Source organism: Eretmochelys imbricata, chromosome 1 (assembly GCF_965152235.1).
Source record: "Eretmochelys imbricata isolate rEreImb1 chromosome 1, rEreImb1.hap1, whole genome shotgun sequence".
NCBI lineage: Eukaryota > Metazoa > Chordata > Testudines > Cheloniidae > Eretmochelys > Eretmochelys imbricata.
The window spans coordinates 217,347,414-217,419,502 of NC_135572.1; the positions used below are offsets into that span (position 1 = coordinate 217,347,414).

The 72,089-nt window shown below is 43.9% G+C and overlaps 1 protein-coding gene across 1 annotated transcript; it reads left to right on the forward strand.

The window, feature by feature from the left end:
- Window positions 1-18,716: 18,716 nt before the first annotated feature.
- LOC144259191 (natural killer cells antigen CD94-like) lies at window positions 18,717-27,785 on the forward strand. The gene is given in 7 exon segments (XM_077807371.1): window positions 18,717-18,735; window positions 18,738-18,809; window positions 21,692-21,784; window positions 24,791-24,958; window positions 26,011-26,162; window positions 26,950-27,053; window positions 27,668-27,785. Coding segments are annotated over 7 exon segments (726 nt in total).
- The last annotated feature ends 44,304 nt before the right edge of the window (window positions 27,786-72,089 follow it).

Sequence of the window (72,089 nt, forward strand, 5' to 3'; positions counted from 1 at the left end):
AATCCGTGACTTCCCTGACCTCTGTGACAGGCGTGCAGCCTTACTGATGGGTTTGCCTGTGTAGACACTCCACTAATGTCATTGTTCAAGGCTACTCTGTCCTATTCCATGCACACATGGTCCTTCTTCTAGCCACGAGTCTGGATCACTTTTTCTCACATCACCACAGAATTCATACATTCACAGATTAGACCATCTAATCTGACCTCCTGTGTAATACATACAGGTCATAGGATTTCACCTAATTACCCCTATATTGAGCCCAGTTACTTGTGTTTGGTTAAAGCTTATCTTCCAGCAAGGCTTCAGAGCTGATTTGAAGACATCACAAGATGGAGAATCCCCCACTCAACTGGGGCAGGTAGGAGGAACAGATGGGCAGCTCCAGCAGTGGCTCATCGGTGTCCACAAAGAGGGGATGAGAGAATTAGTAGCTGCAATGAGACCACAGCTTCAGCAGCAGCCAATACAGCAACCAAATGGCTACAGTGTGTCACTTCCAGAGATGGGGCAGCAGCAGAGAGTGTCCTTCCCTGTAGGATTCTAGAGCAGCCCAGCAGATGACTTAGTTGGGGTTGGTCCTACTTTGAGCAGGGGGTTGGACTAGACGACCACCTGAGGTCTCTTCCAACCCTCATCTTAATTCTATGTCAGTTCCAGGAGTGAAACCAGGCCTGAGGGCAGCAGCAGAGCAGCTGGGCTGGGAACTCAGGTCTAGGTGTAAAGCCAGGCCGTGGTGTCTCCCCAATAGCAGCATGTCTCACACGCAAGACTATGGAGCAACAGCTTTGTCATTTCTTGGATGGATCCTGGCCTCAGCTCTTCAGAGCAGCAGCAGCAGCCCTGCGATGCCGTAATTCTGGCTGTGGAGCTGTGTCATGGCTCCAGCAGCGGAACTCCCAGCCCCCTGTCTGAAGGGCTACAGCATAACCCAGTAGTTGTCTTAATTTTGAGAGTGTCTTGGCAGGACAGGGAACAACACCATAAACAGTAGCAGCAGAGCACCCCTCCCTGCAGGGCTGTAGAGCAGCCTGACAATGATTTTAAGTTGCGGGGAAGAAGCCAGACCTCATGTGTCCCCAGCAGCAGAGCGTCTCCCCATGTGGAGCTCTACAGCAGCTTGGTGATGGTGTTGGTGCAGGGGATGGAGTTGGCGCTGGAGACAGGATCTTTGATGTACATTGGCTGAAGTTACAGGGGGCGCAACATGGAGGCAGGTCTTACTCACCCTATGAAAGAACCTTATGAAAAAGACTTTCAACGGTGGGGATGATCTGTATCAAACTTTATTGGTTCACCAAAATACGTCTCTGGAGAATGGCTCTTCTTCAGCTCAGCTGTTAATAGGTAGAAGGATCAGATCTCATTTACCAATCAGTGATAACTTGATGAAATCTCATGACAAAAAACATGTGGAAGATAAAAGAAAATCAGATGTGGAAGCAGAAATATTGCTTTGACCAAAGGACCTGTGATCTCCCTGTGAAGGGATCCCCAGGGTGCAGCCTGGGACCATGGGACCACTGTGCCCCCTTAACTCTCTCTAGCATGGGCTGTCTCTCACAATGCCTTCCTAGTGACCAGCAGTAAGCCCCTCCAGGTGCTGTGATCACTCACCACAACTGCACGTTGCACCCCACATCAAGCTAGATTGCATGAATGCTGCCAGAGCCTCTCATGAATCACACAGAGAAAGGCACCAGACAAATCCCCCCAGCTCCCAGCATTGTATACTAGGAATATACTGTCTTGCACTGTTCAAGATGGGCAGTGCAAATTTATTAATTGGTTCACCACTTCAACAATGGAAAGTAGATATACACCAGCCTTTCATTAGAGCAAACTTGAGCAAATTTGTCCCACACATCATACAAACTCACTGGTAAAGATAAACAGTAAAACAAATGTATTGACTACAAGGATAGATTTTAAGTGATATTAAGTGATAGGCAAAAAGTCAGAGTTAGTTACCAAAAGAAATAAAATATAAGCATGCAGTCTAAACTCTCAACCCTATTAGACTGGGCAACATCTAGATTAAGCAGTTTCTCACCCCACTGGATACTGCAGTCTTTAATATACAGTTTTTTTCCTTAAACCTGGGCCAGTCTCCTCTGTTGGAGTCTTCAGTCTTCTTCTCAGTGTCTTTGTTGCTTGCAGCATAGGTGGGGACAGAAGAAAAGGCCCAGTATATGTCCACTCTGTCTGTTTTACACCCTCAGTCCATGTGCTTGGAAAACACAAGTCCAGGCATGTCTGGGGGCACTGCTCAGTCGCCAGGCAAGGTTGAGCAACTCCCCTGGTGTGGCCTCATGCAGGTGAGTCATTGAATTGTAGCTCCCTTGCTGGACAATGGTTGTTGGTGGGTTGTTTGAAACCCCACCCGGGTGTTGGTTACTTTCTTTGCTGTTGCCTCTGGGGAGCTAATGTCTGGCTGATTCCCCAACTTACAGCATGTTTTAGTGACAACCATGCAACACATCTCTCATAACTTCATATGCGTTAACGATACACATATATGGATTGAGATGGATGACTTTCAGCAGATCATAACCTTTCCCCTGCTACCTTACAAGAGATGCTTTATATGTAAGATCACAATCATATATAAATGAGGAATATGGGAGTTACAGGGCACTTCCCCAAGGTATAGAATGTCTCAGCTTCCCTCTCTTAACCCAGGTGATAGAGTGTGTCTGAAGAATCACACCTCTAATACAAACGGGCCAATGGATACCATTAAAGAACAGCTACATCCAAGATCTTATGTAGTGCAGACAGACCAAAGGGACACATTTTGACGTAAATGAAGGGATCTAAGAGTAATCCCAGAAAGTTCCAACACATTGACAGTCGATGGGGACTCTGGCATTTCCCAACAGACTGATCATTTATCATCAACAGACAAAGGAGAAACTGGCAAGGACAAGAGATCAACTCAGACTCTAATGAAAGGCTGATACTGATAAGTTCAGAGGGGGAGATTACATGTCCTGAAAGACTCATACAGACTTGGTTACCTTCCTGGAGAAGGAGTATTTGATGAAAGTGAGTGATAAAGACTCACTCCAGAGTGATGTGTTGGTAACCTCTCCTCTAGATAGTTGACATGTTGGGTTTATGGAAATGTACCAGATGGGTTGAGAATGTAATCTATGTGTTATTAGATAGCTGTTAATATAAATGTATATAGGAGCCAATTGGTGTTGTTAGGAGGGAAGATGTAGATATATGTTTGTGGAATATTATAATTTATAGATGCTCTCTCATAAGGGACAGTATTATGAATATAGGAATTTTGAAATGTGCCCTGGAAGCAGGGGTGGAAAACAGTGTAGCTGTGCACAGCAGTTCAACACTGAAGTTCTCGAATTTGTTTTATTAAAAGTATTATTCCTTTTTCATTCACTGGTTTGTTGTTTAGTGAACCCCAAGATCATTACAGGCAGGATGGGTCTGCTGAGAGGGACTGGTGGTAGGGAAGGAGACACTAAGGAAGCCATTATTAGGACGAGGCTGGGGTTAGGGAGGAGACAGTGAGGAGGCCTGCAGTTACAGGCTGGGGCTTGGGAGGACACTCTGTTGGTGTTTAATGTCTCCTCCTCGAAATTCTTCCCAGTCTGTGACAATGCTCCAGTGCCCATTGGAACCTGCACCATGTGAGGTGAGCTGCCCTCAGGCTCCAAATAAGGCTCCACCCAAGCTGAAAATCCCTATAGAGGGAATTAAGATGCCTTATAATAACAGTACCATGAGAGTTAATAAGGAGGTTGAGTGGGTTAACTCACTCTTTTTGGTCATTCACTAAAGGCACTGAAGCTACTTTGTATTGCAAAACAGATGCACAAAGGGAAGGCTGATACCCAGGCTCATCTAACCAGACTACACAGGCCAAAGTATGCTTGGGACTAGAAGGGTTTCCCAACTATAAAACTCAGGGATTAGGACAAGAAGAGAAAAACTGTTTTGTTAGTCAGTTTTGCTGAGCCTTATCTGAGTCCCTAGACAGAGGCAGATGCAAGGGAGCTGCCTCTTTGGGACAGGACAGTGGTGGTTTACAAACATGTCTGCTGGAAAGGATTGCCTTGTATACCATCTGTTACCACTCTGGTTTCAGAAAACAAGATTCATGTACATTTTGTAAATTAAAAAAAATTCCACCAAGAAAGTACCTAGGCTGCTGAGTTCTGTTCCAAACAGGAAACTGACCTGCAAGGCTCTGAAACTCTGATAACACTTTGCAAAATGTCAACATCCCCTAAATTAGAATAATGCCCCCCAAACCCTGGCAGTATGGAGGCAGTGGCCATCCTGGAGCACTGGCTCTGAGCCCCAGAGCAAACTGTGTGTAAAATGAATGAAATCCAGCCCTGCAGAGGAGCCCAGAAGTTGTTCTGATACAGGTACAAAGTAGTTCAATTCTTTTATCTGGGTAAATCCCATTTCTACACCAGTATTTGTTTTTGTAAGTATGATGAAATACATTTATAGCCTGCAGTCACAAGAATTCAAAACAGGTATTAATCTTTGTTTAATTTCAGCAGATCAGGACACTTTCCTAACATGATAAAAATAGGCCACAGATCTCTGAAATAACCCTCACATTTTCTAACATCAGACCAGAAACTTTTCAGTTTGGGACAGTCATAAGCCTTGTCTACCCTAGAAAGGGTTTGCCAAGTGGAGGATCTCCTAGTGGAGACCCAGCTTATACCAGCAAAAGATTTTTTTTCAGCACCCAAGTGTAAGCTATTCCATCAAACAAACTCTTTTGCTGGTATAAGCTGGGTCTACATGATTTTGTTTTGGCCAGCATAGCTATGTCAGGTAGGAGTGTGATTTTTTCCCCCACACTCCTAACCACCATAACTATACCAGCAAAACTTATAAGTGCAGATCGGGCCTTAGAAAGTATGAAAATGATTCCTGTCAGCATTTTGCTGTGAATTTTGTGTCTGGTTAGTTTGCAAGACTGGTGTGCAAAAATATCGAATAATTTTTTCATTAGTACTCCCTTTATATGAAGAAATTTATACTGTTCATAGGGCCTGACCCAAAGCCCATTGAAGTCCATGGAAAGACTCCCATGGATTTCAGTGGGCTTTGGATCATACCAAATGTAGTTGCCATTATACACTTCCAATTCTTGGAGAAATTTGCTGGGTCATATCTTTTCCCCATCCTAAGTGCAGAGCATCAATATTGCCTTGACGTTCTGTATGTAAGTATGACATAGTCTCCTCTGGTAACCTGGAAAGGAAAGAAACTTCACTGCCAGTCATGCAAGTTATGGGCTAAAGGTAGTGTTAATGAAGGGGGAGTGATGGAGGAGGGAGAGGAAACTGGTAGAGATACGGGATTTCTAAATCCCTCCATATTGCTTCCAAAAATCTCAGGAATTTCGGTGGTGCTATGCACCTTGAGGGCACTGCTAAATGCTACTGAATAGGATATGGACATAACAGATGAATCCTAGCTGGCCAGGCCATGATGGAGATAGTTCATTCCTAAGCCCACATCAGGGGGTAACATTTTCCCAATTTCTAATTTTGGCATCTAAGTGCAGTTCTATCCAGACAACTGACAACATGGGGGTCTCATGTCCATTGTCTTACCACTTTCCATAGTGAATTTTTGCAAATAAGATATTTTTCTAATTGCCAAACCTCATAGTGATGTGACACTTATCAAGCTGGGTTCTTACCATCTCAACCATCATGAGTGACAGAGTTCCTCCAGGCCAAACTAGGTCCTGGTTTACACCTGTACAACTCACTGAAGGGAACTAAGAATCTGGAGCACCTCATTTTAAAATGTTTCAGAGTGGTAGTAGTGTTAGTCTGTATCAGCAAACACAACGAGGAGTCCTTGTGGCACCTTAGAGACTTATGCCCAAATAAATTTGTTAGCTTCCATTTTAAAATGAGACTATCGGTGTGAGAGGGGAATCAGCCATGAGGAGTAACTCTGTCTTTTAGTTTCCATTTTAGGGAGGGATTTGAGAGTAGCAGGATAGCGGTGTGGTCAGGGAGCAGGGGTTGAGCACTAATTTTAATCTCATAAAACTGTGCTGTTGAGAATTTGTCTGATTAACCCACACAACTTCCCTCACCCCCAACACTGCCCTCACTGTGGCCTCCCTGAAGTCCTAAGGGCTTCTCTCAGTGACACAATTGCAAACTGGTGCTCCTCAGGCTTTCTCCGTCACAGCTCTGCCAATGCTCCTCGGTCCTGCCCTACAACCCCGCTGCTATTCCAGTCCTCAGTTCCCCACACAGCTCTGCCAATGCTCCTGAGTCCTGCCCTGCAGCCCCGTCTACCCAATTCCAGTCCTAACATATGATGCGCCAAGTAGACAGCAACTGTGCCATCTTGTGTTTTGTTGGTATGAGGTAGAGAAGTGGAGGATAGGAAGACTGCATGTTATTCTCTTCTATGTGAAAGGAGAGAAAAGTCTGAGAAGTAGATGAACTCTGATGAGAAAGATTCATTTCACATACAAATGCCCCAGATTAATTATGAAGGAAGTAAAAGAAGGTACAGAACAGTGTACAACAGCGGTGCAAGTTCACCTGACTAGGATTTTAAAAGTTTCAATGTAGTGACAGTAGCTCTAATTTTGTCTTAATTAGTGAAGGTGTATTTTACTGTATTCCACCCTTTCCACCTGGTGACAACAGTGATGTGGGGATTGGCTCAAATTAAGGCTCTGACAAATACAAGCACGTGCATTTCTGAGTTATAAGCACTTGAGATAACCTGTTGATTGCCCCTCATTCCCAGTATGAGGCAGGAGCCCTCCCCTCACAGACATTTCTGCCTGTGCTTCCTCCCGGTATCCCGCTTTCCCACTTACCTCAGGGCTTTGGTCTCCTTCCCCCAGTGAACCTAGTTTAAAGCCCTCCTCACTAGGTTAGCCAGCCTGCTGGCAAAGATGCTCTTCCCTCTCTTCGTAAGATGGAGCCCATCTCTGCCCAGCACTCCTCCTTCATGGAACACCATCCCATGGTCAAAGAATCCAAAGCCTTCTCTCCGACACCACCTGCGTAGCCAATCGTTGACTTCCACAATTCGACGGTCCCTACCCAGGCCTTTTCCTTCCACGGGGAGGATGGACGAGAACACCACTTGTGCCTCAAACTCCTTTATCCTTCTTCCCAGAGCCACGTAGTCCGCAGTGATCCGCTCAAGGTCATTCTTGGCAGTATCATTGGTGCCCACGTGGAGAAGCAGGAAGGGGTAGCGATCCGAGGGCTTGATGAGTCTCGGCAGTCTCTCCGTCACATCGCGAATCTTAGCCCCCGGCAAGCAGCAGACTTCTCGGTTTTCCCGGTCAGGGCGGCAGATAGATGACTCAGTCCCCCGGAGGAGAGAGTCCCCGACCACCACCACCCGCCTTCTCCTCTTGGGAGTGGTGGTCGTGGAACCCCCAACCTCAGGACATCGCATCTCATGCCTTCCAACCAGCGGAGTCTCCTTCTGCTTTCTCGCCCCAGACATATCATCTGGTCCACTCTCTGCAACGGTACCTGCGGAGAGAACATGAAAGCGGTTAGTTACCTGTGTCTGTGTTACGGGAACCCGGACATTCCGCTTACCTCTTCTGGAGGTCACATGTTGCCAAGCTTCTTCACTGGCCTCTTGGCTCCTCTGTGCAACCTGCTCTATATCTTTAGAGCTTTGTGCCCCTAGCTTTGTGAGCTTTGTGGATAAATTGGAGAGAGTCCAGCGAAGGGCAACAAAAATGATTAGGGGTCTAGAACACATGACTTATGAGGAGAGGCTGAGGGAGCTGGGATTGTTTAGCCTGCAGAAGAGAAGAATGAGGGGGGATTTGATAGCTGCTTTCAACTACCTGAAAGGGGGTTCCAAAGAGGATGGCTCTAGACTGTTCTCAATGGTAGCAGATGACAGAACGAGGAGTAATGGTCTCAAGTTGCAGTGGGGGAGGTTTAGATTGGATATTAGGAAAAACTTTTTCACTAAGAGGGTGGTGAAACACTGGAATGCGTTGCCTAGGGAGGTGGTGGAATCTCCTTCCTTGGAAGTTTTTAAGGTCAGGCTTGACAAAGCCCTGGCTGGGATGATTTAACTGGGAATTGGTCCTGCTTCGAGCAGGGGGTTGGACTAGATGACCTTCAGGGGTCCCTTCCAACCCTGATATTCTATGATTCTATGATTCTATGAGTTTAGGCCTAGGTGTCTCATTGTATTAGCCTCATCTATGATACAGAGCATTCAAGAAATACACACAGAACGGAAGAACTTCATGATGTATCAGACACTTACAGCTCATTGGAAGGTGCTTTGCCATCCTCCCCAACCCAGGCCCTGTTTGCTCCATTACAGGATAGTCCAATCCAAAAAGAAGGAAGTGTTTGCAAAGTTAGAAAATCCTGTATGGGAACCAAAACAAACAAGTGTAACCCAGCTGATGAAAACGGGGAATACTGTTGGCTGGGCTTAAGAACGCTACTATAGCGAGTGCAGTTGCTCAAGGAATAGGAGCACATCCTCTGCCTTTAAGCCCTATGTTAAGTTTACCTGTCTGCTGTGTCTAGTCCAGTAGGACAGGATTATATGTTCCATCCTGGTTGACAGGGGTGCAGCATTCCTTTGTGCCTCCAATAGGTTTGCAGTGTGAAGTTCAGAAATGGCATGACTGAGGGGAACCTTGCGATAGGTCAGAGGGAATTCTGGGCATTTGCCCCCCCCCACATCCACAATTCCCAATGACACCAGCAGGTATCCCAGATTGCACAGAAAAACATTGCCATAAGACAATGAATGTGCCGGAGGTTTTAAGAGGACACTGGGATATGAACTCACAATGCACCTTGCTTTTAGTGACGTAAACATGCTTCTGAGTGGGCACAAACACTGACACATGCAGCACAGTGTGAATGCACTCCAAAATATGTTTTGGTAGAATTGTGCTGACAAACCTTATACTGGTGTGACTTCTATGTCTAGACAAGTCTTTAGCTCCTTTGAAAACCCCAGCCTATAAGCCCTATTGTTAACTCACATCTAACAGTCCACTAAAGCCTTTTGGTCTGTTCTGAGCTCAGAAAAGAATTGTTTTGAACAGCTTTATGTAATTCAGTTCTAGAATGTGTGTTAGGCATGAATGACTATAATTGAACCAGTGTAGCTTGCACAGTGTTCATTGGCAATCTGAGCTCTGTTGAAGATGAAGGTAGTTGCCAGCAATATGTGCACTCCCATTCTCATCTCCCCTTTCCCTTCCTACTATCAGAAGATTGCCTGGTCTTTTAACAAGGTATCATCCTGTTCCTGTTGTCAAAGAGAGACATAGGCAGAGGAAGTGGCAGCCCTGCTCAGCTGCTGTGAGATGAAGCATCAACTGCCAGCATGGAGGCAATCTTTAATAACACCACAGGAACAGAAATGGACTTTTAAAACCAATTGTACTATTATGTTTCTAAATCTGAGTTTGACTGAATATTTTCTTAAAGTTTTCCCACTATATCAGCCTTTAAGAAATCAACCAGCTCTAACAGAAACAAACTCTGTTAAGTGATTATAAACATAGGACTGGAAGGGACCTCTTGGGTTATCAAATCCAGTTCCCTCCTACCACAGGCAACCCCCCACTACCCACATTCATATAATCCTGTTCATCAGTGTATCAGGCTCGATCTTGGATGGATGAATTCAAACTGGAACAGGTACAGAGAAGGGCTACTAGGATGATCTGAGGAATGGAAAACCTGTCTTATGAGAGGAGACTCAAGGAGCTTGGCTTGTTTAGCCTAACCAAAAGAAGGTTGAGGGGAGATATGATTGCTCTCTATAAATATATCAGAGGGATAAATACCAGAGAGGGAGAGGAATTATTTAAGCTCAGTACCAATGTGGACACAAGAACAAATGGATATAAACTGGCCATCAAGAAGTTTTGCCTTGAAATTAGATGAAGGTTTCTAACCATCAGAGGTGTGAAGTTCTGGAACATCCTTCCAAGGGGAGCAGTGGGGGCAAAAGACATATCTGGCTTCAGGACTAAGCTTGATAAGTTTATGGAGGGGATGGTATAATGGGATAGCCTAATTTTGGCAATTAATTGATCTTTGACTATTAGCGGTAAATATGCCTGTGGAGGGTCTGGCACTGCACCACCCCTTTGTGGCAGGGGTGGGATGCGGTGTGGGAACCTCGCCACTCCCAAGTTTCCGCACCCCTCTCTCTGTGGGTGGCCAAATGGCTTCCTCCCACACAATCACCCCTGGCCGGCAAGATAGTGCAGCTTATCAGCCAGAGTCCATGTAACTTGCCCCAAGTATCTGGGCAGTGTGGCCCAATGGCAAGGATCCATATAAATCACTGCCCGCGTTGGAGCAGTGCAACCTAATGGCCAGAGTCTATACAATCCCCCTCGCAAGCAGGGCAGTGCGGCCTGGCAGCCGGAGTCCAGGTAACTTGCCCCAAGTATCTGGGCAGTGTGGCCCAATGGCCAAAGTTCATATAAATCGCTCCCCACATTGGAGCAGTGCAGCCTAGTGGCCAGAGTCTATACAATCCCCCTTCAAGTGGGGTAGTGTGGCCTAGTGGCTGGAGTCCAGGTAAATCACCCCACACGTCAGGGCGGTGTGGCCCAATGGCCAGGGTCTATATAAATCGCTCCCCATGTTGGAGCAGTGTGGCCTAATGGCCAGAGTCTATACCATCCCCCTCGCAAGCAGGGTAGTGCAGCCTACCGGCCGGAGTCCATAGGATTCCCACGGTGTGGGCGGTTGATAGTGGGACCTGGGCCTGCCCTCTCCACCAGGTCCCGACCCAGGGCCCTGGCAGGGGCATGCTCCCTTTGCCACCAGCTCAGCGGGGATCCGCCCGCAGCACTCTGAGTGTCTATGCGGCTCTAACGCCGTTTGCCTCTAAAGTTCCCCTGGGTCACTTCCTACCATAAATGCCAGGTTCTCCGCTTTGGGGGGTCCTACGGTCTGTTCCATTCCTGTGACATCCTCCATCAGGGTATCAGGGTACATCCCGGCTTGGATGGCCTCCGGATCCTGGTGTGCAGGCTCTCCCTCCTTGGGAGCTGGCAGTGTGCCTCCTTCCCCTCCAGTGGTCAGCCCAGACTGAGCAGCTCTTCAGGCTTTTATACTCATTCTCCACTTGGACCATGCCCAGCAGAGCCTCTGGGGTGGGGCTTCCTCTGCTAGGAAGGAAGGGTTAATTCCTGCGGTGCCAGTGCGTGGCCACTCTGCCCTGTCACAATGCCCAGTGGCCTGTGGTGGGATGTTAGATGGGGTGGGATCTGAGTTACTACAGAGAATTCTTTCCTAGGTGTCTGGCTGGTAAGTCTTGCCCACATGCTCAGGTTTAACTGATCGCCATATCTGGGGTTGGGAAGGAATTTTCCCCCAGGGCAGATTGGCAGAGGCCCTGCGGGCTTTTCTCCTCCCTCTGCAGCGTGGGGCACGGGTCACTTGCTGGAGGATTCTCTGCACCTTGAAGTCTTTAAACCATGATCTGAGGATTTCAATAGCTCAGACATAGGTTAGGGGTTTGTTACAGGAGTGGGTGGGTGAGATTCTGTGGCCTGCATTGTGCAGGAGGTCAGACTAGATGATCATAATGGTCCCTTCTGACCTTAAAGTCTATGATTCTATGATCTTAAAACCAGTTAAGTTATTTGCGCCCCACTCCCACTGGGAGGCTGTTCTAGAACCTCACTCCTTTGATGGTTAGAAACCTAATTTCCAGGCTAAATTTATTTCTAGCCACTTTATACCCATTTGTTTATGCCCTTGACAATATTTATTCTCTTGATTAGTGACTTGTTCACAAATCAATTTTGATTTCTGTTGATCTATTCCAACTTCATAAGTATATGCAAAATATTTTCACAAGTATTTCTTATCTTGTGGTTTAGTTCAAAAACTGTTGTCAGAGCTGTTGTTCAGCTAATTCAGTGTCTTGTCCATGGCAGCGACCAGGTCCAGATGCTTCAGAGATTGGTGCAAGAAGCCTCTTACTAGAAAAACCTGCCTATAGGGAGAATTGCTTCCTAACCCCACCAGGTAATGCAGGATTTATGCCCTGAAGCATGATGTTTTTTAATCCTTCCAAAATATATTCCCAATTAGTTTCCTTATGTAATGTCTCTGTGGATGTTCTCATTATCCATGTATAAATCTAATCCTTTTTTGACTCCTCCAATATGGATGGTCTTGGCTCATTGGGTTTGATTGAATCCAGATTTAGTTGTTTTAAATGTGCCTGGACATGATCAAAATGTTCACTTTGAAGATTTCATTTCCTAATATCTTTCAGCCTTCAAATAGTCTGGTTAAATGTTGAAGTTCACACCTTGAGGTAGCTGAGCTGAGCTGTAGTCACTGTTTTTTACAGCCGCTGGCTTTCTCCTAGGCATAGGGTAGAGATTAGCAGCTTCCGTTTCACTGTTAAAGCTATTTGCAATAGACAATAAATATCAAGATTCAAATTACCATTTTAAGTGTTCTGTTCCAGTAAACAAATGTTTAGATTCTGTGCAAAACAGAAGAAGCTGTGAGAAGAGCCTAAAATTTCAGGTGTTATTGTTTTTGTGTCTGCTACTCTTTTTTCAGCTAGGACTATGAAGTGTATATAGTGTAATGAGCCAGCCAGCTCTCATAAGACATCTTCCCTGCAGGACTGAGCCAAAGATCCAGGAATGACCCAAAGGCCATCACAATGAGCTAAGTGAGTTCATAGCTAATAGGGGATCTGGTTACCCTGAGGACCTTCACAGGATTGATCCCAGTGGACATTCAGTCATTTTAGAGCCTAGCAGCGGCACCCTCCCTTGCCTTACTTGAAAGTTTGGCCCACAAGTCCCTAAGGCCCTGGAAGAGCTAGAGGCAGGAAAGGGCAGGAGACTGCTGCTTGCACGAAGCAATAGCAAATATCCCAGGAAACGTGCTGTCAGGAGATGAAGAGTGTGGGCTGCAGAAGCCAGAGGAAGCTGCTACAAGGTTGCAGGAGAGGGGAGGACTAGGAGTCTCAGCAAGGAGAGGAAAAGAAAGGTGGATCTAGAAATTAAGCCTGAGCAGAGGCAGGAAGGAAAACTGCGCTGGGGAGAGTTTGCAGGGAGAGGAGGAGATTGGCACTGCAGCCAGCAGGAACCACAGCAGGAGGTGTAGCTAGCTCAAAGTTTGCTGTCTCAGGCATTTCCACTTCTTGTCCCAGCTGAAACTAAGAAACGCAAAAATTAAACACAAAGTCAAACCAATTTTTATGAACCTATGTAAAACATTTGTTTTAGATCAACTCTGGGTGAAAATTCATATGTGTATTGTACCCAAACTCGTTTGTCCTGGGCCCAGTTTCAGTGATGTTGTTTTCATGATGCTTTGTCCCTGGGATCTGGAAATTCACTCCTCCGTGGATTCTACAGAGTCTAACCAATATCAGGAAAAATGCAGGGCCAAATTCTGCTCTCAGTCATAATGTAAATAAGGAGTAACTTCACTGAGATAGGTGGAGATACTGATTTACACTGGTGTAAATGAGGGCAGAATTTTGCCCATTGTTTCTCCCTCCAGAAAGATTCTCTAAATCTCCAAGATAAAACTTTTCTCTAGGCCTCCCTGTGCATGCTATGTCTGATTTGACTTCTCTCTTTCTTTAGATTGTGAGCACCTCGGGGCAGGACTTATACTCCGCTGTGTACACTGTCAGCACTTATTAAATCATCATCTATCACTGCCCCTATTCCAGATGTGAACCGCTGTTTTGCATTTTCTTGCACATTCTCAGAGCTCAGAGGTGTAGCAGAGACCACAATCCATACCGCTAGAGACCCAAAAATGTCATCAATGGAAGGCTTCATCCAAAGTTCTTCTTGTGTCTTTCCCATTCTAAGGGCTGTATACAGAGAAGGCTGGATTCCTGACTTGATGAAATGTCACTCATAGACAGCACATCCCAGAATCTATCCATTCAGCCAAGCTAAATGCTGTCTCCGTCTTCTCACTTTCCACGTTTGACTGCCAAATAGGAATGAAGGTGCTTATGGGGTGGAAGATGCTGAAGCCACAAGTTCTGATGCTGATGATGATGCTCATTCCTCCAGTGCTGCTGGTAGTGGTGAGTCCTATTTGGACCCCAGTCCAAATACCATTGAAGTCAGTGGGAATCTTTTTGTTGATGTCTACGGCCATTGGAGAGTAAACATGAAAGGTCTCATCCATTGGCTAAAGCCAGAAGGGTATGTGCTTGGACTTCAGTTGAGTATTTGTTCTGACAGTTACTGAGCTTCAGAATTTAAGTAACGCCAAGTTGTTTTTGAAGTTAAAACAGGTGTTGTCGGTGCTGGTTCAGTCATCTGAGGAAGAAAATCTCTTTGTTCTCAGTGCTTTTGCATGAGGGCCCTGCCTCTCTAATCAGCAACATGAGCGCTTCCTGTGCGGTTTCAGCCAGAAATTTGCAGAACAAATAATTATCCCTCTCTTGACCGGTTCTGTTCCACTTATAACAGGACACTCAAACAGTGAGATCACACTGCCCACCTCTCTTCCTGTGGACAAAGACAAGGGAAGTACAAGATTTAAAGTCATAGTCCAGGACTTCAGACCCAGGCTGTGGACCCTCCAACACAAACAAAGGTAATACCAGCTTTTTTGCAGGGATTTTCCTTTTCACTAAGGTAATTGCTATAGATTACCTCTTGTGTGTGTTTGCACATTTTTTATTTCCTTGGATAAAGTTTAATACAAACTGCATTGGGAAGTCTTGCAGTTGTAGTCTAGTATTCATTTAATGTCCGAGGTGGCATTTTCCCTCCCTTATGGATGGAGGCTAGCTAGTATCAACCAGCACTGGACAAAGCTCTTGGAAAGATGACCAAGTATTGTGAGATGATGAGGTCAATGGGAGTTGAGAGTGCTCAGCACAGTGCAGAATTGTACTCTGTAGTTCTGATACAGCAATGTACAATGCATGGGTGGACTGCAGAACCCTCACGCAGCCAAGTTGAATTTAATGGCGCTCCATGTGAGCATAGAGGTCCATCCGTGCATTGTACATTGTAGGATAAGCCTCTATAGATTTTGTGTTTTCTTTTGTTTTGAACATTTGTAAATATAATTAAAACTTCAAAATATAAAATTTTAACCTTCTTCATAGTTGATTGGAAAATGGGAAAGAGGGAAATGTGTAGGAAAGTTTAGAGAGAAAAAGAGTTTGCTTCCCTGTAGTCCATACAGTCTAATTAGAGAACACACAGGAGGAAAAGAGGGAAGTGTTCATATGAGATGTTTCTTCTTTGCCTTTATTCTTTTCCTGTATACTATTTATTTCTAAGATTTTTCTATTTATTTCTATATTTTCAGTGTGTTTGTAAGCCGTGACGATTTGCCTGGTTTTGTTCTCTGTTCACTCTTGCCTACTTTATTTTTAATAGATTGCTCTTTTCCCCTTGCAGCTTCTTTTTTTCCTTTCCTTTCTTTTTTCTATTAATTTTAATCCTACCTCACAAACCATAGAGAACAATCTTATCTTGGCCAGAGGATTGGACTAGGGGTAATATTTTCAAAAGTCCCTAAGGACCAGATTTTAAAAAGTATTTAGACATATAAAGATGCAGATAGTTGCCCAGTGGGATTTTGAAGGCACCTAAGTCCCACGGGAATTAGGTGCTTAGGTGCTTGTCAAAATCCGATTAGGTTCCCATTTTCAAAGTGACTTAAGTACTTAGGAACCTAAATCTCATTGATTTTCAATGCCAAAGTCACTTTTGAAAATGTTACCCTAAATGAATTACAATTAGATTGTGGTCTGTTACACCTCAAATGTCTATGAGTCTATGATTTGCTGAACTCTAGCATGGCCATGAAATGTGCATTAAATCAAATTCTAAAAGATTACAGAACTGCGAATACTAGTGATTGGATCCTGTGAGGTGCTGAATGCCCCTTAATCTACTCTGTAATGCCTATGAAGCCAGCAGGAGTTCAAGGAGATCTGCAGTTCATCGGACTGGCTATTAAAGCTGCAATTATATACAATGGGAAAACTGAGGATATAGATTTTTGTTTCATACCCTCCAGCTTGTGCCTCTTAGGGACTAGGTCCAAATGATCTCTGTAAATCATTCTGAATTATTATTCTTTAATGAAATATAGAAAGGAGAGATGGAAAAGACAAAGAAATGAAGAACTGTACTCTACAGTCTACTTTACAAGGCTTTGTCCAGTCCAGTTTTAAATTACTCAGGTTTTAACTGACTCAAGCCACATTCTAACAGGGCTCTCCATGCTACAGGGGAACACTTTATGATATTCAGCATTCATTTTCCCTTTACTCAATTTCTTCCCATTACTGCTAATAACACCTAAGAAAATGCTAGACAATTTCTCTTCAGCTTTCTTGCATTCACCCTTCAAATACTTGTTATATGAAGGGACATAGAAATTTTCACACTGGATGAGACTAGTTCTAGCCCAGTATCCAGCCCCTGACAATGGCTAGTACCAGATGCTTCCCAATGCCATTTTTAAACCCTCACATTAGTCATATGTGGAATAATCTGCCCCCAACATTAGGCTTCATTCTGAGTTCTAACGGAGGTTGGCTTAAACACTGATTCATGAGGTTTAATATCCCTTCCCTAATTTTTGTTGTACGCAGTGTTGTTGTAGCCATATGAAAGCTTGTCTCTGTCACCAACAGAAGTTGGTCCAGTAAAAGGTATTATGTCCCCTGCCAGGATTCTCTAAAATTGTTGCTGCCATTAATTACAATTCTGGATATTCTGATATCCATATAAATGTCGCTTTATGAATCCTTATAAGTTCTTGGCCTCTGTGACTTCCTGTGCAGTTAGTTCCAAAGTTTATTTACATAGTATGTGAAAAAGCATTTACTTTTATCAGTTTGGAATTTCCCACCTTTTGATTTGATTAAATGTCCCTTTACAGAGACTGAGAGAACAGAATTTCCTGCTCTACCGTCTCTAGATTATTTATTACTTTATATACTGCTATCATGGTCCTTCTTCTCCATCTTCTTTCTAAGATAAATAATCCCAGTCTTTTCAATCTGTTTTCATATGTGGGTTTTCCCATTACCTTGATCATTCTTGTTATTTTTTTGTGAACTCCGCTGAGTTTCACAATGGCCTTTTTGGAGATGGGATGACCAGTGTTTCACACAGTATCTAGATGAGGCCAGGCCAGTGATTTATATAAAGACAAACTATTTTTGTATAATTCTCTATCCTATTACTAATTCATCCTAACATTTTGATTGCTTTTTTGACCGCAGCTGCACACAGAGCAGAGGTTTTAATTAATTTGTCTACAGTGAGGTCTGGGTCCCTTTCCTGAGTTGATATCTAATTTAGTTGAGGTCTAATTTAGACCTCCGTAAGGTGTACGAGTTGTTTAAATTTTCCCTTCCAATGTGTATTACATTGCATTTATTGACATTGAATTTCATTTTCAAGCATGTTGCCCATTTTCCTAGCTTGTTTAGGTCTCTCTGAAGTTCCTCACAATCCTCTCTGGTCCTGATTGACCTAAATAACATTGTGTCATTTGCAGATTTTGCTGCCCACTATTTGGGCCAAGTTCTCACCTACCAATTTTAATACAAATCTGCCCTTTTGGTGATTGATGTGGAGCCCCATAATTGAGTTGATAATAGAAACTAAATTGAAGCTGTGACTAGGAAGGGACTGCATCATTCCATTATATTTACATTATTTTTTATAAATACAGGCAGTTACCAGTATCAGAAGAAGGAGATTTATCTATTTATCGGTGTGGCTGCTCTATTCTTCACATTTTCTTATGCAACCCTCATCACCATCAGTACCTTTCAGTAGTGCACTAAGGGAAGTGACTAACATCTGTCACATACAGTTTGTTCTTTTCTTCTCTGGCCTAGGGGAAATTGTGTGAACAGTGTAGTTTGGAGTGTGTGTGTGGGGGGGTTGTTTTCCTTTAAACTAAATTATATGTACTCTATGTTATATGTTTATGCTATCGAAGGCAAAGTCTGAGAAGTGTGCCTTGTACTTGAAGCAGAAGGTGATGTTTGTGGTGGTTCTTAGTTCCCGTGGAAGGTTGCTCCTGAGAAAGTTCTGTCTCCTGTATAGACCAGCTTTGTCCTTGTGGTACAAAGTACCATTGTGCCAAAGAAGTGGAGTTGTTGGTCCTAGGGCCCGATCCTGGAGCTTCAGGCAATCTTAGGAATCTGAGCACCATGAAGATAGGGACTAAGATCTTTAATTTGACCTGGCGTTCTATAGGGAGCCGGTACAGTGAGTGGAGGACTGGTGTGAGGTGCTTGCGGCAGCCTGTGTTGTTGAGGAGACATGCTGCACCATTTTGCAGTAGTTGGAGTGTCCTGTGGCTGATGGCTTCATGTCCAGTAAAAAGCATTGCTAGCTCAAACAGAAGATGACAAAGGTGTGTATATGTGAGGCCAAATCACCACCCACCGGGATGCGACGGAGTGGCCTAACCAGCCATAAAAGCTAGAATATGTTTCTTGTGGCCTTTGCTATGTGGGAGTTAAGTGTCCATGAGGAACACAGGAACACTTGTACTGAGCCACTGAGCAGGCTGTCCTGTTACATTGCTCCTGTTCATGCTGATGTTCTTACTGGCTCTAACAGGCCATTTCACTGCAGTACAAATCCCAGTGGTCATCTCAGTTCACTAACTCCACCTCTGGAATTTCTATCCCATAACCCACCAGAAATGAGTGAGCAGTCAGTGACCTTGTGGACCTCAGATTTCATACTCCTGCAGATCAGAAGAGAAAACGAAGACCAAAGCATGCCAGGGTCACAGGTACTGTATATTTATAATCTCCTGAATCTATGTCTAACATTATGCTTTTAGCCCTACTCAAATCTCCTTCTTGAACTTTGTCCCAGAAACCCTAACATTATATAGCAAGAATCTGTGTTAGTTTTACTGACATTTGAGAAAAAATTCTATGTTGTTAGTTTTGTGCCAGTCTGTGTGATATGAAGGTGCCCCCAGAAATGCATAGTTTTCCAGGTATGGGAAGAAGGTGGCTTTGTGCCTACAAAGCGCTGGAACGTAGCAATTTGATTATGAAGTAATAAATCCTTATGTCACAGGATGGTACTCGCCCTTTAAGAGGGAAGAGGCTAGTGCACCTGTGATTGATCAGCTGATCCCCAGGTGGGCTATCAGAGAAAGCACCTGGGTGGATTGCTCTGTGAGTACCCTGTTTGGGTTTGGAACTCAAGTTCCATCTTGAGTGCCCTGTTTGGGTTTTCCAGAACTTCCATTGCCCTGAGGCCTCACCATGGAATCTTTCTGCCAGTCGGCAAAGCTCTGGAGCCATCACTCATGAGAAAAGTCTCTTGTACCTGAGGATAACCATTGACACGGTTCCAGACTTAACTACCTAAATGATCCTCCCTCCTACTCTTCCTTGTGGGCACCTACCTGAGATTTTAGGCTTTCCAGCTGTCACATCTCGCCCTCAGACTGGGAGTTATGCTTGCAGTCCCTCTGCACCTGACTGCAATTTCCCAGCAGGTCTCATCAGGGACCAGCGCCTGTAGTTAACTCTTTCTCTAAGGGCTATAAGAGTGTATTCCAGTTACCAACCAACCTTCACAAAGCAAACTGTATTTATTCTTTGGGCAAAAGCATTAAAGAGAAAACATATTTAAAAAATAATAAACCTGAATACATGCTAAAAGCTTACCCAAGGTCACCCTGAGCTCCAACACAGGGCTCTGGTAGGTGTCAATCTTCAGACCCCCACAACTGGGTTTGCCCATTTGCTCCCAAGTTCATGTCAGCATTTAAGATCAGAAACCATACCCCAACTGGATAGTGCAACTGTTGCTTTATACTGCTCTGGCCTTTGATCTCCAGTTTCCAAAAACAGGTAAACCCCAGTCAATGGCCCACTCCTCTGGGGGTAGCTTCAAAAAGGTGTTTTTGTTGTTGTTGCATAACCAGCATTGTGGAATTTGCATGAACCCCTCCCCAAAGAATTCCCCAGGAAATCTACTTAACACTTAACACAAAAGTCCATACCTGTCTGGCACATTTCATGTAGTTAGTTGGACTCCTTATATTTGCCAGCTCTCTCATCTACAACTATAATGCTGCACAAGCTTTGCATACTATATATATGGGGCTTTGGGGAATATGATACAGAAAAAGGACGCTGAGTTCTCTTAGATGATTCAACCTGAATCTCTTGGCTTTTCTCCAGAATAGCTTCTAGATAGGCCAGAGTTCTAGTTGCTGCAAGCTAAGGCATCAGCTTACTAGTGCCCTGCAAGGTTTCTTGTAATAAGTACCTTATTTGCAAGCCTCATAAGAAACAGAAATATTTTTAAAATGGTTTATCTATAGTTTGCAGATAGCAGAAAATAATAAGAAATGAATATGCTTCCTGTTAATCCACATAATCTAACAGCTACAGCCTGCCTTGGGCCAAATCCTGATGTCCTTGCTCAATTTTTCTCAGTTCTTACTAGGCCACTACTGCAGGGAACATTTTTTTCAGGGCCAGTTTCTAATTCCTTTCCTTATGGGGAGTAATATTTTACCCCACAGCATAAGGTACAACTCAACATGAGTAAGGATCACAGAATCTTGTCCTCAGAGAAGTCAGCCCCTTTCTCTGCTCATCACTTATCTGAGAACAAGCTTCAATTAAAAATATAAAAGGTTTTCTATTTGAAATCATTCAGTGCATGGTTTATGTTCCAACCTTTGAGTTGGTTGTTAACTATTTGCAGTGGCTTCTGCTTCAAGAATTCACTGTTCATACTTCACTATTTGAGCTATGTGATTTGTCACCTAAGTCACATGGTATTGTTTCTGCTTCCTAATTGGATGACTCTGATAAAGGTAAAATTGGAAATCTGACAAAAATTTTGAACAATGTGTGTAATTAAGCAGTGGAACAGATGACAAATGAATGTGATAATTCTCCACTATTTGGAGTTTTTAAAAGAATATTGACTCTCTTTCTAAAAGATGTGACCTCGTTCAACCATAAGTTATTGGTTTTGGAAACAGGAATTACTGATGAGGTTCTATGGCCTGTGTTACATTATGCAAGAACTCAGACCCGATGCTCATAATGTTACCTTCTAGCCTTAACATCTATGAAGTTATGTTCCCACCTACTGTAATAACAATTTCATAGAGCTGTCTTTCCATCCTTACAACCTATCATAAATCAACGAGAAGGAAATGGCCTACTCTGATCTGGAGTTTCACACTCCTTCAAAGCAGAAGAGGCAGCAAAATATTATGCACTATAAGCTGCTGGCTTCTTACGTTCTTTTATCAAAGTGTTCATAGTCAAACATCCGCCTCCTGGTGTAGCCACTGTCCATGGCCTCATATTTCAGAAACAATAAAATTAGAATTTTGTCCACTGTGGCAGGAAATGGCACGTTAATGGGCCAAGGCCTGGGCAGAAATTGGGATGTGACAGCTCTGGCCTTCACCAGGAACAACTGTTTTCTCCAAGTCATCTCAATTCATGCCAGATTTATTGAGCACACATTCAATAGCTATTATTATTGGACTGGTTTAGCTCTAATGGTGAGTTCTGGCTTTGGTAGACTGGTGTGGCTGAGAGCTCTGATCTGATCCCAGAGTTTCAGGAGAGGGGCACATTCTAGCCACGGTTGCTTTCATTTTCTCTCTCTTATTTCTGTTAGAATCTCCTCCATCTTCACAGTGGCTCCTTACAGTGATCCTGGGGCACCTCTGCCTGGCTTTGGTAGTAACTGCAAGGGTTTGGGGTGCCATGGGTAAGTATTTGCCAAGAAGGCAACAAAACATGATCTGAACCTTTATAACATTTAGAAGGGCTTTGAGTGATGTGTGTAAATGTATGTGTGAGACACTGTCATAGTTTGCATTGCTTTGTAAAAAACAACTTTCATTTGGTATTCAGAGCCTGTTGCCTGCTGAGCTGTGATTCGAATTCTACCTGTAAAACATGTGAGAAGCTGAGATACCTTTAAGAGTATGTCTACACAGCATTTTGGAGCAAGCAGGAGCAAGCCTTCAAGCCAAGGTCAACAGACTCAGGCTAGCGGGGCTTCTACTAATGCTCTACAAATAGCTGTATAGACAGCACTTTGAAGTTACGTTTTGTGGTGCAGCTCCAGCTCTGAAGCCTAGGGAGAGGGGTGATACCAAGAATCCTTCTCAGTTAAGACTAAAGTTGATTTGAAACTCTGACTACAGTTTAAATATGGTTAGAAATGGCATCATGACTAGGACTGGATGAATTTTTTTTCAGTGAATATTTTATTAGCCAAAAAAAATGCATTTTTCCATGCACTGAAACTATTTGTGAATTTGGGTAGAATTCGATGAATACTTTTCGCCCAAAAATTGATTTTTTATTTAAGAAAGGGAAATGGTTTGTTTCAGTGATTTCAGAATAAAAAGCTTGAAAAATACCTCAAAACAAAACTCTAGGAAGAACTGAAAAAAAATGTATTGGAATGGAAAACAACCCTAAAAGGAAATTAAAAGACTCTCCCCTCCCTTTTTCTTGAGTTTTTTTTTCTTCATTTCATTCCATATAGATCTGAAATTAATTTTGTTTTGGGGTTTTGTTCCAGGAGAAAAACTGGAAAATATCAGTTCGGGTTCAAAATTAACCAATTTTTGTTCCAGATTTTTCATCTGCAAACCAAAAAAATAATTTTTCATTCAGCTCTAATCATGATACAGAGCATAGCTCCATATTTCTTGCTTCTGAATGGTTTTGTGATCTTTAAAGTTTGCTCAGTTTACCAGTCCAAAAGGGAATGGGGCCTGATTTTGTTCTTACTTACATCAGTGTAAATCATGAGAATGATGAGGACAGGAAGTTAAAAATATAAAGGACATTTAGACAAAAACATCTTTGGTACATATTCTGTTAATCAGATTTCAAGCCCATAGAGATTGTTTTGTAAATTGTAAAGCAGTTTTACCAATTCCTTAATTACTTTAACATCAGAATTAAACTGAAAACTCCACATTGTGTAAATCTCATAAGAACATAAGAACAGCCATACTGGGTCAGACCAAAGGTCCATTTAGCCCAGTATCCTGTCTTCCAACAGGTTTCAGAGTAGCAGCCGTGTTAGTCTGTATCCGCAAAAAGAAAAGGAGTACTTGTGGCACCTTAGAGACTAACCAATTTATTTGAGCATAAGCTTTCGTGAGCTACAGCTCACTTCATTGGATGCATTCAGTGGAAAATACAGTGGGGAGATTTATATACACAGAGAACATGAAACAATGGGTATTACCATACACACTGTAGTAAGAGTGATAAACATGGGGAAATAGTTTTACTTTGTGTAATGACCCATCCACTCCCAGGCTTTATTCAAGCCTAAGTTAATTGTATCCAGTTTGCAAATTAATTCCAATTCAGCAGTCTCTCATTGGAGTCTGTTTTTGAAGTTTTTTTGTTGAAGAATTGCCACTTTTAGGTCTGTAATCGAGTGACCAAAGAGATTGAAGCATTGAAGCTGATGTGATTAGGCCCTATGATGGTGTCCCCTGAATAGATATGTGGACACAGTTGGCAACGGGCTTTGTTGCAAGGATAGGTTCCCGGGTTAGTGGTTCTGTTGTGTGGTGTGTGGTTGCTGGTGAGTATTTGCTTCAGGTTGGGGGGCCGTCTGTAGGCAAGGACTGGCCTGTCTCCCAAGATCTGTGAGAGTGATGGGTCATCCTTCAGGAAAGGTTGTAGATGCTTGATGATGCATTTGAGAGGTTTTAGTTGGGGGCTGAAGGTGATGGCTAGTGGCATTCTGTTATTTGATTTGTTGGGCCTGTCCTGTAGTAGGAACTTCTGGGTACTCTTCTGGCTCTGTCAATCTGTTTCTTCACTTCAGCAGGTGGGTATTGTAGTTGTAAGAACGCTTGATAGAGACAACTACAATACCCACCTGCTGAAGTGAAGAAACAGATTGACAGAGCCAGAAGAGTACCTAGAATTTACCTACTACAGGACAGGCCCAACAAAGATGCAGCATTCAAGATGTGGGCATACCATGGATTTATATAGAGGCAACATGATATTTTCTGTCCTATTATCTATCCCTTTCTTAATCATTCCCAGCATTCTGTTCGCTTTTTTGACTACCACTGCACACTGAGTGGATGTTTTCAGAGAACTATCCACAATGACTCCAAGATCTCTTTCTTGAGTGGTAACAGCTATTTTTAGACCCTATCATTTTATATGTATAGTTGGGATTATTGGTCCCCCCTGTGTGCTAATCCACAGAGAATATGAATTGTTACAGCCCATGGTGACTGACATTTCTGTCTTTGCGTATGTCTATGCTATGGAGGCTGTACCAGCATAGCTATATTGCTGTAGCTATGTCAGCATCACCCCAAAGTGTAGACGTGATCTACTCTGATGGAAGGAGTTTTTCCATTGGAATAGGAACACCACCTCCCCAAATGATGGTAGCTACACAGCATTCTTTTATTTACATAGCTGTGTCTGTGCTGGGGGTTAGGTCGGCATAGCTGTGTCAGTTAGGCATGTTTTTTTCACTCTCCTAGCCAATGTAGCTATGTTGACCTATCTTTCTAGTATAGGCCAAGCATTTACCTGAAGTTATATCCACTCATGCTTTTAGCTCAGAAGGTCTCCAGTTCAGTCCCCAGTGTGTAAGCCATGATGACAACTGTCACAATTGCTGTTAGCATCCTTATAATGCAAAAGGCAAATGATTTATATAAGTGTATTTCATTTTGTTTTAACTGATTTTTTGGGATGTGGATTTAAGTTCTCCAGGCTTCCCATCAAGTGAGAAGACAGAATGAGGAACTTGTCCAGAAACAGGCTATTCTGAAAAACTTCACTCAATTGCAGGAAACTCTGAAAAACTGCATGCAGCAAAGAGACGAACTCCAAGCCAATAACACAGAACTCTCAAATGTTCTGAATAAGAAACGTATCGATCAGAGCTCACTCTTCTGTTATATCCTTTATGGTAATATTGTTGCTTAATCAGAATTCAGCTCTCCTTGTCCTCATTAACAAAAAAGGGTACTTCTGTCCCTGTGCACACAGTGTACAAGGGCCTCATCTAAGTATTAATTACATGGAAAGCCACAAACAAATCTGAGCAAAAATATGGTGTCCTTAATAGTGGACATAATCAATGATCCCTGGCTCACTAGCTTCAAAGTAGAGAAACCTGGGCAGCTCCTTCCCAGCTTACATCTCTCAATGGTACAAGGGAAAGACACTGATAAACAGAGGGATTTTGACAAATGCAACAGACAAATAGGCTGCTGCACAGAGAGATCCTCCTGCACTTCCCTCCCACAGCACCGACTCTGTGCTAGCTTGGTTATCAGGCTTTCATCCTAGTCAACATCATCATCATTGCCATCACTTTGAACACCAGGCCATGATGATGATGACTCATCTGCAGCAGAAGCAAGTTGTTCAGAAAGGCATCTCACTGTTGCTACCTCCTGCACAATTGCTTTTTGTGAGGAGGACAATGCTGTGCTAGGTGTTCCTATGAGGATTGCTCCCTCTCTCCACCAGTCCTCTCACTACCTTTCTAGTTCATTGTGATCTGAATGGAGCTGGATGGGAAATAGGTTTCCTGTCCCATGAGCACTTCTGAGAAATTCAAAATGTTCCCATTTCATGTTGGGATAAAACTGAGACCTTTCAAAGTCTGCCATGAAGAAAGAGAGAAACCACAGAGTAGCCAATAGCCTGGTGTTCAGGGGCCTCACACGAGATGATGGAAAACCAGGGTTAAGTCCCTGCTCTGCCTGAATCAGAAAAGGGCCTTAACCCAAGTATCCCGTATCCCAGGTTATTTTGGGGTCACCAACATCAGCTTCATCCTAGCTGGCAAGACAAACACTACATTCCCCGTGAGAAATATACACACTAGCGAATACATGGTGACATTCAGTATCAAACTGTGTCGCACCCATCAATTCAGAACTATAACGGGTCTATATTGCTCTCTTCTTCCAGTAGATAAATGCAGCTCTTGCCCTGAGGGCTGGATACAGCATAGAGGGAAGTGTTACCGTTTTACTAAAGAAAGGAGCTCCTGGCAGAAGAGTAAAAAATACTGCTTGTCTCATGGGTCTAGACTGCTGAGGATAGAGAACAAGGAAGAACTGGTAGGGAATTTACCCTTTGCCTTATTTTCCTATATTTTCCAAACTACACCTGCCCAATATCTATCTGGTGGGGAAGTGGGATATGGGTATAAAATGAAAAATAACACTGGCAGGGTAAATGACTTTCTAAACTGTTTGTGTTCTATTCAGAGCTGTGTCCCCAAGGGAGACTGGGCAGATTTTGGGCACCAGGGAAGGAGTGAATGCAAATTTGATCACTGACTTCAGGACTGATTAAAGAGAGTGTGATATCCTAGCCTAGGGATTAGTGCTCTGCATAGGATGAGGAAGGCACAGAGTCCTTCCCTAGGGTCTGAGTCTCCTCTCATTCCATGGTGAATCAGGACTTCCTCCACTGAAGTCAATGAAATGAAACCCATCTAAGAAAAAAATCAAGCTTTGTCTCTCTTTAACAGAGACTGGAAATGCTGTTGGGTTAGTGTCTGTACTGCTTGGGAAGAGAACTCTTCATGTCTCTCATTAGTGATACACCTGGCTGATGAGACAATTGTGTTGACTTGTTCTCCAGGGTATCATATCAGTTGTTCTCAGCCAGGAAAGTAGCTGTGATGCTTTCCATGAGGGTCAGGTACAGATTAAATTGGGTAAAAATCTCCATAAAATCTATGGTTAACTATCTTGGAGAAAATGGAGTGTGAATGGCCAATGTATGGGCATTACGACACGCTGGTCTTGACTGGGACACATCAACCTCATTCTCATCCCTGGTATCCATACACCTACCAATGGGGATTGATGTAAATGATTTAGTCTTGCTCCCAAACAGGATTTCATTAACGGACTGGCGTGTTTTCACTGGATTGGACTATTACGGAAGGGAGCTTCTACAAGCTGGATGTGGGAGGATGGCACAGCTCATCCCACTGACCTGTAAGTCTCTGGCAGATCTAGAAGTTGTTCACTTGTGTTTTACATCCTTGTGCATTTCTTACAGAATTTGCACTCTGGCATTGCTACTGAACTTGTAGAATTATTGTGTATTTTTTACAGTTACAAATTCTCACAGGAAGGAGTGGTGCTATTAAATTTTTTAAATCTAAATGAATAAACATAATAAAACAATTGAATAACATTAACAATGGTAGCTGTAACTCTGTCAGGATTACATATAAATATAGATATTCACAAATATTCTAAATGGGATATTTCAAAGCTGAAACATTGACTTAGGGTGATGCCACCATTACACTTAATGAGGAAAAGAAGAGACTACCCACCTACTCCTGAACATCAATTGCACAACAACTGCAGTAAATAGAAAACAAGAGGCCACCTCAGCTAAACTAACAATCTCACACCAAAAAAATTCCAAATCACAAAGAAATGCTTTTCATAGCTCAGCTTGCAGGACATGTTATTTTGAGAAGTGAAATTAATAGGTAAGGCAAGTTAACCCCAATATTTAGGCAGCCAAATGCAATGACACTGTTTGTGATTTTACAAAAATGGCATGGCTGAGTGTTAAATGTAGTTTTCCACCCCAGGTTCCAAGTAAAGAAGCAAAAGACTGGAGAGTCCTGTGCACTTTTGAATGCAGGAGAAGCCACCTCCTATACCTGTTCAGAACAATTTCGCTGTATTTGTGAGAAGAGAGCTGCTTAGCTGAAGCCTGCTGAACAACCCAAGAGGATCACAGCATCCATGAGACACATACCCAGGGATGTTCCAAAGACAAAGAGAAATCACAACCCCTTCAATTTGTTGTGTGACCAGTCAGACTGAGGGGTTGCAGTTTCAGGTGATAAAACACACAGCAGACTGTTAAGAAGTAGGGCAGACACCCCAAACTGGAATCTTCTCCAGCCAACCAGACCATTCCCACCATACTGAATGACTGTCATTCCCATCTGGGTTGATAAGAGTTGATTTCAGAGGCCATTAATGCAAATATTAATAAATACTTTGTAAAAATATAGTGTAGTTTGTACACTGGGTGTTTTACGGAAAAATACATTTTGCCCCAAAGAACTTACCGGTAAAATCAAACAAAATATATTAAATGAGGCTCATACAGAGACAAAAGAGGAATGGGAAAGGAAGACAAGCATTCATAATAGTGAGATTCACCATCTTGGTGCCTGGGGATTGAGCTGGGGATGTCTAGAGCTAAAAGTCTGAGTCAGAGAAATAACTCCCTAGCTGGCAGCTGTAACACACTCACATGCTCTGTGGGTGGGGCACACAGGGGTATGTGTCACTCACACTAAGCAGTGGGTTACATGCTTTCCCTGAATGGAGAAAGCTGGTTTCATGTGTCTCAGGCTCACAGCAGTTTGAATCCCAGATCAGCTTCCATTTTATAGCAACTGCAATCTTGGCTATGACCACGGATTGAACTGGAGGCCTCCAAAGCTAATATCATAGAATCATAGAATATAAGGGTTGGAAGGGACCTCAGGAGGTCATCTAGTCCAACCCCCTGCTCAAAGCAGGACCGATCCCCGACTAAATCATCCCAGCCAGGGCTTTGTCAAGCCTGACCTTAAAAACTTCTAGGGAAGGAGATTCCACCACCTCCCTAGGTAACGCATTCCAGTGTTTCACCACCCTCATAGTGAAAAAGTTTTTCCTAATATCCAACCTAAATCTCCCTCACTGCAACTTGAGACCATTACTCCTTGTTCTGTCATCTGCTACCACTGAGAACAGTCTAGAGCCATCCTCTTTGGAACCCCCTTTCAGGTAGTTGAAAGCAGCTATCAAATCCCCCCTCATTCTTCTCTTCCGTAGACTAAACATCCACAGTTCCCTCAGCCTCTCCTCATAACTCATGTGTTCCAATCCCCTAATCATTTTTGTTGCCCTCCGCTGGACTCTCCAATTTTTCCACATCCTTCTTGTAGTGTGGGGCCCAAAACTGGACACAGTACTCCAGATGAGGCCTCACCAATGTCGAATAGAGGGGAACGGCAATGGCCCTACTTATACATCCCCAAATGCCATTGGCCTTCTTGGCAACAAGGGCACACTGTTGACTCATATCCAGCTTCTCATCCACTGTAACCCCTAGGTCCTTTTCTGCAGAACTGCTGCCTAGCCATTCAGTCCCTAGTCTGTAGCGGTGCATTGGATTCTTCCGTCCTAAGTGCAAGACTCTGCACTTGTCCTTGTTGAACCTCATCAGTTTTCTTTTGGCCCAATCCTCCAATTTGTCTAGGTCCCTCTGTATCCTATCCCTACCCTCCAGCATATCTACCTCTCCTCCCAGTTTAGTGTCATCCGCAAACTTGCTGAGGGTGCAATCCACACCATCCTCCAGATCATTTATGAAGATATTGAACAAAACCGGCCTCAGGACCGACCCCTAGGGCACTCCACTTGATACTGGCTGCCAACTAGACATGGAGCCATTGATCACTACCCGTTGAGCCCGACAATCTAGCCAGCTTTCTATCCACCTTATAGTCCATTCATCCAGCCCATACTTCTTTAACTTGCTGGCAAGAATACTGTGGGAGACCTTGTCAAAAGCTTTGCTAAAGTCAAGGACCGACACGTCCACTGCTTTCCCTTCATCCACAGAGCCAGTTATCTCGTCATAGAAGGCAATTATATTAGTCAGGCATGACTTGTGGTTGGTGAATCCATGCTGACTGTTCCTGATCACTTTCCTCTCCTCTAAGTGCTTCAGAATTGATTCCTTGAGGACCTGCTCCATGATTTTTCCAGGGACTGAGGTGAGGCTGACTGGCCTGTAGTTTCCCGGATCCTCCTTCTTCCCTTTTTTCAAGATGGGCACTACATTAGCCTTTTTCCAGTCATCTGGGACCTCCCCCGATCGCCATGAGTTTTCAAAGATAATGGCCAATGGCAACACATCCGGCCCCATGGACTTGTGCTCATCCAGCTTTTCTAAATAGTCCTGAACCATGAGTCTCTACAGCTTGAGATAAACAAATGAAGTGCTTTAATTTGGCACTGTCACCCTGCCTGGAGTGGCTCAGGACCATGAGTGTCAACCTCAGGGCAGATTGTGAAGAAGCAGGGCAGAGACTGCAAACTGGCTGTGTGTTCTATTATTAGATTTCACAAACCCAGTAACAAGTGTGAACTCCTAAAGCACTATAACAGCCTTACTGTGGAGTCACAGACAATCCCCTTGGGCATGCCAGTCTATCTTGCCAGCCTGGCAACTGGACTATGTGATAATTGGTTACTTTATCAAAACCACAGCAATATTCAGCAAAAAGAATAGGCTACTCCCAGTACCAAAGGACCAATCACATACCCCAGGTCAGTTTGTACCTGAGATCTCACACCAAAGACAACGCTTGTAGCCAATCCTATAGTCAACTAACTAAGGATTTATTATCTAAGAAAATAAATTGGTGTTTGCAAGGTTAAAGCAGGCAGACTTAAATACACAAATTAGTTACAGTCTATGATTTCAAAAGGTGACAGAGTTGTAGTAATCTGTCAGCTCTGAATGTCTTTTAGACCAAACACAAGTTGACCCTGGGTAGCTCTGCTTCTGTTCCATAGCTACAACCCTGTGAGAATCCAATTAACAAAAGATGAAAAATTTTCTTCTCAGCTATTTTTATTTCCTTCTTCCAGAATTCAGTGAGCTTTGTATGAGGGCTTTTGGAGGCTTTGTGCTGAGTGTTGGGAAAACAGAGCTGTCCCTCCTCCCCTACTGTTTGCGCACTTTATGGATGCTCGTTTAGAGTCCCAGGCTAAATGTGTCTGAAGCTATTCTCGGGAACGTTCACAGTCTCCGTCAACAACCTATTTGTTCAGAATTTTTTAACAAGAATTGAAATGACAATAAGAGATGAAGGGCTGGATTCCTAGCTGGTGTAACTTGATATAGAGCCACTGAAGTCAACGAAACTTCACCAAATCATACCAGCTGAAGACCTTTCCCAAGTTGGTCTCAGTTGCACAGAGCCAGGTTAGCCCCTGCTAGCCCCAGATCAGGGAGAATAAGGCTTAGAGCTGGTATTTAGTGAAAGTGCCTGGACTTGTTTTGTAGAAGCTGTGGTTTAATGTTTGTAATATTTAAATGATCCCAGCAAAGTGCTGAATTTCCCTTGTTGAGGTGGGCATCTGCATCTGTGAGAAGCTGAGCTGCTGTTGTGGTTTCACAGGAGCAATTTCTCTGCTTGGCAGGTTAAAGAACTTAATACATTGATTACCTTCTTGTTGCAATTATTAATAATATTTGAAATTAATATGGGAGACTACCAGACACTAAATTCATCTTAAATTCCTATATTAAGCCTAAAGGCCAAATATTATTGCATACAATTGTTCTAAACATGTCTAACAGCCTAAAAATAAGTCATCACTGCACCCAATACAGTATCAAAGCATTCATAAACATCTGATCAGTATTCTTACAACTAGGCCAGACCTAAGGAACTCAGTGTCATCCTGGTGTGATTCAGCATGCTCAGGTTTGGTCTGACAAGGTACCATCAGATTCATGGCTCTCTTTATATCCTTCAGCTAACTTGCTACCCTTAACAGAAACCCTGTCTGAAGCAGTTTATTCTGACTACTTTCCTTCCACCAATGTCCTCCTTTCCTCTCTCCTCCCCCCTTCCTTGCTTACCAGTGGAACCTTGGGAAGGTTTGTGTGATGCTCTTTACCTCGGGGGAACACCCTACACCCCCATGTTCATCTTTATAAAATGATTGTGTGGTATCCAATGCAAAGTTTGTCATGTTTGGTGTCTTTGGAAGGCTCATGATGTTGTTATAGTAATTGTTACAGTAATGTTATAGTAATGTTATAGGTTGTAATTTCATATATATAGTTATGAGGCTGAAAATGTACCCTCGTGGCTTAAAATAAGTCCAGGCAAAAACTCTCCAAGAGCAGAGAGGCAGTTCACACCCCATCAGGACAAACCCAGCCCAGCCTCACAGGAACAAAAGACACTGGCCTAGCCAGCAACAAAAGAATCTGTTAGACTTTCGAGGGAGTCACCCCCATTCCTTTGGTCAGTTTGGAACTGCAATGAGGTAATGCTCACCCGACTTTGAAGGGGGGGAGGCAAAGCCAAGAGGGAAGAAAGGACATAGAATCATACAATATCAGGGTTGGAAGGGACCTCAGGAGGTCATCTAGTCCAACCCCCTGCTCAAAGCAGGACCAATCCCCAATTTTTGCCCCAGATCCCTAAATGGCCCCCTCAAGGATTGAACTCACAACCCTGGGTTTAGCAGGCCAATGCTCAAACCACTGAGCTATCCCAACATGATAAAAGGGAGAGATGTTTGCCGTGCTCTCTCTCTCTCTCTCTTCTCTAGCTACACCTACAGACACCACAACAAGTGACTGAAACGCTGATCAGAGGGGAGAGCCAGGCTGAAAAGCAACCAGCCAGCCTGTAGTGAGAAGCATCTAAGTTTGTAAGGGCACTGAAAGTGTTAAGATCAGCTTAGAATGCATTTTGCTTTTATTTCATTTGACCAAATCAGACTTGCTATGTTTTGACTTATAATCACTTAAAACCTATCTTTATAGTTAATAAATCTGTTTGTTTATTCTACCTGAAGCAGTGTGTTTGGTTTGAAGTGTATCAGATACTCCCTTTGGGTGAACAAGCCTGTACATATAAATTTCTTTGTTAAATTGACGAACTCATATAAGCTTGCGGGCATAACTGGACACTGCAAGGCGGAGGTTCCCAGGGTCATGTCTGGGACCGGAGATATTGGATTTTCATTTGGTTGCACAATTACATGCCAGAGGCTGTGCGTGAACATCCCAGTAGTGGGGGTTCTCACAGCAGAGCAGGGTAAGGCTGGCTCCCAGTCAAGGATTGGATTGATCTAGAGGATCACCCATCCAGATAACATCAGAGGGGAACGTCACACTTTGCTCTTGTTTCTTTTAAGACAGTTTTTTTTTCTTACTACAGCCCTTTATTTTATTAGTTATTTTTTAAACCATACATTCTTTCCACACTACAATCTGGTCTTAACTTTATTTTCACAGCCCTCTTTTATTCGCTGCTTAGGGCCTTTTCCCTACTAGCCACAAACTGTAAAGCAAATACATTAATTTCTTAACCAAATGTAAGCTAACTTTAATTCTTTTAATTTCATAACTATCTTTACGCTTGTGAATACTTACAATCCAGCTTACTGAAGACCTAGTGACTTAATGGCAAATCCTCCTATTGAAGAAAACTCTGCACATCAATTCATTTGGCATTAATTCAATATCAGTTACTATTAAACATTTCCTTGTTTAATGACATTTGAAAAGCCTGAAGTTCCTGGAAAATGCAGGACTTAGCATCAGTTTCTGAAACACTTGTGAAGTGTTTGGGGTATTTTCCTTTCCATTCAACAGCTAAAAGTGAAACAGTGACATCAAGAGACTTGAAAAAGATGTATATTTTAGCAGTAAGGAATAAATCAAAAAGTTCCTCCACTATGGGGACTTCTTCATTTTGAGGAAGGGCAGATCATTTGTTGGAAAATCCTGGATCCTGTCACTCACAATTATAATGGGCCTAATTCCATCCCACTTTTGTTAGATAGCACCTCACTCCATGACTTGCTTCAATTCAACCCATGGGACAATCTGCAGAGTAAGAGACTACTCATTGATTATGAAGGTGGCAGACTCAGACCTGTAGTGCTTTGTATCATACAGGTGTACTACAAACAATGAGCCAATTCTCTAACAGGAGAAATCCAGGAGAGCTGATTTCTCAGCCTCTCTGAATCAGGCCACTTCTTTAGATGCCTTGCTGTGGCTAAGCATGTTTGCAACTTTTGGACTTAGACTCTGCACAAACCAGAAATGATTAGGGAAATACCTTACGAAAGTGCCCCTTACATACCTGTATGTGGACCTAGACCTGGGCTCCAGGTACAGAAGGGCAGTCAGGTACTGAATTAAGCAAAAGTCTTATTTTGGGGAATGCTTTGTTGCAGTTCAGGGAAACTGCATTTGTATCCCCCTTCCCTAGTCCAGCAACCAACTCTATGGTTTCCAGCCATCTAGCTATTGCCTTCTTTGGGTGGAGACCCACTTCTCTTTCTCAATCCTGATGGGGATATTTCCAGGCCAAACAGTTCCCTGCTCCACAGTGTTATTCCCAGTCTTCCTAAACACACAAAAGAACATTAGAACATAAGAATGGCCATACTAGGTTCAGACCAAAGGTCCATCCACCCCAGTATCCTGTCTACCAACAGTGGCCAATGCTAGGTATCCCAGAGGGAGTGAACCTAACAGGTAATGATCAAGTGATCTCTCTCCTGCCATCCATCTCCACCCTCTGACAAACAGAGGTAGGGACACCATTCCTTACCCATCCTGGATAATATCTATTAATGGACTTAACCTCCATGAATTTATCCACTTCTCTTTTAAACCCTGTTATAGTCCTAGCCTTCACAACCTCCTCAGGCAAGGAGTTCCACAGGTTGACTGTGCACTGTGTGAAGAAGAACTTCCTTTTATTTGTTTTAAACCTGCTGCCCATTAATTTCATTTGGTGGCCCCTAGTTCTTATATTATGGGAACAAGTAAATAACTATTCCTTATTCATGTTCTCCACACCATTCATGATTTTATATACCTCTATCATATCCCCCCTTAGTCTCCTCTTTTCCAAGCTGAAAAGTCCTAGCCTCTTTAATCTCTCCTCATATGGGACCCATTCCAAACCCCTCATCATTTTAGTTGCCCTTCTCTGAACCTTTTCTAATGCCAGTATATCTTTTTTGAGATGAGGAGACCACATCTGTATGCAGTATTCAAGATGTGGGCGTACCATGGATTTATATAAGGGCAATAAGATATTCTCCATCTTATTTTCTATCTGTTTTTTAATGATTCCTAACACCTTGTTTGCTTTTTTGACTGCCGCTGCACACTGCGTGGACGTCTTCAGAGAAGTATCCACGATGACTCCAAAATCTTTTTCCTGATTAGTTGTAGCTAAATTATCCCCCATCATATTTTATGTATAGTTGGGGTTATTTCCAGTGTGCATTACTTTACATTTATCCACATTAAATTTCCTTTGCCATTTTGTTGCTCAATCGCTTAGTTTTGTGAGATCTTTTTGAAGTTCTTCACAGTCTGCTTTGGTCTTAACTATCTTGAGCCATTTAGTATCACTGCAAACTTTGCCACCTCACTGTTTACCCCTTTCTCCAGATCATTTTTGAACAAGTTGAATAGGATTGGTCCTAGGACTGACCCTTGGGGAACACCACTAGTTACCCCTCTCCATTCTGAAAATTTACCGTTTATTCCCACCCTTTGTTCCCTGTCTTTTAACCAGTTCTCAATCCATGAGAGGATCTTCCCTCTTATCCCATGACAACTTAATTTACGTAAGAGCCTTTGGTGAGGGACCTTGTCAAAGGCTTTCTGGAAATCTAAGTACACTATGTCCACTGGATCCCCCTTGTCCACATGTTTGTTGACCCCTTCAAAGAACTCTAATAGATTAGTAAGACATGATTTCCCTTTACAGAAACCATGTTGACTTTTGCCCAACAATTTATGTTCTACCATGTGTCTGACAATTTTGTTCTTTACTATTGTTTCAACTAATTTGCCCGGTACTGACGTTAGACTTACTGGTCTGTAATTGCCAGGATCACCTCTAGAGCCCTTTTTAAATATTGGTGTTACATTAGCTATCTTCCAGTCGTTGGGTACAGCAGCTGATTTAAAGGACAGGTTACAAACCACAGTTAATAGTTCCGCAATTTCACATTTGAGTTCTTTCAGAACTCTTGGGTGAATGCCATCTGGTCCCAGCAACTTGTTACTGTTAAGTTTATCAATTAATTCCAAAACCTCCTCCAGTGACACTTCAATCTGTGACAATTCCTCAGATTCCTACAAAAGACTGTTCAGGTTTGGGAATCTCCCTAACATCCTCAGCCGTGAAGACTGAAGCAAAGAATTCATTTAGTTTCTCCGCAATGACTTTATCATCTTTAAGAGCTCCTTTTGTCTCTCGATTGTCCAGGGCCCCCACTGGTTGTTTAGCAGGCTTTCTGCTTCCAATGTACTTAAAAACATTTTGTTATTACTTTTTGCGTTTTTGGCTAGCTGTTCTTCAAACTCCTTTTTGGCTTTTCTTATAACATTTTTACACTTAATTTGGCAGTGTTTATGCTCCTTTCTATTTACCTCACTAGGATTTGACTTCCACTTTTTAAAAGATGCCTTTTCATCCCTCACTGCTTCTTTTACACAGTTGTTAAGCCACCATGGCTCTTTTTTAGTTATTTTACTGTGTTTTTTAATTTGGGGTATACATTTAAGTTGAGCCTGTATTATGGTGTCTTTGAAAAGTGTCCATGCAGCTTGCAGGGATTTCACTCTAGTCACTGGACCTTTTAATTTCTGTTTAACTAACCTCCTCATTTTTGCATAGTTCCCCTTTCTGAAATTAAATGCCACAGTGTGGGGCTGTTAAAGTGTTGTTCCCACCACAGGAATGTTAAATGTTATTATATTATGGTCACTATTTCCAAGCGGTCCTGTTGTAGTTACCTCTTGGACCAGATTCTATGCTCCACTTAGGACTAAATCGAGAGTTGCCTCTCCCCTTGTGGTTTCCTGTACCAGCTGCTCCAAGAAGCGGTCATTTAAAGTGTCGAGAAATTTTGTCTCTGCATTTTGTCCTGAGGTGACATGTACCCAGTCAATATGGGGGTAATTGAAATCCCCCACTATTATTGAGTTCTTTATTTTGAAAGTCTCTCTAATCTCCCTTAGCATTTCATCGTCACTATCTCTGTCCTGGTCAGGTGGTTGATAATAGATCCCTACTGTTATATTCTTATTAGAGCATGGAATTACTATCCTTAGAGATTCTATGGAACATGTGGATTCACCTTGCTTGCTTTTCTTTTCTGATGCTGATAACAGTGCAATTGTCACAGTTATAAGGTACCACAACCAGCACTTCCTATGAAAGCACATTTTATTCTTAAGGTAAAAGCACTACAGAGAAAAACGTCTTAAAAACAATAAAAGAACCTACACTCCTCCTAAGCAGCTTACCAGAGATCACCCCAACCCCAAGATGGACTCTGGCAGGAGCAGTTCTTCAAAACCCCACCCAAGGGGCTTCCTTGTGGTTTCAAGTTCATTACAGCTTCATCTCACAACCAGCACCCAGTCTTTTGGGGCCTCAGCAGGCCAAGTCATTCCAATGCTTCCCTAAAGCTTGGGCCCTCCGTGGATCAGGGATCCTGTCTGTTTGCTGGATCAAGAAGAAGGCCCTGAGCCAGGCTATTTATCCATAAATCCTTTCTTTGTCTATTCATCTGTAGAGAATCCAGTTTGAACTAGTATGTGGTAACCTCTCCAGGTGGCTACAAAGGGCTGACGGACCTGCAGAATAACATTAGCATCCCCCTGCAACTGGTGGACCCTGCAATTAATTCCACAAAAGCATGTACACAACAACATTTTAAATACAATATACCCAAAAGGTATTAAACCTAATTCAGTATGATTTAAACTTTACTGAAATAAGTTATCTTAAAGCCATAAGGTGTCTCGAGGATAGTGTCAGTCTGTCACACCCTTGCACAACCCACAGAAGGGGGGAAGGGCTTCAGTGAGCTTGGGATCAAACTCTAAATGTACTTCAATAAGGTCAGTGTAAAACTTTTACCCTCTATTAGCTGAAAGTCTGGAGATCTTAAAGCAGCTACTCCAAATATTCCAGGGTTCTGATTACTTAAGCTTTGATCTTATGGTTACTGTACTGTACAATGTGGCAGTAGAAAGCAAGGGCATAATCTTGATTTATTTCAACAGATTTAGCACCCTACTTAAGATTTTATGGGAATGGGGAAAGAATCCCAGTAAAGCTGTGCACTAATTATGGAATGTGAGGATTAGTCAGGTGAGACCATGCAATAACAATATGCTTGCGATTAATGCATTTTAGTGTCTGTAGAGTAGATTAAACTAATTTTAAAAGACATATTAAAGTTTTTCCTTTTTTCCCCTGGGTTTTTCCTTTTTCCTCAGGGCTGGGTTAAAGTTGTTTGGGTGCATGAAGTGTACAATATGTTTGCATTACCCCAAAGCATTGATTTGTTCTCTGAACCTTAACTCCATCTGAATGTAATATTTTTCTGGGATTTTTTTTCTTTTTCCTCCTTTTTTCTTTTCAGCTGTTTGTTTGATTAAATTAAAAATTTTAAAGAATTTGTTAATATATGGTATTTCTAATGATCTGAATATATGACGTATCAAATCTATTTTTTTGTAATTTAACGTTTGGGGCCAGATCCACTATTTAGTAAGAGTGCCTGGACTCCATGTGAGTGTCTAATTTTAACTGCTCTGGCTTAACAATTATAGCTTTTAAATGGTCCCACTGACATTTTGAAGTTACCGTGCTGAGGTGGGCGTCTGCATGTGTGAGATGTTGAGCTGCTGCTGTGCTTTCACTGGAGCAGTTTTATTTCATTGTGAAAGCCAACTTAACAGTCACTTGCACGACAGCAAATCTCATCTAACAGAAAAAATTGTAGGAATCCACTGATAATGCTCTAATTCAGCACAACTGCACCTATTCAATACCAGTTACAACTAAACATTTCCTGTTCGATGTCCTTTGAAAAGTCTGTATTTCCTGACTAAAGCAATACTTCAGGTCAATTAGTTTATTTAGTGGAAAGTGAACACATTTTTTTGCTTTTGTCCACCCTCCTCCCCCCAATAATTACAGAATAAGCATGGGAAACTCAAACACTGACAGCAGGAGACTGGAGACATGATTAACATTCTAGCAATGAAGAATTGATCAAAAATGTCCTACACTTTGATTTCATCTTCATTTTGCGGGGAGGTCAGATCATCTTGTTGGGAAATCCTGGATGCTGTCAATTATAATCACAGTGGGTCTGATTCTGTTTTACTCCTAACAAGTGTCTCACTCCATGACTTGTCTCAATTCAATCAATGGGAGAAACTTCAGATTAAAAGACTAAAAGGGACTATCATAATAATCTAGTCTGACCTCCTGCACATTGCAGACCACAGAACCTCACCCATCCACTCCTGTAATAGACCCCTAACCTCTGGCTGAGTTACTGAACTCCTCAAATCATGGTTTAAAGACTTCAAATTACAGAGAATCCCCTATTTACACTAGTTTAAACCTGCAAGTGACCCATGCCACATGCTGCAGAGGAAGACAAAAAACCGGCAGGGTTTTGGCCAATCTGACCCAGGGGAAAATTCCTTCCTGACCCCAGATATGGCAATCAGTCAAACCCAGAGCCTGGGTCAAGACCCACCAGGCAGACACCTGGGAAAGAATTCTCTGTAGTAACTCAGAGCCCTCCCCATCTACTGTCCCGTCTCCGGCCATTGGGGATTTTTGCTATTGGCGATCACCAGTAGCCCACATGCCATCGTAGGCAACCCCATCAGACCATCCCCTCCATTAACTTTTGAAGCTCAGTCATGATACCAGTTAGATTTTTTGCTCCCAGTGCTGCCCTTGGAAGGCTACTCCAGAACTTCACTCCTCTGATGGTTAGAAATCTTTGCCCAATTTTGAGCCTAAACTTGTTGATGGACAGTTTATAGCCATTTGTTCTTGTGTCCACATTGGCGCTTAACTTAAACAACTCCTCTCCCTCCCTGTTATTTATTCCTCTGATGTATTTATAGAAAGCAATCATATCTCCCCTCAGCTTTCCTTTGTTTAGGCTAAACAAGCTCAACCAATTTGGGCCTCCTCTCATAAGGTAGGTTTTCCATTCCTCAGATCGTCCTATTAGCCCTTCTCTGCACCTGTTCCAGTTTGAATTCATTTTTCATAAACATTGGAGACCAGAATTGCACACAGTATTCCAGATGAGGTCTCACCAGTGCCTTGTATAAGGGTACTAACACTTCCCTGTCTCTACTGGAAATACTTCACCTGATGCATCCTAGCACTGCATTAGCTTTTTTCATGGCTGCAACACATTGATGTGTCCTCGTCATCCTGTGACCTACCAATACAGTCATCCTCCTCTGTCACTTCCAACTAAGTCCCCAGTTTATAGCAAAAATTCTTCTTGTTAGTCCCTAAGTGCATGACCTTGCACTTTGTACTATTAAAATTTCAGCCCATTTCTATTACTCCAATTTACAAGGTCATCCAGGTCGTCTTGTATTATATTCCAGTCCTCCTCCATATTGACTATACTTCCCAACTTTGTGTCATCTGTAAATTTTATTAGCACACTCTCACTTTTTGTGAGATGGTCATTAATAAAAATATTAAATAAGATTGGTCCCAAGACTGATCCCGGAGGACTCCACTAGTAACCTCCCTGCAGCCTGACAGTTCACCTTTCACTATGACCCGTTCGTGGTTGCTCCTTTAACCAGTTCCTTATCCACCTTTGAGTTCTCATATTAATCCCCATCTACTCCAATTTAACTAATAATTGACCATGTGGAACTGTATCAAATACAATGATTCTTTTCTATGGGAAGAGCAAACTAATCAAAGATGATGTAATCAAATAATTTTATGGGATACTTGGTGGAGATTAATTAAGTTAGAGACACACGCTAAAGGAAATGTTGTTAAACTATGACTACTTGGAAATTTGCATGAAGTATTAATGCACAAAAGAATTTAACTTGATTTAGGTTGGATATTAGATTTAGGTTGGAGATTTAGGTTGGATATTAGGAAAAACTTTTTCACTAGGAGGGTGGTGAAACACTGGAATGAGTTACCTAGGGAGGTGGTAGAATCTCCTTCCTTAGAAGTTTTTAAGGTCAGGCTTGACAAAGCCCTGGCTGGGATGATTTAATTGGGGATCGGTCCTGCTTTGAGCAGGGGCTTGGACTAGATGACCTCCTGAGCTCCCTTCCAACCCTGATATTCTATGATTCTATGATTCTCTGATGACATTGGAACACAATAAACTCATCAATAAGGCCATATCTACACTAGAAATGGTTTGCCAGTATAGATATACCAGCAAACTGTGCTAGAGTAGATGCAGCTTATACTGGCAAAAAGGTGATTTTGATGGTATAGCTTATAATGGGTTCCTGAGCAAAATAAGTTGTACTGGCAACAACAGTCTTTTTTTACCAGTATAAGCTGTGTTTACACTAGGGTTTTAGTCAGTAGAATAATATTGCAAAAATCACACCCCAAGCTGACATTGCTAAACTGCCAAAAGTTTCTACTGTAGACCTGGCTTATGGAGAGAGAGAGAGAGATTCACTCATTCAAGAGACAAATAAGCTTTACTACAGAAAAGCCTTTAAGCTCCCCCAGCTCCACAGCACTAACTGGCAATGTGCTACTTTGTTTATCTTCACCATCAACGCTATCATTTCACAGACAATTTGAAAACCATACCCTACAGATGACTCAGATGTAGAAGAAACCACATGTTGAGATATAATAACAAGCCTGCATCTTCAACTATCTCCTATGACTAGATTAGATCATTTCCCACCTCCTGTTCTACTCAGATGGGTTCCTTAATCTTTGACGTCTTAATTTGCCCACTCTGACTAAAACGAGATTGTGGTTTCCCTTTCAGCAGATTGTTGTGGTTCACCTCTTGTAGAAGTCCTTATTTGTGAGGAGGACAATGCTGTGCAGATAGTTTCCCATGTCACAATTGTACCCTTTCATCTCAATGGCCCCAGTGGGTTTATTTAGATGTTGCTATTTAGTTTTGCAGAATCCCATCTTTCAGTTTTTAAACATCAGTTTCTATTATTATGGTTGCAGAGAAAACTTCAGAAATGAATGGCAGAGATGCCTAAGTGATTCCTGGAACAATAGCCCTGAAAGGGATGGCCTGCCCCATTCCTCTAAGTGAGGTGTTAACTCAGAGGCCTATTGATGATAATTTAGATGCTAACTTTATTTAATTCCTCATGTAAGAAAGGAGAGGGAGGATCACAAATCAGCACAATCTGCTTTGAGAAACAGCTCATTTTGGTGCCAGACATGGCTGGCATTTCAGAAATAATACTTATTAAATTCCCCCTCGGACAAAAAGGAGCCATGCCAAAGAAGTCTAGGAGAGCCCATGGGCATATTCAGGCCCCACTGAGGAGGAGCCCAGTGGAGCTCAGAGCATGATCGTATTTTGAAAAAAATCTGTGTAAGTGGTGCCTCACTTTGATGACTAACATGGTACAAAACTTATTCTGTGTGTTGAGCTTGAGATAGTAGCACTACCCTTTCCCCCAATTTAACTCTTGCACAGATTAAAAATCAGTGTAAATTAGATATTATGTTTTTGCACATGGTCTGTTAGCCAGATTACAAAACCACATAAGAACACAAGAACATAAGAACGGCTATACTGGGTCAGACCAAAGGCCCATCTAACCCAGTATCCCATCTTCTGACATTGGCTAGTGCCAGGTGCCCCAGAGGGAATGAACAGAACAGGTAACCATCAAGTGATTCATTCCCTGACTCCCATTTCCAGCTTCTGGAAAAGAGAGGCTAGGGACACCATCCCTGCCCATCCTGGCTAATTGCCATTGATGGACCCATCCTCCATGAATTTATCTAGTCCTTTTAGGGACCCTGTTATAGTCTTGACCTTCACAAAATCTTCTGGCAAGGAGTGCAACAGATTGACCGTGCGTTGTGTGAAAAAATACTTCCTTTTCTTTGTTTTAAACCTGCTACCTATTAATTTCATTTGGTGACCCCGAGTTATTATGTTATGAGAAGGAGTAAATAACATGTCCTTATTTACTTTCTCCACATCAATCATGATTTTATAGACCTCTATCATATCCCGCCTTAGTCATCTTTTTTCAAAGCTGAAAAGTCCCAGTCTTATTAATCTCTCCTCATATGACAGCCATTCCACACTCCTAATAATTTGTGTAGCCCTTTTCTGAACCTTTTCCAATTCCAATATATATATTTTTGAGATGGGGCGACCACATCTGCATGCAGCATTCAAGATTTGGGCATACCATGGAGTTACATAGAGGCAATATGATGTTTTTGGTCTTATTATCTACCCCTTTCTTAATGATTCCCAATATTCTGTTTGCTTTTTTGACTGATGCTGCACATTGAGAGGACGTTTTCAGAGAACTATCCACAATGACTCCAAGATCTCTTTCTTGAGTGGTAACAGCCAATTTAGAACCCATAATTTTATATGTATAGTTGGGATTATGTTTTCCAATGTGCATTACTTTGCATTTATCAAGAATGAATTTCATCTGCCATGGTCACCCAGTTTTAAGAGATCCCTTTGTTGCTCTTCGCAGTCTGCCTGGGACTTAACTATCTTGAGCACTTTTTTATCATCTGCAAATTTTGCCACCTCACTGTTTACCCCTTTTTCCAGATCATTTATGAATATATTGAAAAGGACTGGGCCCAGTAGACCTCTATTTGCCTCTCTTCATTCTGAGAACTGACCATTTATTCCTACCCTTTGTTTCCAATCTTTTAACTAGTTACTAGTCCATGAGAGCACTTTCCCTCTTATTCCATGACAGTTTACTTTGCTTAAGAGCCTTTGGTGAAGGAACTTGTCAAAGGCTTTCTGAAAATCTAAGTATACTGTATCCACTAGATCCCCCTTGTCCACACGCCTGTTGACCCCCTCAAAGAATTCTAGTAGATTGGTGAGGCATGATTTCCCTTTTCCTTAACTACCAAAATAATCTGAAAAATTAAAAGTATCTCTAAGCAGACCTATAGACCAAAAGACAACTTATAAAAATGTACACAATTTACAAGTTGCACAGTATGTGTGAATTTATTGTGAATTTTAGTTCTGCAGAACAAAACCCTCAACAAGCAATGTGAAACTGTGGAGAGTATCATCCAACTGCAGAAAACACTGGAAATCTGCCACCAGCAAAGAGATGATCTCCAAGCAAAGAACACAAACCCCACAAATATTGTGAACATGAAGGGTAGAAACTCAAGTTCACTATTCTCTTAGATCCCTTATTGTAACATATTTGTTTCATTAGATGTCTGTTCACCTTGTCATTATTAACAAAAGAGCTTTCTCAAGGTTCCTCTGTCCCTGTGCACACACTGTCCAAGGGCCTGATCTAATTGTTAATAGTAAGGAAAGCCACAAAAGAATCTTTGCGGGAAGTGTTGGGCATCCAGCAGGGGTTATACTCAATGATCCCAGGCACTCTAACACCAGGGTTTTGTAACATGGGCATATCAGTTTCCAATTTATGTCACCCTGTTCCTTTGGGAGTGGCAGGATGTGAACCACAAATGACAAACTGACTCATGTCTCATTCATTTCACCTATGTGATATATGACGTTTCCTTCCTCCCTGGGTGCTCTCATTTCCTCTCTTGTTCATGGGGCCTACAAATAGTTACAATTTCTGTGACCATTGATAATAGCAATTCACTGACGAGACTGGGTCAGCATTTAAGTGGATCAGCATTAAGTCAGCACACTAGCAGGATGTAGCATACACCTGTTCAAAATTTTCCCTAAACCCCTGATCAAGCTCTTCCATTCTAGGACTATGCTTGCAGACGCACATGCCAAGGACTGTGCTAGAAGGTGACAGATGAGAGAAATCCTTGTGTCTTTCTTTTTTTTTTAATTTTGAGTTGCAGGTTTAGGGCCAGTTTTCCCTTTTCATATTTCAGTGGAAAAATCTTTATCATTCCTGATAATTTGGGGATGTATCTCACTTGCACCTCCCCATATGTTGGACCTTTGAGCAGACAGTGACTCTGCAGTTCAGTCTCTTCTCTCTTACATTGATTGCATGTATGTTCTTCTCTGGGGCAGACGGTGCCTGGCCTAGTTCCATTAATGGTGCTAGCCTCCTCTAAGTAAGGAGGGTGAGGCTATGCTGGACCAGGGATGCTACCTCTTGGATTCTCCATGTTTGTTTTCTAACTGTCCCAAATTCATGGCCAGCATCAGCTGAACCTGAGACACACAGACTCAGCAGCAGCATTAATTACTTTTAGTTTCAAATCACAAACTTGTGCCACTTGAAGACTGTATTCCAGTACAGAATGGTGGCGCATGAACATGCCAGTGCAGCCAATACGTTATGACCCCTCACATGAAACTGCATCACACAGAAATGTGATGGATCTATAATGTCTCTTTTTCAAGGAGATAAATGCAGACCTTGCCCAGAGAGCTGGATACAACATGGAGAGAAGTGTTACCATTTTTTGCTAAGGAAATGAAAACATGGCACAAGAGTAAAGAATACTGCTCTTCTTGGGCAGAACAAGGAAGAGCTATAGGGAATTTACCCTGTTGCTTTGTTTCCTGTATATTCAAAACTATAGCGGCCATATAGCTCTGTGATGGGGAAGTAAATTATGGTTATAAAATGAATGGTCATATTGGCAGGATAATGTGACTCTCAAACTGCCCTGTATTATATTCCATGCTAAATTTCCTAAGAGGGCTGGACAAGGCTATGGCCACCACAGAAGGGAATGAATAAAAATTCTAAGACTACCTGAAGGGCTTAAAGGAAGTGTGATGACACTTGGTCTAACTCCAATAAGAAAGGAGTGGACAGATTTAATTATTTGCACACAGGGATTGGGGGAGCGTGACAGGGTGACAACCCACTCCTGTTTTCTGCTGTCTACACAAACTCTGAGTCATTCAATTGTTAAACACCATTGTGCAGTTTATTTACATTTTCTCTCCCACCACCTTACTGATCCAGCCATCATATTATTTAGTTTCAGTTTCTCCTCAGTTCTCTGCCAAGAAGAGGAGAGGGCAGAGATCTCACTACCCAGAGATCCATTCTGGTTCTAGTTCTGCTTGCTAGCCTGCCTGCTGCCCCGCCCCCCTCTCCCAGTTTCCCTTTCCCCTTCTTCTTCCTCTTCCCCTTCCCATTCCCCTCTCCTCCTCTCCTGCACGTCCTTCCTGTGCCTTCTTATGCCCCCTGTGTTAATGGGTCAAATTTTCCCATTAGTTCCCCCCTAGCCAATTCAAATCTGCTAATTAGGCCCCATCAGGTCCATCCTGGGGGGCATTAATTTGTGTTTAAGGTATGTCTACACTATGGACCTTACAGTGCTTCAAAATGGTTTCCTTGAGGACCTGCTCCATGATTTTTCCAGGGACTGAGGTGAGGCTGACTGGTCTGTAGTTCCCCAGGTTCTCCTTCTTCCCTTTTTTAAAGATGGGCACTATATTTGCCTTTTTTCAATCATCCGGGACCTCCCCTGATCACCATGAGTTTTCAGAGATAATGGCCAATGGCTCTGCAACCACATCAGCCAATTCCCTCAGCACCCTCGGATGCATTAGATCTGAACCCATGGACTTGTGCATGTCCAGCTTTTCTAAATAGTCCTTAATCTGTTCTTTCACCCACTGAGGGCTGCTCACCTCTTCCCCATACTTTGCTGCCCAGTACAGCAGTGTGGGAGCTGACCTTGTCTGTGAAGACCGAGGCAAAAAAAGCATTGAGTACTTCAGCTTTTTCCACATCATCTGTCACTAGGTTGCTTCCCCCATTCATTAAGGGTCCCACACTTTCCCTGACCTTTTTCTTGTTGCTAACATACCTGTAGAAACCCTTCTTGTTACCCTTTACATCCCTTGCTAGCTGCAACTCCAGTTGTGTTTTGGCCTTCCTGATTACACCCCGGCATGCTTGAGCAATATTTTTATACTCCTCCCTAGTTATCTGTCCAAGTCCCCACTTTTTGTAAGTTTCCTTTTTGTGTTTAAGCTCACAGAAGATTTCTCTGTTAAACTAAGCTGGTCGCCTGCCATATTTGCTATTCTTTCTGCACATCGGGATGGTTTGTTCCTGCGCCCTCAATAAGGTTTCTTTTAAAAACAGCCAGCTCTCCTGGACTCCTTTCCCCCTCATATTAACCTCCCAGGGTATTCTGCCCATCAGTTCCCTGGAGGAGTCAAACTCTGCTTTTCTGAAGTCCAGGGTCCGTATTTTGCTACTCTCCTTTCTTCCTTTAGTGAGGATTCTGAATTCGACCATCTCATGGTCACTGCTCCCCAGGTTGTCACCCACTTCTACTTCCCCTACCAAGTCTTCCCTGTTTGTGAGCAGCAGGTCAAGAGGAGAACAGCCCCTGGTTGGTTCCTCCAGTAGTTGCACCAAGAAGTCGTCCCCAACACTCTCCAAAAACTTCCTGGGTTGTCTGTGCACTGCTGTGTTGCTCTCCCAGCAGATATCAGGGTGATTGAAGCCCCCCATTATGTTCCCATCATATTTTTGATTCCTATACATTCCTATAAATATCTTGCTTTCATGGATATATTGCTACATTTATAGAATCATAGAAATGTAGCATTGGAAGAGACTGCTAGAGGTCATCAAGTCCAGGCCCCAGGGCTGAGGCAGGACTAAGTAAACCTAGACCATCCATGAGAGGTGTTTTTCCAACCTGTTCTTAAAAACTTCCAGTGGTAGGGATTCCACAAATTCCATTGGCAGCTTGTTCCAGAATTTAACTACTCTTAGGGAATGTTTGCACTACAAATTCAGGTTTATTTTATGTAAGTTGACACTGAGCCTCTGATTTAAGCAAGTCTCTCTTGCTTGTCCCCACTATGCTCATTGTATCCGCGGAGTGCATCTTCACTAGCAGGACTTGCATCGACGCATGGAGCGCTGCACTGTGGGTAGCTATCCCACAGTGCATGGAGCCGAGTGAAACATTGGGTTGGGCTAGCAATGCTTCATGGGACCAAAACATTTGTGCAGGTGGTTATAGGAACATGGCGTTAGCATCCCATGATGCACTTACCTTCCTCCCTCCCTGAAATCAATGGCAAAGAAACCAAGCCCTTTTCACGCATTTTTTCCGAAGCCTGGGTTACCCGCACAGACGCCATAGCACATCAAGCATGGACCCCACTCAGCTGTACACTGTTGTTGTGAGCATTACAAACAACTCACGCCTTATCCTGCAGTATTTACTCAGCCAAAGCAGGCGCCACTGTGCGGAAGAATTTGATGCCACGCAAGCAACCCTGCTGGAAGCCATGGACCGGAGCAATTCACAGTTGCTGGCAACAGTCAAGCATCACCTTGACACGGTGGAGCACCGCTTCTGGGCCCAGGAAGCAAACACTAACTGGTGGGACCACGTAGTTATGCAGCTATGGCATGATGAGCAGTGGCTGCAGAACTTTCGAACGTGTAAAACCACTTTCATGGAACTGTGTGAAGAGCTTTCCTCAGCCCTGAAGCGTAGCAATAGTAAAATGAGAGCTGATCTGACAGTCAAGAAACAAATGGAGATAGTTCTGTGAAAGCTTGCATCACCAGACTGCTACCAGTCAGTGGGGAATCAATTCGGAGTGGGTAAATTACTGTGGAGTCTGTTGTGATCCAAGTTGCCAGGGCAATCGATGGACTTCTGCTAAGAAGAGTAGTGATTCTGGGAAACGTGCAGGACATAGTGGATAGTTTTGCCACAGTGGGGTTCTCTAACTGTGGTGGGGCTATAGACGGAACACATATCCCTATCTTGGCATCAGACCATCTTGCCAAAGAGCACATAAATTGCAAGGGGCACTTCTCAATGGTGTTGAAAGCTCTGATGGATCACAGGAACCATTTCACCCACATCAATGTGGGATGATCGGGAAAGGTGATGACATGCTCATCTTTAGGAACTCCAGTCTGTTCAGAAAGCTGCAAGTAGGGACTTTCTTTCCGGACGGCAAAATAACCATTGGGGATGTTGAAATGCCAATCGTTATCCTGGGAGACCCAGCCTACCCCTTGCTTCCATGGCTCATGAAGCCGTACAGAGGCAGCCTGGAGAGCAGTAAGGAGCGGTTCAACCATAGGCTGAGCAAGTGCAGAATGGTGGTGGAATGTGCCTTTGGATGTTTAAAAGGCTGCTGGCGTGTTTTGCTTACTAGGTTAGACCTCAGTGAAAGCAATATCCCCATTGTAGTTGCTGCATTCTGTGTGCTCCATAATATCTGTGAAACAAAGGGAGAAAAGTTTCCAGTGGGGTTGGGAGTTGAGGCAGATTGCCTGGCAGCCAATTCTGAGCAGCCAGACACCAGGGCAATAAGAACAGCACATCGAGAGGGTCTGTGTCTCCGTGAGACTTTGAAAACCAGTTTCAGCAATGAACCAGAGTAATGTGACACTTATCTGTGTTATTCCTTACCAAACCATCCCCTCCAGTACATTTTCTCCCCTGTAAATTCCACCCCCACCAACCACTGTGTGTTGAATGAATAAAGTGCCTTTTCTCCTCAATTCATTAGGTTTTATTATGCTCACAAACACATAGAGACAGCAAAGAAAAATAAGATAACCTGGGGCAAAAGGGCTGATAACACTCTGGGGGGAGAAACAAGGACAACTTGCATACAGATGCACTGAAATAACAATCAAAGGTGTGGGAATGGGTGCCTTCTGGTCCTTGTACCCTCCCCTGGAGTTGAGTGCAAGGGATACCAACTCCCCCCCCCCCCCGGCCTCGTAGGACATTTTGGGGAGGAGGATGTAGAATGGGCGATGATGGCAGCAGGTTGAGCATAGGATGCAGAGGGACTCTAGCATCCAGCTGCCTTTCTTGAACCTGAGCTAGACGCCTCAACATATCTATTTGCTCCCTCATAATCCACACCATCTTGTCCTGTGTGTCACGCACATGTTCCCTTCATGCTCTCCTGTCCTCGCTGTCCTTGTGAAGGCTGTCGGACAGTGCAATCCTTCTTGCGCTGAGCTCTGTCTTGTCACTCTTGGAGGCACGCATTAACTTATTGAACATGTCCTCCCGAGTCTTCTTTTTCTGCCTTCTAATCTGGGAAAGTCTCTGTCCCAGTGTGGAGGATGCACCGACGGACGAGGTTTCAGCTGCAAAGAATACAAAGCATAAGGGTAGCATTGACAGTGCATACGTTGTTTCTGGTGCAAGGTTAATTCTTTTTATAAAAGCAATACCCCTCAGTGCACTTCCCTGCAAGCCACAATGGAATCACAACCGCTGGCTACTGCAAGAGTCGGTTTGCTGCTCCAGTCATGGTGAGTACGGCCACGAGGCATGGACGAGAGATCTTGTGCTGCTGCTTTTCTGAAGACATCCTTGGGATCAGTGGTTCTAACCTCAGAGAAGCCCCCTTTCCTTTAGCAACCTGGATAGTGCTTGAGGACAGGGAACAGTTTAAAGCCCTGCAAATAGCTTGATTGTTACAAAAGTGGCACCAGGTTGGGGGGGAAGGGAGACAAACAGGAAGCCCCCCCTTTTTTAAATGCTGGTTGCAATAGGCAGTGATCCCTTCCAACCACAACCATGGCATGCTCAGGAAAGCGTGATCGTGTGACTCAGAATTCACCAAACAGGTGCAGATAACTTGTCGAATTGTTTGAGGTTTAAGGATTAGCATTTAAAAGTTCCCCCTTTTCCCCTAGGTGACCATATGCAATATCACTCTCCTGAGAGTAACAGAGGCAGCAAGGGAGCAGATGATGCGAGCATCTGGGTACAGATCTGGTCCTTATGATGCAATACTGTGTGCGGCAATGATGCCAGAAGAGTTAATACTGGAGTGGTACGGGAAAGTGTACTGCCATAGTGGACAAAATAAGGCAGCCCTGCCCAGAAATCTTCTGCAAAGGATTGCAGAGTGCCTCCATGAAAGCTTCCTAGAGAACTCCATCAATGAGTCCAGGGCCATCCCCATGCACATAAACAGTCTTTTTCAGAGAGCACCTTCTGTGTAGCTACAGTGGCCACTGATAACCACTATACCTATTTTTTGTTCAGATTCAACCTTAAAAATAGTAGCATGTAACTCCTACAGTTGATTGGAAATGTGTACTCACCAGAGGTGCCTTCCCTGGCAGCACACTCTGCCGACAATTGGTCCTGTGTGGGGATGGGCTCCAGAGTTAAAAAATGTTATTGGCTGTCGGGGAGAATGGATCCTCTGCTGGCCTACCTCGCATTCTCCTCCTCTTCTTCCTCTTCCTCATCAATAATGTCCTCCTCATTGTTGCTCAAGGTCACCCGGGGCTCCTGGGAGGTATCCACAGATCATTTTGGGGTAGTGGTGGGGTCGTCGCCAAAAATCGCATGCAGCTCCTCATAGAAGTGACATGTCTCTGGCTAGGAACCAGAGCGACTGTTCACTTCCCTTGTCTTCTAGTATGCTTGCTGTAGCTCCTTTATTTTCATGTGGCACTGCTGTGTGTCCCTGGTGTAGCCCTTCTCCCCCATGTCCCACATGAGTGTTGCCGGCACCCAGTGCCCAGAGACAAAACAACAGCAGGGGTTTGTTGCCCAGTATGCATCACCCAATAAACACAACAGGGTGGAGAAGCAGAAAAGTTTATTTGGAATTCCAAAGAAAGGTACAGGGAGAGAAATCTCAAATCCTGCACACCAGAGCAGATCATTACCCACACTTTTATATTCCTTAATGCTACTACACTAAACATCAGCCAATCAAAGCTTTGTGCAAATACTCTGCCTTCCTTATATGGGTTACAACAATGTTTATTTCCTGCAACTTCTAACAAGCATTCCTAGCAACTTAAACAACCAGCACATCCTGTCTGGCCTTGTAGCTGTCTCTCCTGTTATCTTTAACTTGGCGTCAGCAAACCTTACACTATGAGGCATTATCTACAACTGCAAGATTGTTTTAAGAGCAAAAGAGCTTACTCAAACCAGCCAGGCCTGAGTTCTATTAAGGGGGATTGACAAGAAGCCCTTAGGCCTTCAGCAGGGAGACTTCCTCGACCCTTATGGCCTTCCATCCCCTCGACTTAACTAGTGGCCATGCCCTGGGGTCTCCAACAATTCCCTCCTTTGAGAATACTTATTTCTGTTGCTTGAGTCTTCTCATCTTTATTTACTTACTAGCAGGCTATGCATAAAAATTAAAATTTTTAAAGCTATGCAAAATAAGTATTTTTACACAGGACCACATACAACACAGTAAACATAACATGATTAATACAGGGAAAAAAAACTTAAATAATAGGCTAAGCAACCCACTTAGCCATGGGGAAAGGCCCCAACCAGAAAATAAAGAGCCTAGCCAATCCTCCCCAGTTTGCTGATGAATGCCTTTTGCCAGCTGCTGTAGGCGTTGTAAATCAGTTTCTACGGACGACCCTGCATCTGTTATATTAAAGCAACTGCAAACTTTTGGCATAGGTGACCATGGCGTAGAAGCAAATAATTCACAGCCAGCCTGTTCTGTAGCATACCCTGACGTACTTCCCCTAACTCATGTGAGAGTTGGGCCAGGACTGTTGAGGTTAAATTAATGGCCTTTGCCACAGTGCAGGCAAGGTGCTCTACTGCATGATAATTATGCACCACAAGCCCAGGAATACCAGCTAAGGAAATGGCCGGAGCTGCTGCCTCAGTCTCTGAGAATAAGGTTCTCTGAGAACGACGTTGCATTTACTGCCCTCTGGGCCAGTGCCAGCCAGGTATTTACGGGTACAGTGCCTGAAACAGCAGTACCGGTTAGGCACACGGCCAAGAGGAGGAATAAAATATACCCTCCCATCTACTTTCCTGCCTTCCCGGTGGGCTGCCATTTGAATAATAATTTTAATCCAAGTTCATCAGTGGAGGGGGCTGAATGCACAGTCCGGGGGGTGGGTGGGGGGGGGGTTGACACCACTTTCAGCCTGGTATAATGAATTCAGTTTTTGTGTCCCTTGACCTTTGCTGCCGTGTGGGAGACCAACAGGACGGTATAAGGTCCCTTCCACTTTTCCTGGAGGGGCTCGTCTTTCCAGGTACGTACAAGCACTGAATCACCAGGCTGCAGGGAGTGGATGGACGAGTCCAAGGGTAGAGGCTGGGAATCCTTAGTATACCTGTAAAGAGACAAAAGAACAGCAGACAGGGAACACATATACTGAGACAGAAACTCATTCCCCAATTCCCACTCTCCCCCTGACACAACCGGTGTACCATTCATAGGCCATGCCCTTCCAAACATAATTTCAAAGGGACTGAGCCCTAATCTACCCTTTGGGAGAGCACGGATGTGGAGCAGAACTAGGGGCAGGTCATCAGGCCACCGTAGGGAGGCTTCCTGGCATACTTGCAAGAGATGTCGCTTAAGGGTCTGATTGGTCTGCTCCACTACCCCACTGGCTTGCGGTCTCCAGGGTGTATGGAGTTTCCAGGGAATCTGTAAGGCGTCTGAGATGCTTTGGACTATTTTTGACGTGAAGTGTGTTCCATTGTCAGATTCCATCCACTGGGGAAGTCCAAAGCGAGGAATGATCTCCTTAACAAACTTGAGAGCCACTCTCCTGGTAGTGCAATTGCGACATGGGAAGGCTTCCGGCCATCCGCTGAATCTATTCACTATGACAAGGACATACTTGAACCTTGGGTCTGGGGAAACTCAGTAAAGTCTATTTGCCACACCCGTCCGGGGCCTGGAGTGGGTTCCAGGGCTGCTGGTGGCACTGGGTGTCCTGGTCAGGGGTTATTCTTTTGACAGACTAGGCATTCTGCCTGTACCTGGGCGGCCAGGGGTCTGAGTCTGGAGGTTATAAAGTACTTTCCCATTAGTTGGATAAGTGCCTCCCTGTCAGCATGAGTGGTTTGATGTAGTTTCTGTAATACTGGCAGCATTAGGCCCTTTGGTAAGAGGACTTTCCCTTCCGGGGAATGAAGCCATCCCTCCTTTTCCTGGAGACCAAGTTTGTCAGCTAGCTGTTTCTCCTCCCCAGAATACTGAGGGGTCGGGAGCTCCCCCACTGATGGGATAGTGCCAATCTTTAAAAAAAGGGAAGAAGGAGGATCCTGGGAACAACAGGCCAGTCAGCCTCACCTCAGTCCCTGGAAAAATCAGGGAGCAGGTCCTCAAAGAATCAATCCTGATGCACTTGCATGAGAGGAAAGTGATCAGGAACAGCCAGCATATATTCACCAAGGAAAGGTCATGCCTGACTAATCTAATCGCCTTTTATGATAAGATTACTGGTTCTGTGGATGAAGGAAAGCAGTGGATGTATTGTTTCTTGACTTTAGCAAAGCTTTTGACACGGTCTCCCACAGTATTCTTGTCAGCAGGTTAAGGAAGTATGGGCTGGATGAATGCACTATAAGGTGGGTAGAAAGCTGGCTAGATTGTCGGGCTCAACGGGTAGTGATCAATGGCTCCATGTCTAGTTGGCAGCCGGTATCAAGTGGAGTGCCCCAAGGATCGGTCCTGAGGCCGGTTTTGTTCAATATCTTCATAAATGATCTGGAGGATGGTGTGGATTGCACTCTCAGCAAATTTGCAGATGATACTAAACTGGGAGGAGTGGTAGATATGCTGGAGGGGAGGGATAGGATACAGAAGGACCTAGACAAATTGGAGGATTGGGCCAAAAGAAATCTGATGAGGTTCAATAAGGATAAGTGCAGGGTCCTGCACTTAGGATGGAAGAATCCAATGCACCGCTACAGACTAGGGACCGAATGGCTAGGCAGCAGTTCTGCGGAAAAGGACCTAGGGGTGACAGTGGACGAGAAGCTGGATATGAGTCAGCAGTGTGCCCTTGTTGCCAAGATGGCCAATGGCATTTTGGGATGTATAAGTAGGGGCATAGCCAGCAGATCGAGGGACGTGATCGTTCCCCTCTATTCGACATTGGTGAGGCCTCATCTGGAGTACTGTGTCCAGTTTTGGGCCCCACACTACAAGAAGGATGTGGATAAATTGGAGAGAGTCCAGCGAAGGGCAACAAAAATGATTAGGGGTCTAGAACACATGACTTATGAGGAGAGGCTGAGGGAGCTGGGATTGTTTAGCCTGCAGAAGAGAAGAATGAGGGGGGATTTGATAGCTGCTTTCAACTACCTGAAAGGGGGTTCCAAAGAGGATGGCTCTAGACTGTTCTCAATGGTAGCAGATGACAGAACGAGGAGTAATGGCCTCAAGTTGCAGTGGGGGAGGTTTAGATTGGATATTAGGAAAAACTTTTTCACTAAGAGGGTGGTGAAACACTGGCATGCGTTACCTAGGGAGGTGGTAGAATCTCCTTCCTTAGAGGTTTTTAAGGTCAGGCTTGACAAAGCCCTGGCTGGGATGATTTAACTGGGAATTGGTCCTGCTTCAAGCAGGGGGTTGGACTAGATGACCTTCAGGGGTCCCTTCCAACCCTGATATTCTATGATTCTATGATTCTATGATAAGGGCATGCATATAGGTGTTCTCAGTCTGAGGGGACATCAGGGTGGCAGCATGCTTCGCCTCTCTATCCGCCCTGGCATTACCCCGGTCACATCTTGATCCTCCGTTTGATGGGCCTTACAGTATACCACTGCCACTTCCAAGGGGAGTTGCACTGCCTCTAGAAGCCAGAGAATTTGGGGCCTGTGTTTTACTGGGGAGCCTTGGGCTGTCAACATTCTCCTTTGTTTCCATAGACCAGCATGGGCATGCAGCACACCAAAAGCATATTTGGAATCAGTGAAAATATTGACCTGTTTTCCTTTGGACAGTTCGAGTGCACGGGTCAGGGCCACTAGTTCAGCCAACTGGGCAAAGGTCCCAGCGGGCAAACTTTCAGCTTCCACGGTGTCATTGAGGGTCACAATAGCATAACCCGCCCTCCTTTGCCCATCTATCACCATGCTGCTACCATCAGTGTACCACTCATAATCTGCATTTGGGAGGGACACATCCTTCAAGTCCAGGCGGCCAGAATATTGGGCATCTATGATCTCCAAACAGTCATGTTCCTGTTTCTCAGGTTCTGGTAAGAGGGTGGCAGGGTTAAGGGATGGACAAGGCTGTGACCTCGGGGTTCTCTAAGAGCTTTGCTTGGTATCTTTGCCTGTGGTGCCCATCACAGTGAGGAAATCTGCTACTGGCAACTGAAGGGGTTGATTTACAGCAGTTCGTGCCGCTCCAGAGTCCACTAAAAAATCTATTTCTTCATTTCCCACCCGTATTTTTACTCAGGTTTCCGGGGGTAGGATGATCCATCTCCCCTGACACCCCTATTCCTATTCTTCTATCACCATCATAGAGGTACCCCACCTTTCCTTCTTGTTTGGGCACTCATGTGGTACTGCTGTGTGTCCCTGGTGTAGCCCTTCTCCCCCATGTCTCACATGAGTTTGGCATAGATGTTAGCCTTTCTTCTGCTGGATCGGAGCTCTGCCTGCACAGACACTTCTCCCCACACAGCAACAAGATCAGGGTCCCCCTTTACTGGCAGCAGGGAACTGTGGGGATCCCCCTGCTGCCCACAGGGGCCAGGAGCTGAGGGGGTTCCCCTGCCTCCCATGGGGGCTGGGGAGCTTCAGGGATCCTCCTGCGACCCACCAGCCGCTGGGAGCTGCAGGGTATCCCTCCCACCCATGGGACTGGGAGCTTGGGGCCCCACTGCCTCAGGCTGTGGGGGTACCCCACAGCCTCCTGCCACCGTGGGACACGGTGGGACCCTGCAGCTCCCAGCCACTGGGGTCTGAAATCATGGAGGTCTTTGGAAGTCATAGAATCCATGACTTCCACAGCCTCCATGATAAAATCATAGCCTTACTAATTATTAACTACAATAAATATAATGGTCTATATCACAGTCCCAACTAAAGTGGATATCTCCTTGAGACACAGATAGCTCCTGGAATGTACAAATGTAACAAGCCAGACCACTGGCTGGAGCTGAGTCCCGCACTGGGCTGGCTTCAGGGTAGAGGGGTATGGAGGGAGGGGTCTTCTGGGGGAACATGGGTGGGGCTGTGGCCTTGGTCAGGGGAGGGTTAGCCTGCCCTGGCCTTTAATAACCACCACCCAGTTTCTGCTCTGGCAAGCTGAGGGGCTCAGCATCTCATGGGATTCAGTGATCCTGAAGCTAACTCATCACCATAAAGCTGTGATGGGTCTAGTGTTAATACGCTGTACACATTCAGGGGATCATTCTTTAAAAAATAGCCATTCACAATACAGAACAAAGAGTTTTTAATAAAGGTTGTTAAGCTTCACGATATCCTTCAAATATGTAAACACAGAACTGATGACTAAAGATTATGACCACACGGTGCTCTGGCAACTTGGGTCTAGGTCTCATAATACCCAAAGTACCATCAAAACTCACCCACCACAAAGCCAACAAAATAAGATTATATGCAGGGGTGGGAAGGGGTGTTAACTTCATATTTCTCAGGTGCCTCGCTGCTGCTGCTAAAGTTTGACAGGGCTAAGTGAAAGACTGAAAATTATATTTCTAATAATGAGGGCAAGTTTGAGAAACAAACAAAAATAACTGGAGGAATTATACATGCTTGTTGTTTTTTAAGGATTTGAAGCAAAATAATTAATGGTTTGCAAAAAGACCCAGAAAATTGCTAGAAAATATCCTGAAGTTAAGGAGGAATTTTATAATTTATATATTTTTGTTGAAATTTTCAGCAGAAAATTTGGACTTTTTGTTGAAAAACTGAAAACCAAAAAATGTGTTACCGAAAACTGCAATAAAATGAAAGGTTTTGGCCAAAACCCTCCATATTTTTGGTTTTAGGCTGAAAATTAATATTGTTCAGCTTTTCTGGTTTTCTGACAAAGAAAACCCAAAAATTTTCAAAGAAAGCACACAGTTTTCACAAAAATGTTCATTTTATCAAAAACCAAATTTTCCATTGTAAAAGGTTCAATGGAAATATTTTGAGCAGCTCTATTAAACATATGAACATTATCAATAATAATAAAGCCCACACAGTAAATTATTTAGGTCAGGATCCATAAAGGAATTTAGGTGTTGCAATGCTGTATTTTCCAACATCTAACTTTTAGGCACCTGGAAAATTGCTGGAACAACAATGTGATCTACAAATCCCGAGTTAGATGCTTAGGTTCCTTATGCAATGAATGGGGAGATATAGGTGCCTTAGAAATGCAATCCACAGAAGTCAGCATGCCAGGCAGAGAGCTACCTAAGCTCACCAATGGGAGATACTGTTGTAGCAACCAGGCAAGGTACTAACAAACTCCAACAAGACTTTATTTTTAAAGTGGAAACCTCTTTACCAAGCTGCTGCTGCACCCTCGGTAGCTCTCACTCCGCCTCCTCAACTCCCCCTCTCCTTCCTGTTTCCTGTCCTTTCAGACTCCCAACAGCCAGTGCTCCCAGTTCTAATAATTACAAGCAGCATCTAAACACCACAGATACCAAGGACAGGGGTGTGTCCTAAGCCCCACCCCTCTCACAGAGTTCAGCATCTAAGTCAGCATTTCTCAAATGCAGCCACCAGGGACTTTTCTTGTGGCCACAGCCTCCTGGGCTGGGGGGTTGGGGGGAGTGCAAGGTAGCGGCCCCGCCCCTTCCCTGTTGTTCCTGGATGAACTGCCTTGGTGTTGGCTTCTAGGGCTGCAAGCAGGGGTTGGGCCTTGCCCTCTCTGGAGACAGATGGGGCACAATGCTGGAGAAGCAGGCAGCTGGTGAGTTCCCCACCTTCCCAGGGGCGGTGGGGCTCAGGCTTTGGGCTTCGCCCCTGGGGTGATAGATTCCAGCCGCAGGGCTACAGGCTCTGGGTGCCCAGGAGCTGGCTCCGGGCTCTGGCCGTGCAGCTTCAGGCTCCATCTCTCTCCCCCAGTCATGGGGCTTTAGGCTCTGGCCCCCCACTGTCTCCTCCAGCCCCCCCCAACCCCATCACTGCTGGCCCCTGCTGCCTACCCTGACCCCCCCATCCAGGTCTTAATTTGTCCCCAGGCTTGCCGGGGCTGAATAAGTCTGCTGTGAAAAGTGATATTTATATGTTTGTTTACTGCTAGCTAGTAAGTCTGGTGTGAAAAGTTGTGAAAAGTGAAATTAACAAACATACAAGTATCACTTTTCACAGCAGACTTACTAGCTAGCAATAAATAAATTACTAATATTTGGCTGTGTATATGTGTATATTTATTTGTTTTTCCTAAAGCTAATGAAGTATTTTAAGAAAAAGTGTGAGAGTGGCCACCAGCAAGGGTTGGTGGCCTCACTCTGAGGCCGCCAAAAATTTTGTCCTGAGAACCCTTGATCTAAGGCCAGACTGTAGGCACGAGCCTACATAGCTCGGCTAGCGATTCACAAACTCAGGGAAGTTAGGCGCTCTTCCTCCTCCTAAGTGTTGTGTGGGGCCAGTTCTTTTCATCTGATGATCTCACAGACATTTCTAAATGTGAGTAATGTGGAAAAGTTCAGCTTTCTCCATAATTCTGAATGGAAATCACAGTCACTCTCTTGCTGCTGGGAACACTCTGATTGGCTGGTGACTTTTCTAAAGGGTGTGTGTTTAATCAAGTGAAGATCCTGTTCCTTTTTCTGAATGGCTGAATCGCATCCATCTTTGCAGAAACTCATTAACACTTCCTGTAATCGCAGCAGAGAATTTCCAAATATCCATAGATAGCGGGAATAGTAAGAAATTTTTGCAAGACAGCTCATTCAGGATGCCACAGGATGCAAACCTCGTGGCTTCTCTGTGCACCAGGTTTTGGCAAAAGAACATTCTTTTCACAAATCCAGCAATTTTCGTCACTGAAATTGTAATATTCAAGAAACAGAGTTGTCTATAGGAGACAGACTGCAACTGTAGGTGAGAGTTTATTCAAATCTCAACCCTGCACAGCCCTGACTGAAGCAAACTCTATCTACTGTCAGCCAGGACTGGAAAGATTCACATTAAATCCATTCACATAGCAAAATCACCATGGTGTTAATATCATTATCATTATTTTATTTGTATTAATGTAGTGCCACAAAGCCCTAGTCATGACCTGGACCCCATTGTGCTAGGTGCTGTACAAACATAGAACAAAGGGCATCCCCCCAAGGGCCTTATAATCTAAGAAGGACCAGTGGAGTTAAAAACTGAAGAGAATTTCATGTTCATGGACATGAGGGAATAAAAATGCTGTTGAGAACCAAACATAATAACTCTAGAGAGAGCCAGGCATTCTGTGGACAAATGCTGTGCAAACGTCTGCCCCCATCCCCAGCTCTGCTAACCCACTTCAAACCCGACTAGCATCATCCCTTGCAGTTACATGAAATTCCCCTAGTCTCTCATACCCACACACACCCAACTCTTGCATACATCCCTCAGGCTAACTCCACTAAAGTCAATGGAGTTACACCAGCTTGCTGAACAGCTCTTTTAAAAATATTGGAAAAATATAGCTGATGCTAAAGGGGCAGCCTGGAAGCATTAAAATTCTATGTGTTCTGCTGGGAGTTTCCTGCACTTTAGGCTGAGTTCCACTGAATAACACTGGATTCCTGTAAGAAAAAAACTCTTTTGCTCCTGCAGGACAATTGGAATTTTAAGGCTATTGACCTGTAACATACAAGCAACAGAGCTGGCTGTAGAGATAAATTACTTGTATACCTGTGGTACAAAGCCTTGGAGAATATTTCCTTTTGGGCTCAGAGGTCTTCTTTCAGGCTGATAGGTTTCAGAGTAGCAGCCGTGTTAGTCTGTATTCGCAAAAAGAAAAGGAGTACTTGTGGCCCCTTAGAAATTAACAAATTTATTTGAGCATAAGCTTTCGTGAGCTACAGCTCACTGATGAAGTGAGCTGTAGCTCACGAAAGATTATGCTCAAATAAATTTGTTAGTCTCTAAGGGGCCACAAGTACTCCTTTTCTTTTTTCAGGCTGATGTGATTTGGCAGAATTTCCTGAAGTTCTTGGGGGATTTTTTTCAGAATATCATTGCTATTCGCTGAGGTTTTTCAGAATTTTTTCATGTTGGTGAGTGAGGATTTCCAGAACTTCCTGCTGCTTCTGGTTCTCGTTATCCAGAATTTCTCACTGCTTCTGGTTACAATAATCCAGAAATTCCTGCTGCTTCACGGCCAAGTTATTCAGAATTTCCTACTGCTTCAGGCTGATGTTTTCCTGTTGCCTACTGTCTAGATTAACTCTCTGGAAATCTTAATTTCATAATAGTATCATTATATACCTAAACTCCTAAAACTAAAATATAGTAGTGTAGCACTACTGTGTAGCACAAGAGCTGTGTGAATAATGAATTTTTCACTTCACTGATTAAACTGAAAAAACTATCTAAATAAATAAATTAGTTGCTGGTTGAACAAAATGCTTTGTTCCAATTTTGGGCATTTTCAACTGTCTTTCTTATTAAAAGCCAAGGGAATTTAGAAACATTATTTACAAAACTGGAGGAGAAGGAGCTGGTCACACCGCTCCTTGTATCCTGTACTGCAATATTCACTGGGTCAGAAAGAGAGGGAATGAAAATGACTCTGTAGCATGGTGGTTGGGGCACTCACCTAGGAGAGAGGGGGAACTCCTGGGTTCCAGTCCCTGCTCCAACAGGAGAGAGTGAGAAGACATATCCTGTAGCCTAATAGTCAAGGCACACAACTGCAATATGGGACACCGAAGTCGGAATCCCTGCTCAGAGTCAGCCAGACTGGGGACTTCAATTTGACTCTCCCATATCACACTAACCATGGGACCACAGGGTAAAAGGGGCGGGGCACCATTTGCTCCTCTGGTAACTTTGTGAGTTACGCTTAAGCCTAAATCCCCTTGTGACCCTAGATCAAACTGTATATTTTGCCTCAAACTATTTGTCGGAAAAATTCCACCCAGTTCTACTTAGCATGCCAGTTATGGAGATGAAACTAATTTCATATTTTAAATACATCTGGTGATTGAAAAACAACAACCCCAAAACCAATTTTTTTTTGGAATTTTTAAAAAAGTAATCAGAATGGTTTCAAAGCCTGATTGACTGTGCATGAAAGCAAAGGTTTAAACAAGAATTTTTCCAGAGTTAAGCTAAACAGAGGTAGTGTCTGGTTTTGCAGTCTTGGCTGCTCACTTGAGCAGAGGATAGAGATGCAAACCTGAGAAATACAAATCTTTGGCAAGCAAAATACAAGCTCTGTCAGAAACACAGGTCACAATTATCAAACTTGTGTCAAAAGTTAGGCACCTAAACCCACTTTCAGGTACCTACATGAAAGTTGCTCAGTTTCTTGAGTAATTGAGTACCCTTAACTGCCGCTGAAGACAACGGGAATTGTGGATGCTCTCAGCACCTTTGTTAACTAATCTGTTTTTATTTATGTGAATTTGCATGTCTAACTTGGGGACCCAAGTTTGAAAATTTGGGGCATTGTGCTTTTTCTCTTCTGGCTGAGAAGGACATTCCATGGCAATGTGGTTTGACCTGTTTTTCACGCACTAATCTGAATTGTAACCTTCACTAGATTGCAGTTCTGACCGTAGAATGGAAGTGCTCAACCAAGTGATGCGAATAATTTTTGTGTCATGCATATATACTTTATAAATAAAAGGTGCAAAGCTGATTCGGCTATGTCTTCACTAAAGTTACATAAGTGATAAATTTGTCCAGAAATAATTACTTTTCAATATAAGTATTAGAATCAGAACACTGGATCTGGCCCCGTGGAACTTTAGGGAAAACAGAAACAGATCCAAATTTAGATCAATATTCATTTGCTCAGATCCATCTCTAATAATTAATTATTTCAATTGGACTTTTAGGGACAGATTGTGATCTGAACTACAGCTATGTAAATCCAGAGTAACTATGGATTTCAGTGGAGTTACTCTGACTTACATCAGAGTAACTGAGATCAGACTCTGAATTTAGAATGAGATTTTCAAATGTCCTCTCAATGTTGACCTAACTCTCCTTCCACTAAGTAAATATAAAATCTCCTCTTTACTTCAATAGGAACAGAGTAGGACCAAAGCTTAGTGATTCTGAAAATCCCACCGCCAATCTCCGCTCATTTTCACTTCTACAACCTCAGAAACTTCCAAGTATGTGCTCAGTGATAACACGGTAGAGTTTTGTCCTTGCTTTCTTCTCTGCTAATGCTTACACTTGAAACCCAAGAACCCTGATTCTCACAGCAACAGCAGACAGAGAATCACTATGAACACTGCAGCACATCTCCATAAGGGAGCTAGAGCCAGAGAATCTAAGAGAGATGAAAGTGAAAATCAACATACATTTGGGCACAGAATTCTGGGCTCAGGTCAGAATTGATCAGATTTTCTTAGTACCAAGCAACAGGCATCGACTGAATGATTTATTGAAGATGTTTTTCTATAACACCAAATGTATGATGTGTCCAGGACAGAGCTGGAGAAATAATGGATTTTTCAGTTTGCTGGCAATTATGAAAAACTGAAGAAAAAAAATGGGTCAAACTGAAAACCAAATTTTTCTAAATTTTCAGCAAAGCAAAACTGAAAAAAAACTCATTTGGGGTCATAAGAAATGTTTTGTTTGGCCCCAAACAAAACATTTTGTTTCAATTTAGAGTATTTTTTAACTTTGTAAAATAAAAAAAAATAAGGAAATTTTGAAACATAAAGTTGTTTTGAATCAAAAAATCAAAATATGTCATTTTGAAAATCTTGAAACAAAACATTTAGATTTTTTCAGATTTCCCCCCCAAATCGAACAAGCTGGTGAAATCCATGTGAAATCCTGTAAAATGTTAGGGTAACCCAATCTGCATTTTTTGCCATTTTTTGCCAATGGTCGAAAATTTTTGCCCAGTTGCAGTCTAAGTGGCTGCAGTGTTGGGACATTCTTTTATTGACCAGTGTGAGAGTGACACATCAACAAAAGTCACTACTAGGGTATGTCTACACTACGGAATAAGGTCGAATTTATAGAAGTCGTTTTTTTAGAAATCGGTTTTATATATTCGAGTGTGTGTGTCCTCACAGAAAATGCTCTAAGTGCATTAAGTGCATTAACTCGGTGGAGCGCTTCCACAGTACCGAGGCTAGAGTTGACTTCCGGAGCGTTGCACTGTGGGTAGCTATCCCACAGTTCTCGCAGTCTCCGCTGCCCATTGGAATTCTGGGTTGAGATCCCAATGCCTGATGGGGCTAAAACATTGTCACAGGTGGTTCTGGGTACATATCGTCAGGCCCCCGTTCCCTCCGTCCCTCCGTGAAAGCAAGGGCAGACAATCGTTTCGCACCTTTTTTCCTGAGTTACCTGTGCAGACGCCATACCATGGCAAGCATGGAACCCGCTCAGGTAACCGTCACCCTATGACTCCTGGGTGCTGGCAGACGCGGTACGGCTTTGCTACACAGTAGCAGCAACCCATTGCCTTCTGGCAGCAGACGGTGAAGTATGACTGGTAGTCGTCCTCGTCATGTCCGAGGTGCTCCTGACCACGTCGGCTGGGAGCGCCTGGGCAGACATGGGCGCAGGGACTAAATTTGGAGTGACTTGATCAGGTCATTCTCTTTAGTCCTGCAGTCAGTCCTATTGAACCGTCTTATGGTGAGCAGGCAGGTGATACGGATTGCTAGCAGTCGTACTGTACCATCTTCTGCCAGGCAGGCAAGAGATGAGGATTGCTAGCAGTTGTATTGTACCATCTTCTGCCAGGCAGGCAAGAGATGAGGATGGCTAGCAGTCGTACTGTACCATCTTCTGCCGAGCAGCCATGAGATGTGGATGGCATGCAGTCCTTCTGCACCGTCTGCTGCCAGCCAAAGATGTAAAAGACAGATGGAGTGGATCAAAACAAGAAATAGACCAGATTTGTTCTGTATTCATTTGCTTCCCCCCCTCCCCTGTCTAGGGGACTCATTCCTCTAGGTCACACTGCAGTCACTCACAGAGAAGGTGCAGCGAGGTAAATCTAGCCATGTATCAATCAGAGGCCAGGCTAACCTCCTTGTTCCAATAAGAACAATAACTTAGGTGCACCATTTCTTATTGGAACCCTCCGTGAAGTCCTGCCTGAAATACTCCTTGATGTAAAGACACCCCCTTTGTTGATTTTAGCTCCCTGAAGCCAACCCTGTAAGCCGTGTCGTCAGTCGCCCCTCCCTCCGTCACAGCAACAGCAGACAATCTTTCCGCGCCTTTTTTCTGTGTGGACGCCATACCAAGGCAAGCATGGAGGCCGCTCAGCTCACTTTGGCAATTAGGAGCACATTAAACACCACACGCATTATCCAGCAGTATATGCAGCACCGGAGCCTGGCAAAGCGATACCGGGCGAGGAGGCGACGTCAGCGCGGTCACGTGAGTGATCAGGACATGGACACAGATTTCTCTGAAAGCGTGGGCCCTGCCAATGCATGCATCATGGTGCTAATGGGGCAGGTTCATGCTGTGGAACGCCGATTCTGGGCTTGGGAAACAAGCACAGACTGGTGGGACCGCATAGTGTTGCAGGTCTGGGACGATTCCCAGTGGCTGCGAAACTTTCGCATGCGTAAGGGCACTTTCATGGAACTTTGTGACTTGCTTTCCCCTGCCCTGAAGCACATGAATACCAAGATGAGAACAGCCCTCACAGTTGAGAAGCGAGTGGCGATAGCCCTGTGGGAGCTTGCAATGCCAGACAGCTACCGGTCAGTTGGGAATCAATTTGGAGTGGGCAAATCTACTGTGGGGGCTGCTGTGATGCAAGTAGCCCACGCAATCAAAGATCTGCTGATATCAAGGGTAGTGACCCTGGGAAATGTGCAGGTCATAGTGGATGGCTTTGCTGCAATGGGATTCCCTAACTGTGGTGGGGCCATAGACGGAACCCATATCCCTATCTTGGCACCGGAGCACCAAGCCGCCGAGTACATAAACCGCAAGGGGTACTTTTCAATAGTGCTGCAAGCTCTGGTGGATCACAAGGGACGTTTCACCAACATCAACGTGGGATGGCCGGGAAAGGCACATGACGCTCGCATCTTCAGGAACTCTGGTCTGTTTCAAAAGCTGCAGGAAGGGACTTTATTCCCAGACCAGAAAATAACTGTTGGGGATGTTGAAATGCCAATAGTTATCCTTGGGGACCCAGCCTACCCCTTAATGCCATGGCTCATGAAGCCGTACACAGGCAGCCTGGACAGTAGTCAGGAGCTGTTCAACTACAGGCTGAGCAAGTGCAGAATGGTGGTAGAATGTGCATTTGGATGTTTAAAGGCGCGCTGGCGCAGTTTATTGACTGGCTTAGACCTCAGCGAAACCAATATTCCCACTGTTATTACTGCTTGCTGTGTGCTCCACAATATCTGTGAGAGTAAGGGGGAGACGTTTATGGTGGGGTGGGAGGTTGAGGCAAATCGCCTGGCTGCTGGTTACGCGCAGCCAGACACCAGGGCGGTTAGAAGAGCACAGGAGGGCGTGGTACGCATCAGAGAAGCTTTGAAAACCAGTTTCATGACTGGCCAGGCTACGGTGTGAAAGTTCTGTTTGTTTCTCCTTGATGAAACCCCCCGCCCCCTGGGTCACTCTACTTCCCTGTAAGCTAACCACCCGCCCCTCCTCCCGTCAATCACCGCTTGCAGAGGCAATAAAGTCATTGTTGCTTCACATTCATGCATTCTTTATTCATTCATCACACAAATAGGGGGATGACTACCAAGGTAGCCCAGGAGGGGTGGTGGAGGAGGGAAGGAAAATGCCACACAGCACTTTAAGCACAGCACTTTAAAGTTTACAACTTTAAAATTTATTGAATGACAGCCTTCATTTTTTTGGGCAATCCTCTGTGGTGGGGTGGCTGGTTGGCCGGAGGCCCCCCCACTGCGTTCTTGGGCGTCTGGGTGTGGAGGCTATGGAACTTGGGGAGGAGGGCGGTTGGTTACTCAGGGGCTGCAGTGGCAGTCTGTGCTCCAGCTGCCTTTGCTGCAGCTCAGCCATACACTGGAGCATACTGGTTTGATCCTCCAGCAGCCTCAGCATTGAATCCTGCCTCCTCTCATCACGCTGCAGCCACATTTGAGCTTCAGCCCTGTCTTCAGCCCGCCACTTACTCTCTTCAGCCCGCCACCTCTCCTCCCGGTCATTTTGTGCTTTCCTGCACTCTGACATTATTTGCCTCCACGCATTCGTCTGTGCTCTGTCAGTGTGGGAGGACAGCATGAGCTCGGAGAACATTTCATCGCGAGTGCGTTTTTTTTTCTTTCTAAGCTTCACTAGCCTCTGGGAAGGAGAAGATCCTGTGATCATTGAAACACATGCAGCTGGTGGAGAAAAAAAAAGGGACAGCGGTATTTAAAAAGACACATTTTATAAAACAGTGGCTACACTCTTTCAGGGTAATCCTTGCTGTTAACATTACATACATAGCACATGTGCTTTTGTTACAAGGTCGCATTTTGCCTCCCCCCACTGCGTGGCTACCCCTCAACCCTCCCCCCTCCCTGTGGCTAACAGCGGGGAACATTTCTGTTTAGCCACAGGCAAACAGCCCAGCAGGAATGGGCTCCTCTGAGTGTCCCCTGAAGAAAAGCACTCTATTTCAACCAGGTGACCATGAATTATATCTCACTCTCCTGAGGATAACAGAGAGATAAAGAACGGATGTTGTTTGAATGCCAGCAAACATACACTGCAATGCTTTGTTCTACAATGATTCCCGAGTACGTGTTACTGGCCTGGAGTGGTAAAGTGTCCTACCATTAAGGACACAATAAGGCTGCCCTCCCCAGAAACCTTTTGCAAAGGCTTTAGGAGTACATCTAGGAGAACCGTGAATGCCAGGGCAAAGTAATCCTTTCACATGCTTGCTTTTAAACCATGTATAGTATTTTAAAAGGTACACTCACCAGAGGTCCCTTCTCCACCTGCTGGGTCCAGGAGGCAGCCTTGGGTGGGTTCAGGGGGTACTGGCTCCAGGTCCAGGGTGAGAAACAGTTCCTGGCTGTCGGGAAAACCGGTTTCTCCGCTTGCTTGCTGTGAGCTATCTACAACCTCATCATTATCATCATCTTCTTCGTACCCAAAACCTGCTTCCGTACTGCCTCCATCTCCATTGAAGGAGTCAAACAACACGGCTGGGGTAGTGGTGGCTGAACCCCCTAAAATGGCATGCAGCTCATCATAGAAGCGGCATGTTTGGGGCTCTGACCCGGAGCGGCCGTTCGCCTCTCTGGTTTTCTGGTAGGCTTGCCTCAGCTCCTTCAGTTTCACGCGGCACTGCTTCGGGTCCCTGTTATGGCCTCTGTCCTTCATGCCCTGGGAGATTTTGACAAAGGTTTTGGCATTTTGAAAACTGGAACGGAGTTCTGATAGCATGGATTCCTCTCCCCAAACAGCGATCAGATCCCGTACCTCCCATTCGGTCCATGCTGGAGCTCTTTTGCGATTCTGGGACTCCATCATGGTCACCTGTGCTGATGAGCTCTGCATGGTCACCTGCAGCTTGCCACGCTGGCCAAACAGGAAATGAGATTTAAAAGTTCACGGTTCTTTTCCTGTCTACCTGGCCAGTGCATCTGAGTTGAGAGTGCTGTCCAGAGCGGTCACAATGGAGCACTCTGGGATAGCTCCCGGAGGCCAGTACCATCGAATTGTGTCCACAGTACCCCAAATTCGAGCCGGCAACGTCGATTTAAGCGCTAATCCACTTGTCAGGGGTGGAGTAAGGAAATCGATTTTAAGAGCCCTTTAAGTCGAAATAAAGGGCTTCATTGTGTGGACGGGTGCAGGTTTACATCGATTTAACGCTGCTAAATTCGACCTAAAGTCCTAGTGTAGACCAGGGCCTAGACTTCTGAAAAACAATATTTTTTTTTTACTGGAAACCAACTTTTTTTTACTGAAAATCATTGCCAAAAACGGAAACATTTTCATTTTTCGTTTCAGTTTTCAGTGACAAAACTACACACTTTGCGTGTAGAAAAAAAACCCTTTCCCCTAAATTTCCAATGAAAAATTACTAGTTTTCTTTGATCGTCTCCAGTGGTGGCAGCATCTCATACTGAAGATAATCTGTCATAAAATATTTATGGCTGTAAAGATTAAACAAACACCTTGGTTTCCATCCAGATAGTTGTTGGCAGCCAGTGCAGAGTATGGAGCTCTGGTGTTACGTACTCTCGGTCCAATGCAACATTTATTAAGCAGACATGTATTCTGCATGGGCTTCAGTTTCTGAATGGTCTTTGCCACATACTCATTGTTCAGCCTTGGCAAAGTAGCTTCACTTCTGTGCCTCAGATTTCCGACCTGTAAAAGAAGGCAATAATACTGAGTTCATATCTGTGCTGTGAGAGGAGGGTGGTTGGTTACACAGGGGTTGCAGTGACAGTCTGTGCCTTTCCTGCATCTCAACCATACGCCAGAGCATATAAGTTTGATCCTTCAGTAGCCTCAGCATTGCATCCTGCCTCTTTTCATCATGCTGCCGCCACCTTTCCTCTTGATCCCGCCACCTTTCCTGTTGCTTCAGCCATCTATCCTCTTGTGCATCCCTCCTGTCCTTGTGTTCATTTTGTGCTTTCCTGGACTCTGCCATTGTCTGCCTCCAGGCATTCTGCTGGGCTCTTTCAGTTTGGGTGGACTGCGAGAGCTCAGAGAACATTTCATTGCGAGTGCGTTTTTTTCGCCTTCTTATCTGCGCTAGCCTCTGGGATGGAGATGCTAGTTGCAGCGTTGAAACATTTGCAGCTGCAGGAGGAAAAAAGGGGAGATTAAAATTCAAAAAGACACACTGGCCATTTAAAAGGAGGGGCTGATGTTTTCGGGTTAACGTGCAGCACAAACCCAACTAACCCCCCCCCCACACCCAATTCTCTGGGATGATCGCTTCACGCCTCCCCCCACAGCGTGGCTAACAGTGGGGATGATTTCTTTTCAACCACAGGCAAACAGCCCAGCAGGAATGGCCACCTCTGATGTCCCCTTCATAAAATTCCCCTATTTCAACCAGGTGACCATGAATGATATCACTCTCCTGAGGATAACACAGAGAGATAAAGAACGGATGTTGCTTGAATGCCAGCAAACACCAGGACCACACGCTGCCATGCTTTCTTATGCAATGATTCCAGACTACGTGCTATTGGCCTGCCGTGGTAAAGTGTCCTACCATGGAGGACGCAATAAGGCTGCCCTCCCCAGAAACCTTTTGCAAAGGCTTTGGGAGTACCTCCAGAACAGCTTCATTGAGATGTCCCTGGAGAATTTCTGCTCCATCCCCAGACACGTTAACAGACTTTTCCAATAGCTGCACTGGCCGCGAATGCATCCCAAGTCTTCAGGGCAAATTAATCATTAAACATACTTGCTTTAAAACCTTATATTATATTTACAAAGGTACACTCACCAGAGATGCCTTCTCCACCTTCAATGATGATTTAGTTGGTGTTGGTCCTGCTTTGAGCAGGGGGTTGGACTAGATGACCTCCTGAGGTCTCTTCCAACCCTAATCTTTTATGTTTCTATGATTGGAGGTGGATCTGTCAGCCCACGCAGTAGGAGCTGGAGCCCACCCGGTGTTTGGGCTTTAGTCCCCCTCCTCCAGTTATTTTTAGTAAAAGTCACAGGCAGGTCATGGGCTTCCATGATTTTTTGTTTACTGACTGTGACTATGCAAAATATATGCAAAATTGTTTCACAACTACTTCTTATCTTGTGAGTTGGTTCAGAAAAATGTTGTCAGAGCAATTGTTCAGCTAATTCAATATCTTGTCTGTGGCAGTGACCAGGGACAGATTCTTCAGATATAGGTACAAGAAGCCCCTTACCAGAAAAGTCTGCCTATAGGGAAAATTACTTCCTAACCCCTGTCAGATAATGCAGGCTTATGCCCTGAAGCATGATGATTTATACCCCTTCCAAAATATATTTCCAATTATTTTCATTAGCCATATATAGGTCTAATCCTCTTTTGACTCCTCCATTAAGGATGGATTTGGCCCGTTGGGTCTGATTGAATGCATATTTAGTTGTTTTAAAGGTGCCTGGACATGACCGAAATGTTCACTTTGAAGATTTCATTTCTTAGTATCTTTAGTATCTTTAAAATAGTCCAGTTAAATGTTGAAGTTCACACCTCAAGGTAGCTGAGCTGTGGTTACTGTTTTTTACAGCAGATGGTTTTCTGCAAGACACAGGGTAGAGATTAGCACCTTCCGTTTCATTGTTAATGCTACTTGCAACGGAAACAGCTACAAACTTCAAGGTTCAAGCTGCCATTTTCAGGGTTCTTTTCCAGTAAACAAATGTTTAGATTTTTTGTAAAACAGAAAAAAATTGTGAGAAGAGCCTAAAATTTCATGTTCCATTGCTTTTGTGTCTGCTACTTTTCTTGCAGCTATGACTATGAAGTGTGTATTGTGTAATGAGCTAGCCAGCTATCATATGACACCTTCTCTGGAGGACTGAGCCAAATCACTGACATGGGTTGAAATATTACTCACTTGCACCAGTATAAGTGAGGGCAGAATTTGGCCCACTGTTTTTCCCCACAGAAACAGTCTCCAAATCTCCAAGATAAAGATTTCCTCTGGGCCTCCCCATGTGTCCTATGTCTGATTTGAGTTTAGCTTGTGAGCACCTTAGGGTAAGGTTTGTTTCTATGTCTGTGTCTTGTACAGGACTCTGACCCTGTCAGCAGTTATTAAATCATCATCATCATCTGTCACTGCCCCTTTTCCAGATGTGAACAGCTGTTTTGCATTTTCTTGCATATTCTCAGAGCTGAGAGATATAGCAAAGACCACAATCCATACCGCTAGAGACCCAAAAATGTCATCGATGGAAGGCTTCATCCAAAGTTCTTCTTGTGATTTCCCATTCTAAGGGCTGTATACAGAGAAGGCTGGATTCCTGACTTGATGCAATGTCACTAATAGGCAAAATATCTCAGAATCTACCAAGCTAAAGGTTGCCTCCATCTTCTCACTTTCCATGCTTGACTGCCAAATAGGAAGCTGCTTGTGGGGTGGAAGATGCTGAAACCAAGAGTTCTGATGTTGATGGTGGTGAGTCCTGTTCGGGCCCCAAACCAAAGACCACTGAAATCAGTGGGAATCTTTCTGTTGACATCTATGGCTTTGGAGACTGAACACGAAAGGTCCCATCCAAGAGCTAAAGCAAGGAGGGTATGTGCTTGGACTTCAGTTGAGTATTTGTTCTGAAAGTTACTGAGCTTCAGAATTTAAGTAACACCAAGTGGCTTTTGAAGTTAAAACAACAGGTGTTGTCAGTGCTGGTTCAGTCATCTGAAGAG